The sequence below is a fragment of the Salvia hispanica genome, chromosome 1 (genome assembly GCF_029641045.1).
Source record: "Salvia hispanica isolate PSC_SH4W2 chromosome 1, Shi_PSC_v1, whole genome shotgun sequence".
Taxonomy (NCBI): domain Eukaryota; kingdom Viridiplantae; phylum Streptophyta; class Magnoliopsida; order Lamiales; family Lamiaceae; genus Salvia; species Salvia hispanica.
In genome coordinates this window covers 11,559,405-11,628,758 of record NC_142692.1, presented here as the reverse complement: position 1 = coordinate 11,628,758, position 69,354 = coordinate 11,559,405, and the positions used below count along the sequence as shown (strand labels likewise).

Below are 69,354 nucleotides of genomic sequence, written 5' to 3'. Positions count from 1 at the left end.
CAACAATTCCAGAAACTTCAACTAATACTCCAGATATTGTAGTGCCGCGCCGCAGTGGGAGGGTCTCTCATGAGCCCGATAGATACATTGGTTTGGGTGAGTGTATGGATCACTCCTCGGACAGCAATGTACTGGATCCCTGGAATTTTGCAGAGGCGCAGGCTGATGTCGATCATTGCGAATGGGTGAAAGCAATGGATTCGGAACTACAATCTATGTTAGACAAAGACGTCTACGATTTGTCTGTCCTACCCGAAGGCTGTACTGCCATTGGGAGCAAGTGGATATACAAACGTAAACGTGGACCCGATGGACGAGTTAAAGTCTTCAAGGCAAGACTAGTGGCTAAGGGGTATACCCAAAAGGAAGGTATCGATTACGATGAGACCTTCTCCCCAGTGGCCATGCTCAAATCGATCCGTATACTTTTGTCTATAGCAGCTTACATGGATTGGGAAGTATGGCAGATGGACGTTAAGACTGCGTTTCTAAACGGGAGTCTTGAGGAGACCATCTACATGGAACAACCCGAAGGCTATGTAGTGAAGGGCAAGGAACACATGGTTTGGAAGCTTAAGAAGGCCATTTATGGTCTCAAGCAAGCATCTAGATCATGGAACCAGTGTTTCGATCAAACTGTTCAAAAGTTTGGATTCGAAAAATGCCCTAATGAAAGCTGCGTGTATAAGAAGGTTGAAAAAGGAAATGTTGTGTTCTTAGTTTTGTATGTAGATGACATTCTTCTAATTGGAAACAATAAAAAGATGTTGTCATCAGTGCGAACTTGGTTGTCCAGCCAGTTCGAGATGAAAGATATGGGTGATGCGGGACACATTCTCGGTATCAAGGTTCTTAGGAACCGAGGTAAGAAAATGTTGTGCTTATCCCAAGAATCTTACATCGAAACGGTACTTAGACGCTTTAGCATGCAAGATGCCAAGAAAGGTTTCCTACCTTTTAGACATGGCATCCAGTTGTCTCAAGAGATGTGTCCTAAGACAGCATCTGAGATAGCAGAGATGAGAAGAATACCATATGCCTCGGCAGTTGGTAGTCTCATGTATGCTATGCTTTGTACTAGACCCGATATCTGCTTTGCTGTTGGCATGGTAGCAAGATATCAATCAAATCCCGGCCAAGGACATTGGACTGCCGTAAAGAACATACTCAAGTACCTTAATCGGACTAAGGACTATGTTCTAGTTTACAATGCAGCCGAGCTCTGTCCTTTAGGATATACAGATTCAGACTTTCAGGCTGATCTGGATTCGAGAAAATCAACTTCCGGATATGTGTTTACCTTAGGAGGTGGAGCTATAGTTTGGAAGAGTGTAAAGCAGAAATGCATTGCAGACTCTACCATGGAAGCCGAGTATGTAGCCGCTTCGGAGGCTGCAAAGGAGGCTGTATGGCTTAAGAACTTCCTTCTGGACTTAGGTGTGGTTACGAATATGCCCAAGAGCATCACCGTTTATTGTGACAATTCCGGTGCTGTGGCAAATTCGAGAGAACCACGGGCTCATAAAGCGAGCAAGCACATAGATAGGAAGTATCATATCATTCGAGATATAGTGCAGAGAGGAGACATAAAAGTGGTCAAGATTGAGTCAGAGAACAACCTGGCAGATCCTTTCACAAAGGCATTAGCGGTAAAGCCGTATGAAAGCCATGTTGAAGGAATGGGAGTTCGACTAATTCAAGACCTCAATCCGCTTTCAGTATAAGTGGGAGATTTAGACGTTAGCACATTTTGTATACTCGAAAGTGTTTTGAGTATAAGTGGGAGATTGTTAGAGTTTGTATACTAGAAATCACGTTTCGAGTGATTGAATACTGTAAAACTCTTATTTTATTTTCCAATGAATAAAACAGATTATTTTTGTCATAATGTTGTTATGTTTTACATTTAATGGATGTTAATGCATGTTTAAATGTATAAGTTAACTTAACAAAGTCTAAGTCTTTGTTTTAGTAGACCGGTTGTGGGCGTCGTCCACTTTAAGGTAATACGGTCAGTTCTAAACAAAGAAAAATATGAATTTCACAACCTAGATGGAATTAGACTACCCATCGAGAAAGGTTGCAATGTCAGTCCGTATATTTCTAAGCCTTACTGAAATAAGATGACATTGGTGTGGTATAGCACTGAACGGATCTAACAGCAAGACTTGCCTTGGGCTATCTACTGAAAGGCGAGGTCTTGATAAATATTTATTTCTTAATCAATGTAGGTTAGCATTGAGCATACGGTATTGATTATGCACTGCTTTGACTTATCAAATGGTGCGGGTTTTTCGTAACCCAATTATCCTGATATATTGGGCAGTGGTGATCGATATCTAGCGGTGCTAGGATTGCTATTATATTGAATCGTGCACGAGGTGAGTCTCGTTTGATAATGTCCTCAAGAGGAGCGCGAAACAAGGTTTTATTATTCGGAACCTAGCTAGTTGGAGTTTGATTACTCTATGAATAATAAATAAGTGTTTCATGCTGAGTCCACTCTTGGAATTAATAAGAAGTTAATTAATTAAGTCAATAGCAGACATTAATTAATTAATGGACATTTTAATCTTAAGCGCGGGAAATGAAAGATAAACGGAAACCCGGATTACTTGTAATTTCGGATTTGGATGGGGAGAGTTCAATATTACTTCTGTAGTGGCTGCTCGTAATATTCCAATTATAACTTATATTAAATTGTGGGTTCAATTTAATTAGTAAAAAGTAAATTGGATGAGCCCATATCCAAAGCCTTCCATAGATCCCTGTCTGGGCCCAAAAGGAACTTAATATAAATAGGAGAATAAAGGAGACAGAAATAACACAATTTTATTTGCTAAAATTTTCGAAAATTTCAGCTCTCACAAGCTGTAGGAATTTTCGAATTCCTCTCCTGTTTCAAAAGGATTTCTTCTGTCTTCTTTATTTAAGTCCTAGTATTCTAGTAAGATCAGCCCACACTGATATTAGAGTACAGTTCGGGAACCAGAGAGAAGATTTGTGGTCTAGTACTCAAAGCATCACGTGGAGAAGTCACTAGCCATCTTCAATTCTTTGGAGAATTAAACAAGGTATTTTTCCTGCTCCGTAGAAAAGCATGTTTTAGGTTTCTATATTCTAAAACATGATTAATTCAAGTTATGAGCATGATACATGTGAAATTTGCGCGAATAGCTTTTGTCTAAATAATCTGCTAAATAGATCTGATAATTATGTGATTTGTTTTATGCACCCGCTTCCGCTGCCAGCTCCATCAGTCGCTATATTGGTAAAGAGCGGTCGCGACATTCTGAAACGCCAACGAAAAATCTCAGCCGGGTAACGAGGGTCAGCGCTAAAGTAGTCGGCCATAAGCCGCTCAGCCGCTCCGACATGGTCTCGTCGGATTGTCCGACGATGACGAATCTCACGAGGGATCGCCGCCGTCGCCGCCTCCTCTTCGGCCTCCCTCTGCACCTCTTGAATCAAAGAATCCCATGCTTGATTCCACAAATCATCCATAATCGAAAATTTTTTAGAGATAGAAAATTTGGATAGAAAGTGAAATGGGTGTGAAGATGTGTGTGGAGAGAAGATGAAAATGGGAGGAATATTTATAAAAAAACCATTATAAATTCGAAATTTAAAAAAAAAATAAAAAAATTAAAATCGGCGACCGCCGCGCCAGCTTCGCCGCACAATAGATAGGCGCGGCGGCCGCCGCGCTTCTCTCTCCATCGGCCCGTCCTCGCCGCAAACGCGGCGAATGCCCGTCCGCCCCCGGGGCGGACGCCTCCTCCCCTATAGACCGCCGCGGCTAAGCCGCCTCCGGGGCGGCCGGCGCCGCCCCTATAGTGGATGCTCTAATGCTATGTGGCCACATTATGGCTAGCCATAAAATCGCATTCTAGTAAATTTTTTATGTCATGGCTATTAATGATTCAAACACCTCATTTAATGCTCTAATAACTTATTGTAGTTGTTTTTATTGATTTCATTTCTCTAATCTGATTCTTACGTTTCTTTTTTAGATTCATTCATTTTTTAATTTTCTATTTTCAGTGATTTATTTTTAAACTATTTTTTATTTTAAGATTAAGTTTTATCTTTTTTTAAATATTTATCTATTATAACCACACTAAAATTGAAATCAATAATACTATAAGTTGTGACACGATCATATATCCTATAATATTTTTATCATGTTATATTTTAAAAGTATCGATTATACTATAAACATAGTGTGCATAAAATATAACTCCATAAATCAATATACTAATTATTGTTTTATATACTATGGTATATATTAGCTGTGTTTACATAATTATCTTTTTCTCTTTAATTTAAACAAACTATGTTAGGTTCTAACTTAATTTTATTTTAAAAATTCATTAAATCTTAAATAGACAATATTTTTTTAAAACATAAACTTTCCAATTCCCTATAAGTCTCTACCATCTCCCACTCTCTTACAAATATCAAAATCCTTCCAAGCATAGTATATTAATCTATGAGCCTATAATATACTACTATTATATTTTGAAAATACGTAATCATATCATAATAGTTTATATATTAATATACTTTCCAATTCCAAGTTGTGATATAATCTAATAATAATAGTAATTAATATTATTATTGTTAATATAGATTATAATATGTGCTACTCCATGATACCGTTAGTCCATTACCATTACATTACCATTACTATTATCGTTATTTTAGCTTAGTATTTTTACTTATTATTTTACTTTGTACGTAGTAAGATGTTAAAAATAGTAATGATGATAGTATAAATTAATCACCTACATTCAAAATGAGCTAGCTGATGATCGATGATAGAATTACTTCTAAAACTATGATAATTAAGATTAATTTTATAAATGATTACTAAACTATAGTACTTGTATCAAATTAATTAAAAAAAATTATTTCTATCAAAATGAATACTTATAGTATTCTTTAATGTTTTCTTCTATTTTCTAATTATATTATTACAAATAAAAATTATAATCTTACAAAAAAATTTCAAATTAAACTAAATTGATAAACTATTTAGTTACCACACCATTATTTGTTCAAGATAATGTAAAAAACATAATATTAACATGGAATTTTATTTGAAGAGACTTCTTTCCATATTTTGAATTACCTCTCATCTTGGGCATACATGGGTGATGGTAGTTGTTACTTTGCCTACATGCAAAGTGCATTACTTTTTATCATGAAGTTGTTGTAATTGTAATTTTAAATAAATGCAATTGCAAATATAATGATTATTGTACTAAATTCAATTGATAAATACTTCAGTAATTCAAATTGAATATAGTATCAATTGAAATTTAAATTATTCAACTAAATGAAGATATAATGAATCTAAGAACGACTAAAACACTAAATTATTTCATTAAATATAAAGATCAATTTAAAATTTTTAATTAATAAATTGAGTCGAAGAGCAATTGAACCTTCAATTGAATTTAAAATAAGTTTGAATTTATAATCATTCAAATAATAAAAAATGGAATAAATGCATTAGTATATGATTAATAGATTTCAAGATAATGCTTATTATTAAATATTAATAAATTATGTTATGGTTCAATAATAAAAGACTAAGTAATATTTACTGAACAATACATCATATCATATTTGTAAATCAACATGGAATCAATTTATAATATGTTTAATAAATAGTATACGTATAAATTAATAATAAAAGGAAATGAAACTGATGTAGATAAACTACTGCATAATAATTAAAAGTTATAAAAAATATTTAAACATTACAACACAAATGTTGTATTTCAAGTAAAAGGGTACAGTAGTCCTAATATATTTGATGTTTTTTTAGGTAAACTGATTTTGATGAATTAGCAATAACTAATTCTTTTTACATTTATTGCGTCATTTGTCCATACTTGTTGGTTCCTAAAAACCTTTTTTATTTGAGAAAAGAGTTTTTTTTACATAAAATTGATTTATTTTTAAAAGATAAATGACAATTATAGGAGAAAAAATTCCCTAGTCAAGGAATACCAAGGTGGCAATCCTATTTGGTATGTTACACCCATAAACTTTTGACAAATGAAAATGTATATAACCCCAAATTCCAACTAGATATATAAATTTTGAAACAATCTAAATATAAATACACCATTTATTATATAGAAGTTTATGCATATTCTATATATAAACACTAAATAATACTAACGATCACTTTTTTTTAATAGTAGCTTTAGTTTATAAAATTTTAAATGTAACTGCTTTATCATGCTATAATCATTTGTCTTATTTTATTTATGAAATTTTTTCATGCTATATTAAAAATAACGTAATAAAATTAATTTCTAGATCATCTTAATAAGATTAGTTTTTTAGATTATCTTATTATTATTAATTTTTTTATAATTTAACAAAATGTATAATATTCATACAGTTAATGTCTAGCTATAAATTACGTATTTAATTTAATTTATACACTACATAATCATTTGTATTATTAATTTAATTTATATAGAGTAGTATTTAATGTCAACAAATTTGAAGTTATAGTTGCCCTTTTTATTTGTCTACATTTTTTATATTTATAAAGAAGAAAAAAAGTAATCTCCTAAAACTCTTAAAACGAGTGATGTGATTAATTTTGTACTATATTAATTTACGAGTAAGATGACTTAGTGAAAAAATAATTTTATATTATTCAAAAAATGAAATGATGGACCTATATGTATAGTGTATTTATTATATACACAAACTTTCCATATAATAAATGGTGTATATTTATATTTAGAGTGTTTCCATAATCTAATATATCTAGTTGGAATTGGGGTTATACATATTTTCACTTGTCAAAACTTTATTAGTGTGACATGACATACTAAATAGGATTGCCATTTTGGTATTCCTTGACTAGTGAATTCTTTCTCCAATTGTAGCCTATTGTTAAAGGAAATAGGAAATAATATTCAATATTTTAATGGAAAATCTAAGAGAGATTCAATGTTCATGAAAATCAATAAAACAAATTTCAAATTAATATAATTTGTATGGTTAATGTAATAATGTTAAATAATCACGTTATGATTATTCAGACACGATTATTCATTTTAGATTTTAGTATTGCAAATAAATTTTAAATTTACAATAATTGATAGATTATTAAAATAATAGTAGTATTCTAACATTGATGAAAATTATAACATATGGAGTATAATAAATCTGTACGGTTAGCTATAATATCAATGGCATAATTATATCAAACTTTTTACATAAATTTTATGAATAAATCTATAGTAATATTTGTTTTAAAATTGTAATCGTATACTCATTTCTTTAGTGCAAATGGGAACTAATAAAAAAAGGGTCGTGATTTTCAGATATAATGTCTCCACTATAATAAAGTTAATTTCATAAATTTATTTCTTCCCATTAAATATTTTTGGTAAATATTAATAAGATTTTAAATTTTAAATTTTGAAAAATAATATGAATGCATACACAGTCACACTTACCAAATAATTTCCATTAAATGATAATCCAACTATTAATCTAGACCATGATGACAACTTTCATTAATGCCATAACAGATTGTATACAATGCATACTCTACAAATGTTGTAATCCAAGTTGGTGTATAGTAGTAATACTTATTAAGTTGTTATATTATAGGAATATATGTGTGTACTGTTATACTCCATATAGGAGATCAAAAAATTTGGAGTTTTCATATCTTCTAAAAAAAAGAGTGAATGTGTTTAATTTGCACATTTAATTGGTAATAAAATCTTCTATAGTTTCTACTCAAGATCTAGCTAGTAAATAACACAAAATCTAATTAGTTAAACAGAGTTTCTAAAGAGAAATTCTGTGTAGATGAAGTTTGAATAGTAATTTACTACTCTCTTGTCACATTTTAATATCATAAGATAAGATGATTGTTACACAATTAGTAAGCTACAATTTAACATGAGAGAGAATGTAATTTTTAAGGGTATATTTATCTAGAAAGTAGGAGAACGAAAACTAATTTCATTATTTCCATAAGATAAGGGACAAAACAAGTGACCGATAATAAATTATACGGAGTACTAAATGTTAATTAACCTCTAACTACCACTGTTTTTATTTGAGTTACTAATTACTAATAACACTAATTAAGGGTTATAGACGGACACCGAAGATTTTTGTCATATTAGCACCACTAAATGAGAGAATAATTACTGTTTCAAAATTTTTTAGGAATTTTGTCAGAAAACAAAAACTGAGATAAAATCAAAAAAATTGACAGTGACATGGAGGCGATGGGGCAGACAATACCTGAAGCACACCATATCATGGTCGGATGCAGCTCATTGTTTAATATAGTATGCCAATCCCAAATTTAAAAAAAAATTGTATGGCTGTGACGTCGTAGACCGCTTTGATTAGTACTTCCTCCGTTTCTTCATAGTTGAGTCATTTTATCATTTTAGGAAGTTTCTTCATAGTTGAGTCGTTTTGTTATATGGTAACTTTTTCCTCTCTCTTACTTTACTCTCTCTACTGTATTCACTTTATATTTTATTCTCTCTACATTTTCATCTCGCTTACTTTTTTATCTATTTATTTAACACACCCAACATTTATCCGAAAAATTCCACCTCAACTATGAAGAAACGGAAGGAGTACTGATATTTTAGCGGAGGGAAATGTATATTATTGCGGCTAGCATATTTATGTTTTATTAATTTATTTGAGTATGTTTGATAAGTACAAATTACCATGTCAGCCCGGTTATCAATCACATAGTAGTACTATTTTCGATCCAAATGGAGTTTACCGAAGATGATTTGGTTCAATTTTTAATTAACCAAATAAATTGGCATTCGAAATAAAATTATACTAATAAATTTTAATAATAACGTAGTACTATTTAACTTGCTTATACCTTTTATTATTAGGCATAATCTGACCTATTGACAACAATAATACACTAGAAAATTACTCAAAAAATTCAAAGTAAAATTAGGCATATTTGACGATGACATACATAACGATGCATGCAATTAATTAGTACTACTAATTTCTTGCTCAGACCAAACACTTGTTGACAAACAATAATCGTGGACTTCCCATATCTAAATTCCAGTCAATCACAAAATAGTTGATAATTATGAATTTTATTTTTTCACGTTTCCTTTGAGTTGATTTCCATACGCAATATCGTTACAAAGACTAGAAACAATAATTGGATAGGAAAAAGGATTGTGTCATCATATGGGGAGTAAAAATGTTTTTAGAAAATGCACATGTATAATGTATTGGGATACTAATAACATAGAAACACAAAAAATCAAAAGAATTAACGGAAAAAGTGAAAAAATCGTTAAATTTATCTCGAACTTTAATGATTTTATAAATTATATCTAAAATTTTATCAATCTTATCTCATATGTTTAGTGTTTCAAATAGTATATCAATATGTTTTTAAGTTGTATCGAATTAATCATCGTTTTCAGATAATATTTAAAATACATGACAAAAATTAAATTGTAACTAATTACTGTATCGCATAAAACTTACTACTCTCTCCGTCCCATAATAGATGACACACTTGGAAATTAGCACAAGATTTTAGGTGATGTTGTTTTGTGTGTTAGGTAGTGAGAGAAAATAGTAGGAGCACTACTATATTTATATTAACATAAGATGAAGTTTTTTCTAAAAAATAAAATGTGACATATTTTGTGAGACAAAGTAAAAAAGAAAGTGTATCATCTATTATGGGACGAAGAGAGTACTATTTTTAAGAAAAATTCTGGATCATTATATGTATGTAAGTGTTACTAGGACAATAATACTTTTTGATGATATTCTATATGTTACTAGAACATACTACTATCTAGGAGGGCATACTTTAATAGTACTTGCATACAACCATACCTTCATTCATTGCAGAAGCAGTATTTGGCATTATTCAAAAGCCTAGAATACAACATTCACTAAATTTAATTTATGTTATTGCGATCTTTCTTACTCCCTCCGTCCGCGAATAAGAGTCTCGTTTTTCCATTTTAGTCCGTCCGCGAATAGTCCCGGTTCACTTTTACCATAAATGGTAATAGGATCTCACCTCCAACTAACTCATTCCACTCACATTTCATTTAAAACTAATATATATAAGTGAGACCCTTATTCCACTAATTTTTTTCCATCCACTTTTCTTAACATATCTTAAAATTCGTGCCGCCCATAAATGAGACTCCTAATGGCGGACGGAGGAAGTATAAATTAATACTATCCGAGTTTAGGAAATCCAGTGCTAAAAAATAATTTAGTACTATTATTTTATTACAGAGCAGGGTCAAATTAAAAGATTTGGTTAAAGTTCTAATAAAATATTAAAAGCCAATTTATGAAGATAATATAAAGCTTACACTTAATAATAATTCTTTGAAAGTATTCTATGTTTCTAGCATATCTTGTGACTACTTGAACTTCCAGTAGAAATTCAGTACCTAGCAAACATGTGTAAAGAATTTAAGAAATAAATACGATTCGATGATATCGAGATTTATGCTTCGATAGTTTCGAGAGTTATATCTGGAAGTTGTTTGACTAATTCAAATAGTAAAACACATGGGCAAAGTATGATAATATACGTGTTTAATTAAAAATCTCAAGGTATCAGTTATCAACTTTGACCTTACCATACACAAGTAAATAAATTTGTTACTAGAAAATATGTAAATTATTTAAATAATTATTTGTTGTTATTGACATTTGACAAACAATTTCTAAAGCGTTGATACAATATGTACAATGAATAAGTAGCTGTCTATCCAATTTCAAAAGGAAGTTGCACTTTTCTTCTTACTTTTTATCGATTTGTTACATCAATTAATAACAGAATTGATTGGTCCAACAATACATTTAATTTGAATGGTTGATTTCGTGCTGTCTGTTAAGGAAAAACAAACGTGTGACATCAAATTCAAAATTCGTTTATCTCACATTTTTCATTTTATCATTGATTTTTGCTTTGTAGTGGAGTAGTATATTAATGCCAGCCAAACCCTAATCCTCTATCTGGTTAGACCAAATTGGATTCTGAAGTTGGACCTACCTTTTTTTAACCCCACAAAAATATTTGACATAGTCAGTGATTTCGACTTATTTGTTTGGTCACACAACATGTCTATTCATACTTCATAGAACCTTTAAGAGAATACTAGTACTTAATTTATAAAAGAAACTACAGTTTATATTCAATTAAATTTGACAACTTTGAGCTCGATGATCAATCTTGAACTATTTGGCCGATGAGCTATATAATTAATTTCATTTAACATGAAATTATCTACTACCTCTACTCAGTTAAAATAATTTTGATACTGAATAGCACATGTTTTATTGCAAAATTGTATGCATTGTCATTCATAAGCTTGCCAGCTCATGATAATCTCAAGTTTTGGTTGTGATTCTTTCAAACAAACTAATAATTAATTTATAACCAAAATAATACATCTGTGGCTAATAACAATATCATCAATATTAATAAAATCATATAAAACGGTTATACAAAGACAGAAAATTTGTGCATCTACAATTCTAAGGTCTTCTAATAGGGTCCAAAAAATATATACTCCCTATTTCAAAAGCAGAATCGATCGAGATAGAAACAGCTAGAGAACGTAGGTGTTGTAGCGAACAAGAAAAAAAGAGTCGATCGTGAGCTACTTATGATGAAGAATTTGAGCATATTTAAAAACATATTTGAATGATTTCAACAATTTGAAAAATACTACCCCCTCCATCCAAAAAAAATTGTCTCATTTGTAGACGGCACAGTCTTAATGAGAAATTGGTCAAGTAAGAGAAGAGAAAAAGTGGATAAAGTGAGAATGAAAAAGTGAGTTAATATGAGAAGAAAAAAAAAACTTTTCATTTTTAAAAATAAGATTATTTTTTGTGGACATCCAAAAATGGCAAAAAAAAACTAGTACTATTTTTCATGGACTAGGGAAGTAACATTCTTAGTCGAATACCCCATGAGCTATAGGAGAAAATCATCTAAAGGGAGTCCAGAAAATATGTCACGCAGTAACAGACCTTGACATATGGCAACTAAAATGGTGTTCATGCAAAAACAACACTTAGGATAGTGGTAAAATTTGACATTCCATACAACACGCAATATATATTCTATCAAAGGCAAACACGCCAATGCTAGCAGCGGGTTTAAAGAGAAAGACGAAAATGCTATTGACGTATTTAAAGAGAAGGTAAACACACCAATAGCATTGCCGTTTTTCTCTTAAACACGGTCATTAACATTGATGTGTTTTTCTTTTATAGAAAACAAATAAAAGATTCCAATACCGGGAAACTTTTTTTCTAAACTCACCCAAAACGAGAATTTAGGCGTACAACTAATGGAGTAATGGTATCGTGGAGCATAAAAAATCATAAGACATCAAAGTTAAAGGAATCCCAAATTTGACAATGGTATTACCAATGTTGTAGATGGAAAAATTTGAAAGAGCGTAAAGAATCAAATTCCAATATACAGGTCAAGCATATATGCATGCGCAAAAAATGCAGCAGTTTTGAGTGTCACAGAATTCAAGACATTAAGCCAGTAAATGCAATTCAGTCTGCAAAGGAAAGGAGGAAAGGAGGGAATGCCATATCTTTATTTGTTTTTCCTATGTAATGAGGGAAAGTTCCAGGAAGACATTCCTATCGAACAAGACCCAGATCTTTGAGCTCTTTCTGCGCAAGACCCAAAATACATTTAAGTACCTGTGACAGCATAAGATGAGTAAATGACAGCCGAAGAAAAACACTCAGAAACTGTGTTGATCTTATAATGAGAGAGGATTTAAGTGTATTGACTATTGAGTTAATCTACTTAGAGATGTGCTTGCTGCGCTGTTTAATATACTTCAAGGGGGGGTAGAATGTACTATGTATAGCCACTTGTTACTTGCAACTGATTAAACACTAAGCAACTCCAATCTAATTACACTAGAGTCTGTATGAATCTGATTAATATCTTGCCATCTTTCTACATGCACAATTTAAGTAAATCCAGGCCAGAAAGAACCAGTTGGTTATATTCCAAGTATCCATTTCTCAACTGACAACTTATAAAAACCAAGATAAATTAGCATACATACAAGACTTCAATCTCATTAATTTCAATGAAACATAATGCACTATAAACGAACGGAATCAGAAAAAGCTACTGCAAACCATTTATATCAACTTTTTCCTTATTTAGTAGAGTAGTATACAAGAGATTTCCTTAATATTGGATTATGGATAAGTAGGAAATAGGTCATTCACGGCAATTGTTCAATCTGCAATACCCTGAGCATATATCTTTGATACAACCATACCAACGTGATGATCATAGACTCAGCCAAAAATGATTCTCAGAGCAATTGATGTCACAAGATCATAGTTTATTAAAACGTTAATCACACTCAGCCCTATCTTATATATTCAACATTTGTTAAGTAAAGCAAAAACAAAACATAGTATGCAGAAAAGTAAACTTAAAAAGCATGATTATGTGATTTCAATTTCCTCACTCGTTGAACTAGAATTCAAAGAATAAAATTTAACCTACAAGGTAGTGCCAGGGAGCCTTTGATTGTTGGGAACCGCTGCTGAAATCACCCATCTTTTCCAATCCTCCCTATCAATCCCAATCATTCCATATTTTTTATCAACCAATTCAACAAAGTTAAATACCAGTATAATTCAAATACACCAACATTCATCAATGGCTTTAGTTACACTAATGGGAGGATTAAAAAATAAAAAAATTAAACTATGACTATCACAATGACTATCCTCAAACAACAGTATTTGACTCACAAAGAAACTATTAGCGATCTTGACAAGAACGGTGGAAGGTACCATGGGACAGCTCACAGAAAGCCCGAACGTTGAGAGTCAAATGTGAAGTCAGCTGTACTCCCGCCATGCTACTCAGTGGAAGCAATGACTGCGCACATCCTAGTTCCCCCAATGTCCTGTAACATCATCAATAATTCGATATCAAATACTATATCCAACTGCAACAGAGAGCAAAAATGAGGGTGCGAAATAACATCAATTCAATCATGATAGTAAGATCAGAGGGCAAAATGTGGAACTCCTGGTCAATCACAGGACCATTAAACCCTTATGCTGGTAGAAAAGGTGTAACATTGAAAGCATTAGAGTTAATAAATCTGACCTGGGGTTGGAGAAGGAGAAGCGGCGGGGCCGGAGGCGAGGGGCGACGATCGGGGAAGGAAGGAGGCGGGTTGGCGAAGAGCGGAAGGCGGAAGCCCTTGCCGTGGAGACGAGAGATCTGGAAAGCGAACCACGCCAAGCCATTGTTATTGCGTTTGTGTGGAATTTGGGGGAAAAGCTCGGGTTTTGTCTAGGGTTTTAGAAATGATTTTGACCATATCCCATGTAGAAGATTCAGTTCAACGTAATTAATTAATCTTTTTATTTTCACTTTTAATTCAGTTTTCGTATAAACTAAATTCAATTACTTATTGTGACCATTTCCTAAACTTTAACTAATCCTTTTTCGTGTTTGGTAAATTAATAATGTGAAAAGCCCATCTCGGCGTCAATGTATTGGGCCCCATATGAACATAGGAACCATATTAGGAACAACATCCGGTCCAATTACATATTTTGTGATAAATGTTGATTAAAATTCTATTACTCTCAATGAGCATATTCCAATTCAATAGTAGTGCATTTTTTTCTGAAACATCATTCTTTCCCTCACAATTTCGATACCATTTCCTACAACTACATACGCCTTCGCCCATATCACGATTCCAAATTCAATTTTGTAACCTGAAGCCCTTCCAAAAATTAAACTGTTATTGTAGGTCCTTCCCCTAAAAAGGGAGACCTTCCAGAAATTCTCGACGGCCAAAGTCAAGCAATGGCCGAAGAGGGGGTTTGGAAATAGTTTTCAACCAGCAATAGACGCGCCTCGGTTAGAACCTCACTAGCTACGTCATTGCCCCAAGCGCAAAGATGTTTTACTTCATCTACTTACTCACCGTTTTGTACAACAAGCTACACTTCATTTTTCAGTGTGTTAACCGATGTGGGATAAAAGATGGTTTTGCCATTATTCATTAAAAGCTGGGAGACATGTTCTTGTGCAGTGAAGGATGAGCTAAGACGCAACGATATTTGCTAATGCAGGGTGTCTCTGACTCAGAGAGAGTCAGAATTTTGAAATTCATACCAACAATAATAAGGGTGTTCTCAGGTTAGCTCCATTTTTACTTGATAGATTTCTTTTAAGACGTAGAAATAAGAAATGTGTTTGGCATGATTGTCCATGAGCAAGGAGCATAATTTGTGAAAGGAGAGGAGTCTGATGAACAGGCTGAAGTTGAATCCAATAATGACTTTAAGAAGCTTGCTAACTGTGTCTCTGCGCGATACAAATTTCTACTTAGCACCATAAGCTTTTCAGCCAGGATATACATCTCAAAATTACAACACAAGTTGAGGAAATCTATGTATATGTATATGCCTATTCAAAAGCTATGTTTGTTTATCAAATTCTCCTTCTTACTAACTCTGCTTCACATATCATATGATCTTTTATTCATCTATTACTTTGTCTGTGTCATTTTCGATGAAAATAGAATTTATCAGAAGACTAACTGCTTAGTTTCCTCTAATATGGTCTGGGGATGGGGTAGAGAATATTTCTGTATTAATATTGAATGTATGCACTACTAAAATGCCTTCTCATTCAATTTACTAGTCGGTATGAGTTTTCAATTCCTTGATCTCAACTAGAGCTATCAATTTTTAACATTACATGGTAATCTGACACAAACACGCAATTTTTGGGTTAGGATCCTTATAGGTCTGACCTTATAAGAACACGTTGATTTTGGGTTAGGGTAGGGTCAGGGTCAGGGTAGGATTTGGGTTATCCTTTAAGAGTAAAAATTTTATTTTTTTATTTTTATTCATTAAAAAATGTTATACTTTAATTTATTATTTAGATTAATTAATGATAAAATTTTAATCATGTTATAACATGTTTTAATTGTATAATACATCATATATTATTGTGTAACATCATGCTTTGCTCGTTATCGTGTCGTGCCAAGTTAAATTATTTAATACACTCACTATCATTAAGGTAGAGCCAACAAATTTTTGCACGACACGATAATCTGCACACATACGCACGAAACAATTGGATTGAAACCTGATATTTGCAGGTTGAATTAGAGTTTGGCTTTACTAAGTTCATATAAGTTCTTCAACTCGTCATAAGTCAAATTACATTTAGATCTAAATAAATTGAGCATGATATTGATCTTCTCTTCGTCGAGTATAATTACTTTTTTCTCTCTCATTTCTATTATATCTTCATTTTTTTCAATAATCATGTGACTCCAGTCAATTTTATCAACTTTAATTCATTTCAGTTCAATTTTCAGTCACAGTTCAAAATGTTCAAAAATTAAAATAAATTACTAAAAATTAATTAAGTAGAAAACTACATAAATTAAATATAAAAAATATATTAACTTAATAAAAAAAATTGTTAGTAGAGTGCAATTTTACTGTTTTCCGTTCGCTATTACTACTTTTTATTTTTTTGGATGGGAATGAATTTAAATTTAAAGGTTGCGCTACGGAATACTCGAACCAAACATTATCTTCTCTACGACTCTACCGTTTGGTTATCACGGAGTAGCATAGTATATTTAACTCACGCTGCTGCTTCATGAAGAAAAAATAAGTAAATTGTTGTTTTCTTTATAATTTGAGAATATAATAGCTCAAATATAACCCTTAAATAATTTTGGGAGACAAGTCGTGCGACACGGGCGCATTGCAGCTGGCGGTTCGGGCGAGCTATCTGGACTTGGCAATGATGGTTCGGCCTTGGAGGTGGGTTCTGCGTGAGCCGAGACACTGCTCGTATCAGTCCTCTTACACCTTTTATTGAGAATAACCACTGCACTTACATTTAACCGTAGGACCAAAATCTATTCCAGAGAATAAGAATGCCTTTAAGACAACTTCCTATTATTATTGGAAGGACATAGTTATTGATTTCAACAAACAACAATATTTGAAAACAACAGTACATATTCTTATTTAGTAAATACATTTTCCCATCAGCAATATAGCCAGCAATAACTAGTAAACACATTTTCCCCTCTACAATTTCTTACCACCTCAGTGTAGACATTTTGGAAATAATAATAACACAATGCATGCGACCACATTTAATCCGGTCAAATAGTTTCTGCCTATATAACAAACCCTGCAATAGAGTTAGCCTTGATAATCATCAATCATGGATAGAAGCATCTGCATTTTCCTCATCCCTGTTTCTCTTCTTCTAGCATGCCTAGTACACAACACTCACGCAGTCGACTTCAAGGTGACGAACACCGTGCCAAACACTCCTGAAGGCCGGATGTTCGACCAAGAAATTGGTGTTAATTTCGCTTTATCAATCATGCCAGATATCACCGAATTCATTTATAAAGTCTTCGAAGAAACTAGGTCTGAGCAGAGAAGGCATGTGCCTGTTGTGAATGTATACATCTCCGAATTCCCAGGTTATGCATACAAAAACGGTGACAACATTAACATAAGTGCCTCGGCACTGGACCAATTTTACCATCCTAGGTCAGAATCAAAGCGGTTTTTCACTTCTTTAATGTATCATGAGATGACTCATGTGTTCCAGTGGCACGGTAACTTTGGAGCCCCAGGAGGGCTGACGGAGGGGACTGCAGATTATGTCATGGTCAAGTCGGGCTTCTACGATCAGGCGACTTATACTAAACCCGGTGCTGGTAAGAGGTGGGACGAAGGCTATGGTGTGACAGAAAGGTTTTTGGAGTATTGTGACAGTTTGCTGAATGGTTTCACTGCAAAACTAAACCTGAAGATGCAGTACACATACAGCGATAACTATTGGGTCGAGTTGCTGGGGAAACCTGTGGATCAGCTTTGGAGAGAGTACAAAGCCAAGTATGGGAACCAACCTCAAGAAGCGTCTGTCGATATGTTTCAAGGGTTGAAGTACTGATGGAAATATCCAGCTTTGTATGAGTGTTAGATTCTAGTAGTGTTATATAAAGATGGAGGAATGTGTTGTTTCTACAAATGTTTCCCCCAATTATGGATATGAATTGAATAAAAGGTCTCAGGTATTAAAGTTTACACAGTTCAGTCTCTATCACAAACAAACGGCAACCTACAAGTGAAACTATCATATCATAAAGTAGAGACCAAAGTAAAAGCACAAGCGAGGTAATTTACTAAACAATTTAGAGAAGAATTGCCCAGAATATAAGATATAAGTAAAAACTAGAACTTGTTTATTTTGCACACCTTTGTCAGACAGATAGTTATAAGCAATCTAAAACATTACGATATATATTACAATGCATTATAAGCCATCCTAAATATTTGCATGAAACTATAATTATCTCAGAAAATACTCAAAAAACTGAAAGCTTGTTTAGTTTACTTGAACAGATATCTCATGCATCGAGATCCTCAATTGCAGAAACAACTTCATTTATTTTGTGGAAGTTTCTCCTTTCCTTCAGAAGGGTCTTAGCGAAGTTCAGAGCTTTGCGCTCACATTCGGCACGCTTGTCAGCCTCTTTAATTGATTCAAAATCTTCAACATGAGCCACGCCAACAATTCTCCTACGAATTTAACCAGAAAGTATGTGTCATTTAGACATGATTGTCTTTCATTTCTTTTTCTTACAAATGTAATGATAATCAGTAAAAGAGTAAAACTGGATTTCTCCATCAACCACTGCTGAGACATCAGATGAAGCTGGATTGGAAGAACTGGTGGACTATATCATGGGAACAGTAAAAGGAAACCAGATCATAAACTGCCTAAGGATTAAGACATCATCTAACCTTATCATTTTAGCAGCACCAAATCCGAGAGTATCGTGGAAAAGATCATCCATATATTTTTGCTTTACTAGCAACTGGAGTTCTGGATTGTTATAAATTGCTGGAAGATAAGCCTCGCCAGAACCATCCTTGTGTTTATCCCAAAGAGCAGTGAACTTTGTGTGGAAGAGGTTCCAAGTATCCAATATTGTCTTCAAGATCCACTTCTTATATGACTGATAGGAAATGAAAATAATATTATGTCAACAAATTAAATTACAAAACAAGTAAATCTCCGAAAAGGTTGAATAGACAGGAAGCTTAAAAGGGTAAGTTTGCATGTGTTTACATTCAAATGAGGAATATGTTCTATTAACACAGCCCTCTAATGAACAATCAAACTGAAAAGCCTTAACCACATGGATAACAAGTGAAAGTGAACAAGGCAAAATAAACAAAGAGAGGGAAAAGTTTCCTAATCACATCAAGACTTATAGTATTGACTAACTAATGAGGCATGGTTTAGCTCAAGTAGTTGCAACTAACTAAACGAAGAGAGGGAAATGTTTCCCAATGACCTCACAAATGTTGCAACTGACATTAAGGGATTGGAAATCATCATTTAACGGACTACACAATAAAAGTGGCAAAAAAGATCCTAATATAAAAAGTAAGATGGTCGGGCATATATAGTAACGACAGGAACTAAGACAAGAAATAAATAGAGTAGCAATTGTATCACTGGACTTGTGCAAGTGTAAGTAAATGTAAGGGCAGTATATACTCTACGATCTCCCTCCTTTTCTGAATGTCCATCTTGTGAAAAATAAGCTAAAATCAGGTTTCCAATAAAAGCTCCAATGTCAAATCCCATTGGCCCATAGAAACCAAATTCAGGATCTATCACTTGAGTTGAATCAGGAGTAACCATGATTGAACCAGTGTGAAGATCACCATGTATAAGAGCTTGGGACCTCTCACAGAATCTGAGTTACAAGATACCAAAAAATTGTAAGAACGGTATCACATGAAAACTGTTGAAATAAGTATGGAAAAATAACAAAAAAAAAAGGGTCTGCACTGAATTTTACTTGGATTTCAGCTCAGCAACTTCAAGTTTCAAAATGTTGTCCTCCCGAACTGCCTCAGCATCAGCATCAAGGTAAGGAGTCGTCCAACGGTTATATTCCGACACTTTGTAAGGGTCAGAAAACACAACTTGTTCAGTAAGTCTGCATAACTCCACATTTCCACAAAATTTAGCAACTGCAAAATAGCAAAATTTCAGTTAGAATATGCAGCAAGACATTTCAGAAGGATTAAGATTGACTTACCAGGACATGATAATAGTTTCTATTTAAATTCTTAATTTACGAAATCATACTAAAAAAGACTAGCAGGCAAAAAAATTTCATTAATAGTATTTGTTTGCTATCCTGACTCTTAAAGGGTGCCGACACTCAAAACCAAATACAGTATGAAATATGAATTATTGACTAAAGGAAAATGGGTTCAGATTAACTACGCGTCTGCAGTAACATTCACGAAAGGATATAGGCTTAAAGTGCAAGAAACATTGCAACACATTATGTTTATGAAATACTGATACTTCAAAAGGTAAAAATGTTATAAAAACACCTTTTAAATTGGGGTCACTGTAGAAACAATTCCTTACCAGCACTTTTGTGATCGGTTGTGGTCCGATACAGTAGGGAGGTATAAAAAAGTGTCCTTGCCATATATTCTGACAGATGGTCCGCAAGCAATGGATACTCCATCCCAGCTATCAGTCCTTTTCTTAAGATAATGTGAGGCGGTTCAATGTAACGCATGCCAATCAAACACATTTTCCTGTCAAAGTGGTAAACCTCAGGAACATGATTTGGACACAAGCCACCATGTTCTTGCAAAACTGATGATTCAAAATAGGCACGTTCTTTTGTCATTGGCCATGATTCCCCTATACAACGAATATATGGAAGAGCCTGCAGGTTTCTTACCATCAGTTAAACAACAGAAACAATCAACAGTCTCTTACAAAGATACTGGTATTATCTAGGATGTTTGAAAAAGACAAGAGAACTTCTAACAATCTTTAACTAAGAGCATGAGATCAACTTGGCCTCAGCACATTTCAGTGGCATTGTTTATGCAAAATCCTAGCAATAATGAGTTAAATATAGTGAATGTGTTGTATTATTATTACTCTTTGTGTCCCAAGTTACTTGCCGGATTCCATTTCTTGTCCCAAGTTACCTGAGTAATTTCCCTTTTTTGGCAAAAAAAAAATATTTATTAGTGTGTCTTCTACTTTCCCCTCTCTTCTCTCGTATTTTATTATCTCTCCCTTTATATATCAATTTTTAAAATTTCATGCCCAAAATAAATGTATCAGTTGATTATCATATTAATTCTTCTACTTTTCATAACTGTCAGATTTCTCACCATCACTAGTTAAATTCTTCTGATTCAACTAGTTGTTGCATAGGAGTTTTTGGCTTGGTCTAGTTGAGCAACTCTTGAGTGATTATAAAACAGATGAACACCTCAATATTGATGATTTCTAAGTTATTGATGAATTTGTATGGTCGGAAGGAAAATAGGAAGTCAACATGGTGGAATAGGAGAAGTGGCAAAGACCTAACAAGAAGCCAAGACAAAAGAATCTTATGAAGAGCAAATTAGCAAGTTTGATGTGTACAAATTTAAGAAAGAAAATCGTTAATGATCCGCACCTGCTTGATGACGATAGATCCCGAGGGTCCACTAACAATATAGACGAAGTTGAGATTTCCATCGCCGACCTCCTTGATTTCAAGCTTATCCAAGTCGTTGCCTAGCTTGGCGGCGAGAGGTGGAGTGACCTTCAAGTAGTCCACCAGCAACTGCTCGGTGAGGGGTTGAAATCCGTCGGAAGCCATGTTGAGGGTGGCGGAGAGGATGCCGGAGTTTTATAGTTATAGTGGCGTGGATAGAGGCATGACTAACGCCAGTGGAAATTTTTGTATTAATGGCGAGGATTAGGGAAAAGGGTATAATGGGGATGAATCATATTCCATGGCTCGACCAATCGGAGCACGCTCGCTCTACTTTTCGTATTTTACTCCTGTGATAGGAAATTTAAATCATTATTTTGAAAAAAATAGTAGTACTATTACTCCTTCCTCCTCCTGTCCCATATTAATTAATACTCCCTTCGTCCCACAATAATTATCACTCTTATTATGAGCATAGGTTTTAAGAAATATAAAAAAAAATTAGTTAGAAAAATTAGTGGAATGTAGGACCCACTTTTTTATATTGATTTTATAATAAAATGTGACTCAAGTGATTTAGTGGAATGTTGGACCTATTGAAGATAAAAATGAAGTGTGACAATTATTGTGGGACGGTAGAACGGAGGAGTTATTTTTTATTCATAAACTATAAGCCATACTTTTATATATAAAATATGTATAAATGAATTAGTAGAACGTACTATTATAAAAAATAATACTTCATCCATCCCATAATAGGGATCACCAATGGCGAAGCCAGAAGTTTTATGATTGTGGGCCCAAATTACTATTAATAGTTATATGATTTTTTCAATGTTCATGACATTGGAAGCTCGATTATTTGATATTTTTAGTTTTTATGTAAGCATAATGGATAGAAATGAATTTTTTATGATGTTTAAATGCCACCAAGGAAAATATCAATGAAAATATAATTTATAACGAATAGAATACATTGATTAATTTTTAATTTTTTTTATGATTATAATAATGTAAGAAAATAATTACAAAATGACAATGAATTAAAATGAGCATAATTTGTGGTACAAAAGAGAACAAATAGAAATTATGTTCTGAAAAACTGAAAGTGAAAAAAATAAACTATACACGTTATACTGCATAAACTGAAATAAAATAAAATAAAAATTGCATAAATAGAAAGAAGAGGGAAATTGTATAAATACAAAGTAGAGAAAATTAGAGAGGAAAATCGTAACTAAAGGGAGTAGAACTCGGGCCACTTATACAAAAGACGCAGTTCGTGACCAACTAGATTAACAAGTTCACATATAACAATTTATCGATATATACAATATATGTTAAACAAAAATTGATGGGGGGATTAGGGGCCCCTGGCCTCAACGTGGCTTCGCCATTGGGGATCACATTCGGTGTCGGCACATTATAAGAAATGTTAAAAATAGTTGGTTGAAAAAATTAATGAAATATGGAGTTCACGTTTTATATTAGTTTTATAATAGAATGTGAGTGAAGTGAATTAGTGGAATGTGAGACCTACTTATCATTTATAGTAAAAGTGAAATGCGACTTTTATTGTGGGACGGCTCGAAATGGTAAAATGTGATTCTTACTGTGTGACGTAGGTAGTAAAAAGTAAGAGTTTAAAGTAAATAAATACAAAGGAAAAAGGAAGTTGATATAAATATTAATTGGACAAATGGAATACATTATCATAAGTGGTATTAGAGTCGATGCAGCTTAGTAACCGTTTTATAGCCATAATATATGAAATAATTTTATATAATTAAACTTTTAGCTGAAATTAAAAATGTCAATTTAATGCCAATAATTTCCTCGAATTGAATGTCAAAGTTTGACTGGAATGTATCTTTTCATGGTAGTGTTTGTTTCATAAAGTGATTATAACTCACTGTGAGAATAGGTGTATATCATAACTCAAATGACATTATAATGCCAATGATTTCCACGAATTGAATGTAAAAGTTTGACTAGAAAAAATAGTGTTTCTTTTTGTGCAAATTTTTGTTTCATAAAATCATTATAAATCACTACTATGAGATTAGGAGTATATCATCATCTAGATTAGAAAGATTTTTTTTTTTAGTTTTATGTGATTGGAGCTTGAATACCATTTGGCTTTGAGTATTGAATCGTAAGGCGGAAGAGATAATCTACTATAATTCCTAAAACATTTCTTAAATCACAATTACAAAATGGTCATATGAACATTTTTATAATTCTAACTCAACATTATTTCTTTACTCTCTTTCAATTTTTCTCTCATCTGCTACTTTTCACATTTAGTTAATGCTTATTTATTTTTCTCGTTTTTTTTTCTTATACTATTTCTTTTATTTGATACTTATTTCCTAAAATATGTTGCCATTATTATTACTATAATTTCTCTTAATAATATTCCTCTCTTTTTATAGTACTCTCACTTTTATATTTCGGCTAAACCCAAACTACTTACATTATTTATATATTTTAGCTAATTAAGTACTAGTATTAAGTATATTATTATTAAGCGACCTCTCATTACATTTAAATACTAATTTGATTACACTAGAAAATCAATCTCAAATTAACGACCTAAAATGAAAAATGTGTATAATATAGGACGGAAGGGAGTGAACTATTCATCTCTCTTTTACTTTTATTATATTATCACTATAATTTATATTAATAATAATAATAAAGACTGATAAAAAATTGTGTTAATAGTAATGACGATAAGAATATATTTAATTTTCTAATCTAAAGTAGTTATATTTAATAAATTGACACCATCTTAATATCTTATATAAAAATAACTAACTAGAATTTGACAAATTTTATTTTTTATATAGCCATTATCGCAATTATTTTATGAAAATTATTTAAATTTTATAATTATTTTGTATTGTGATAATTGAAATTTGTCAAATTCTAATTAATTACTACTTTTTATATAAGATCAACAGCTTTAGGATATAAAAAATTAAATAATTTCAATAAAATTAAAAAGGGATATTGGCATCTAATATCACGAAACTTTCAAAAAGTTGAGTTTTTCCCACGAACTTTAATATTGACAAATAATATCACAAACTTTACCCCCGGTTTGTTTTTTCCCACGAATAAAAAAATTCATGTTATTTTAATAGATTGAAGAACAATTTTGTAGGGTGTGCTTCAAGAAAAACTATCTTCAAAGATTGAAAAGCTTGAAACTCTCAAAATTGTTGTCGAGAAATTACGAAAACAAATTCGTATCATAATATTATTTGTGGGAATTTTTTCATTGGTGGGAAAAAACAAACCAGGGATAAAGTTCGTGATATTATTTGTCAATTTTAAAGTTCGAGGGAAAAACCCAACTTTTTTAAAGTTTCGTGATATTACATGCCAATATCCCAAAAAATATTAGGTCAAATTTTATTTTCCTTCAAAATATTTATATAAAAAAGGTTAAATTTGTACGTATTTCAAATAATACAGAGTACAAAGTTTATAGAAGTTTCTATTTTTAATTGGGTAAATTGCCTCTAAAGTCATGAACTTTCACAAAAGTTAGGTTTTTCCCGTGAACTTTAAGTGTAGCATGAAAAGTCATGAACTTTACTCTTGGTACCGATTTCCCGAGTCGGGTATTCCGGCTAAACAGTGTGATGATGTTTGCATTTATGCTGACATGGAAGATGATTTGGATGCTAAGTGTGTTTATTCCCATTCTTCTTCCACTCCATTTACCTTAACCCTAATTAAAAAAAAAAAAAAAAAAAAAAAGATTTTCTCCTTCCTCACTCCAGCACCGCCACCACCTGTCGCCGGTCCGGCGCACCACCTGCTCCTCCCCTTCTTCTCTTTCTTTCCCTTATGTCTCTCTCTTTCCCCCTCCTCTATCTCTCCCCACTCTAGGCCTCATTGTGTCGCCGCCGTCATGGGAGCGGCGGCGCTCCGTCATCCTCCGTCCCTTCCTCTCGTTGGCTCTGCCCCCATCATCACCATCCACCGCTGACTGCCCTCTCTTAACTCTCACTCCAATTATTCAAAGGCAAGATCCCCAAGTCAGAAAAGGATGTGAAATCGTGGCTGTTCGGAGATGATGTTCTCTCCAGCAGCGTCGGAGGAGTTTTAGGTGATGTTCTCCCCAGTGCCACCGCCTCCCGCCGCTCCGACGCACCACCAGCGGTGATAGTCAGCGAATTTTTAATTTTTTTTTCAAAAAACAAAAAACGACGTCGTTTGTGTTCCGGCTACCACATAGGATAGGTTGATGCCGGAAAACTATCAAGTCGGGTCGGATGGAAAATTTGCACAACCCGATAAAATTAATGACTTTTCATTAACATTTAAAGTTCACAGGAAAAACCAAACTTTTATGAAAATTCATGATTTCAAAGACAATTTGCCCTATCTTTTTTAACAAAAGTTAACGTAACTATTTCAATCAAATATAATAGAGAGAAAGTACACGAAATAACACAACTATTTTGATTAAATAAAGGAGTATTGGGAAAGTGAAAATATTTTTTTAGAAATAACTTTTTTTTACCATAAAATAAACCATCATTGACTTGGATCCTGCTCTGATACTATATTAGAAATGGGTCACTCACCCTTTAAAAGGCCTCATAAGGAGGAGGGTTATCCACACTTATATAAAAAAGCTAGGATCATCACCAAGCCGATGTGGGACAATGATTTGGAGAATTTAACAGTTACTATCTATATTCTATAAAAGGTGGTTGATAATACTCAAAGCTAGTTCTGATATGTTAAACTTAGAAATTAGATAATGTTCAAAAGTTAAAAGTAATTATCAGATTGATATGATGTTTATAGGATAGCTACGATCTTTTAAAGCTCTTGACGAGATAATGTTCACGCGTCATAAGTTGGTAATCCTTGACCATACTCAAACTTATTTTAGTCTTTTAAATTGTTACGATGCGATGTCAATAAGTCAGTTACTATGATATTAGAAATTCTTGACGAACGAAGGAATCACCTTATTGCATAGGCTACTGCATTTTCTAATGCATTATTAAATAGTTGTCAGCTGGATCTAATTACTTTTAACTTTTGAACATTATCTAATTTCTAAGTTTAACATATCAGAACTAGCTTTGAGTATCAATCTGATAATTACTTTTAACTTTTGAACATTATCTAATTTCTAAGTTTAACATATCGGAACTAGCTTTGAGTATCAATCTGATAATTACTTTTAACTTTTGAACATTATCTAATTTCTAAGTTTAACATATCAGATCTAGCTTTGAGTATTATCAACCACCTTTTATAGAATATAGATAATAACTGTTAGATTCTCCAAATCATTGTCCCACACCGACTTGGTGAGTTTCTCTATATAAGTGTGGATAACCCTCCCCCTTATAAGGCCTTTTAAGGGGTGAGTGACCCATTTCTAATATGGTATCAGAGCAGGGCCCAAGTCGATGATGGTTTATCTCTTTATCTCTTCTCTTGCCTACCCACGTGATGGAAGTCCGATGTAGGGGTGAGCATTCGGGTTTCGGTTCGGTTTTTTGCCCAAACCGAACCGTACCTGAAAAACCAAATTTAGGCTAAAATCAAAACCGAACCGAAACCGAAATCCGAAAAACCGAAATCTGAAAAACCGAAAACCGAACTTTAAAAACCGAACTAAACCGAAAAACCGAAATTTTATACGATTTAAAAAAGCCTAAAACTTTAAAACCGAAAAATAACACAAAAAATCATAAACATCCATCAACCAACAAAAATAAATATTTAGGCAGGAACATAAAATAAAGAGTTTCATGATATCTAATCAATATACAACAAATTATAACAAATTAACAATGTAGTCCATTCCCAAGTCTTCAATCCTCTCTGTTCCACGGATGAGCTTTGGCCATAGTTTTTATCATAAGCTTTGAATCAATTTTGTAAAATCTGTAATACAAAATAATCCCATAAGTTATTAACAATGAAGAAGAGAATATATAAATGTATAAGAAATGGTACTGAACAGTAGAAAATTAGAGAAAAAAAAAGTTTGAATCTTGGACAGCAGATCTGGATGATTAGGGGCATCCAATTTTTAAATATCACAACACTTAATTTAAGCATATGAATTCAGCTTCAATACTTGCAATAATCATCTTTAAATATCAAAGTTTACAGATCCAAATACTTATCCTCTGAAGAACACATTAATGCCTAAACACAAAAACTTAGGTATTTTAATTTTGACCACTAATTTGAGAGCTGTGAAGAAAATAGACAAGTGTGAGTTTTTACCTTCTTCTGAAGACGGCGTGGATGGCTGGAGCACGGCGGAAGGCGGTGTAGATGGCTGGAGCACGGCTGCACTGCTGGAGGGCGGAGACGGCGTGGATGGCTTGAGGCGATGGGCTAGAACAGAGATAGGAGACAAGTTGGAGGCTTAGAGTTAGTGAAATTTAGCCTTTAGGGTTACAGATTTAGAGTGGAAAACGGAATTGAGAACGGAGGCAGAGAGATTGACAAAGGAGGCGGAGACGTTGTGAAAGGAGGCGGAGAGGCAGAATTTTATTAGGGTTAGAGTTATATATAAATAATATTTAAATATATTTATATTAAATATAATTCGGTTTTTCGATTTTTTTTTCGTCCGAACCGAACCGAACCGAAAAATCGAAATTTTTGCAATTTTAAAACCGAACCGAACCGAAAAACCGAAAAAACCGAACCGAATTTCAAAATTTCGGTTTGGGTCGGTTCGGATATTCGGTTTTCGGTTTTTTGCTCACCCCTAGTCCGATGTATCATTCCGGTGAGTGGCACATTTCTAACCATCCACGATTTACTCAATTCAAGTGGCTGGCCTTATTTGATTTCTCAGTAGATCAAAATTAACCACCCTTTGCTTCAATCGAGCTGTTGGCCTTACGGGACAGAAATATGAGAATTATTTATTTAGAAAAAACATAAATTAAATAAGAGATGGAGAAAACAAAAATGGAAACGAGAGAAAATTTAATGATATGAAAAATATACATACCAAAAAAGGGATAATTACACTTTACATACGAAGTGTTTCACCAATGTTTCAATTGAGTAATAAGTATCATACAAAAAGTTTCATTAGTGTTGCAAATTAGTACATTTCGTCTAAAAATCACAAACATCTTTACTTTTTTTATTTTTCATCATTTCGACTCTAAAATTAGCTACAAACATTAGCTGAAAGTTAAATGTGAATTCATTGTTTAATAAAATGCGCATATGGCAATGCATAAGGTATTATTTAGAGAAATAATATCATGTTTTTAGCACAATTTTGGAGAAAAATAAAAAAAAGTAATAGTAACACAAATCAAACTTTTTGTATGATACTACTATTATTTGTTAACTTAAAATATTTTGTACTCAATTGAAATGAAACAATAAAAAAAAAAATGAAAAGAACAAAAAAAATATTAAAATAGAAGTAATAAAAATCGTACAGCAAGTATTGTTAAAGCCCTAAATCATGGCGGAGCGCCTTCTCCTCCGACAAATTATCCGGCGGTGGCGGGCCGACACCGCTGCACCGAGTTGCAAAATAATTTTAACCAAGCTGTTCTACGAACAGAAATGTTGGTACACCGCAGCCAGCGACGGTGAAAACAAAGTTTATCAATGGCTGATATTGCCTCCATTCAACCCCGCCCCCGACGCTTCTTCTATCGGGAAAAAACTTTACGGCCGGCCGGAAGAAACCAATGCGACGGCGCTTAAATGGATTCTCAAGTGCTGTCCTCATCTGCCGAGGTCTCTCGTTCAGAAACTCTTTCGCTTAAGACAGGTTCACTTTCTTTTTCTGTTGATTTATTTAAAAAACTCTCGAGCATCAGCATCAAACAAGTAAATAGCTTCGAAAACCACGTCAATTTCCATCTTTCTGATAACAAATAAGTTAGCACTTGTGCTCGTATCCTTTATAAGCTAGTACTATAACACAATTGCAATGTGCTGCATTTTTGGTATTGCATAAGATTATTTGAGGTGGCTCCTTTTGATTTGCTACAGGTGCGAAAGGAATGCTCCAGTGCCGGATCTAAAGACCAGCGGCCAAGAAGGGTAAAACACTGTCATTCACAATTCTTATGGGACTTCATGCTCTTGTTATCTGTGTCATTCCTACCTCAACGCATGATTTGTTTTTGTGTCTGTAGATAGGAGCCAAAGATTTGATGGACATTGGTGATAGGATATTCCTTCCCAAATCTGTTGATGATAAGTCTCATCCAACAATTGATGAGAACCAGAGCTTTTCCAGTGAAGAAGAACGGAGATTTGTTCAAAGCCTCGAGTTGTATAAGGTATAACTGTTCAGATATTGTAGTTAGTAGAATGTAGCTAGCCCTTTACTTTTCTGTAGTTGGTTGCACGTGAAGGGAGCCTGATTTTGATTAAAACCTTTTTAGGACTCTGCTATAATTGTCATCAATAAACCACCTGGAATGCCTGTTCAGGTAAGATAGGAGTATTTGCTTTCGTTGCTTCTTCCCTGCCTCCTCAACCCTTTCTATATTGCTAAAAATGGATTCTGTTTCACATTACCAGAACTTTCTTTTCAGGGTGGCGTTGGGATAAGGAGAAGTCTAGATGAGCTGGCTGCCAAGTATTTGAGATATGACTGCATGGAGCCTCCTCGTCTGGTGAGTTTGACGAACTCTTTGGTTTTCATAGAGACACTAAGCTCACTAGGTTAGTGGCATATGCCATTTGAGTAATCACATCGCTCACATTCCTGCACTATCTTTGCTTGATCTGTATTATCTCTTTCCTGGGTGGTGAGGCCATGACTTTACAGAACAGTCGCAGCTCTCATTTGTACATATTTTCTATGACTTTGCTTTCTTCTTACTCTTGTTTATTTAACTACTCCTATATAGTATACTAGTATTAGAAAAATGCAGACTAATTGCTTTTGTGGGAGTACTTTTGCATCCAAGTGTAAAGAATCATTCAACTGCACTTTTAGGATTCTAGTTGAAAGTTGGAGATGTAATGTATGTATTGATGGAAATCCTTCGCGTGCTAATAAACTTTTTGAATGGTATCTCCACTGAAGAATATTTTATGCCTTTTATCAAATTAATTGCGGAGCTATATGAAAGAAACTTCATTTTGTTATGCTCTCCTTCTATTTCAGAAGAACATCTGCCCTGGTATCTTAGGCCATGTAATGGTCTTAGACTCTTAGTTGATATCTCACTGACTTGATATTAAAATGTACATATTTGACTAAATTTCCTGGTAGTTTTTCTCTTTTCAGGTTAATTGAAAAAATAAACCTGGCCCATTCCCTTCATGTAGTTAGCTACCTTTTTTAAACTTTGTACATAGTTGTTTTACTAGCTTGTTGGTAGGTGCACAGACTTGATAGAGACAGCAGTGGCATATTAGTGATGGGAAGGACACAGTTGAGCACTACAGTCCTGCATTCTGTTTTTCGTGAGAAAACCTTTGGAGCTTCAAATGATGTAACCTTTCTTCCTCATTCTAGATAATACATTTCATTATTTACTGCTGTGTTTCGTAAGGTTTTCAAAGAAATCAATATCAATGTCTTCACAGTGATACATCTGTCATCATGTAGAAGTCATCTGGGTTACCTTTTCTTGCAGATTCTTGGCAGTAAAAGAATTCTTCATAAGAGGTATTGGGCTCTAGTTATTGGATCTCCAAGACGTCGACAAGGGTCAGTTTCTGTCCCTTTGATAAAGGTGAATTTTACATTTCTCCACCTTAAGAGTCACTTTAGCATCTCCAATTTTTTTTTCATCTGTTCTATATCTTCTCAAGGTCTTTACATGTTCTTAAACTCTTAATAAATTGCAACATGCTATGCTCGGTTTATATTAACACAATCTAGATTGTCTTTTTTGATTTCTCATGATATGGAGGCACATAAACCATAATTGTTAATGTTACCTAATCTCTGATCTAGGAAAACGATGATTGATGCATAGTTTTCCTATATTTCACGTGATGGCTGCATTCATGCTCTTACTTTTTCGACAATCTTTTGGATGTACATTTGATTTTTTTGCCATATCTTAATTCTTACCTAGATAATATATTATGTGTATTTTTTTTGCGTATATATTATGTGTATTTTTTACATCCTAATTCCAAGATACTATATTCTTGTAAAGTTTCTACAAATGTTCTATCATGCACTGTTTTACTGCATTGAGGCCTAATTATACTGATATGATGATTACACGTCTGGAAAATTTTATTTATGGATTCCACTCTTTTTTTTTATTGGATTTAATTAAAATCCTTGTTCTTTTTTTGTTTTCTTGTTCATTTCTTATTCAGGTGGTGGTTGACAATGGAAAATCTGAGAGAATTACTGTGGCTGATAATAGCAACAGATTGTCAGGGCAGCATGCTGTAACAGATTATCGAGTCATAGCATCTTCACCCAGCGGTTCGTTCCACCAATGTTCTCATTGATGTCTTATTTACTATCATGTGTACACTCGAAGGCATGTTGTTTAAGCCATCTCCACCATGTTTTAACTCTGCTCCCTATTTTTTTCATTTTCCTGTCTGATTGTCTAGTATGCTATTCCTAATAATGTTACAAATGTTTACTCCACTGTACTGGCTCAGTTAGTATTTGCAGATTGCAAAATGAAGAGGGTGTTCTAGATATTGATTTAGTATATTTGCATCATCTATGTCAGTTCGAAGAGTGGATCAGTGTCGCATCAACTACATTAAAGGGTGTATGTTTGTTGAAATTTGAATAATTTATGTATGATCTGGAGTTTACTCATACTGTTAACTGAGGGATCAGGAAAGTTTCACACCATGTTTATCAGGGAGTAGTTTACTGTAAGGAAAAACAAAAAGATGTTACAGCTGTTTATTGACCTTTATTAAAAATAAAGTGACTTTATATGTTCATTTCTGATTGAGAACGAAAAATAATATTGTGCACTAATCCTTTTTTTCCTGTAATGTTATGTTACATTAATTACTTAGCCTTAACCAGTTTAACATCCAGAATATGGGTTATTCAGTCGAGTGGTAAATTGCAGGTTATACATGGTTAGAGCTTTCGCCACTTACTGGAAGAAAGCACCAGGTTAGTATTACTGCTCTTAATTTTTTATGAACCCCATCACAACTTCCCTTTAAACCTTAGACATAATAAGGTTAGCCAGACTTGCTCTTTGTATTGACTCTGTCATTGTTGAATAGCTTCGAGTCCATTGTGCGGAAGTATTGGGGACACCCATAGTTGGAGACTACAAGTATGGCCGACAAGCTCATAAGAAACTAGGACACTATCTCGAGTCTGCTTCAGATCATCTTAAAGTTGAAAAGGACACTGAGTTGGAAAGTGGAAGCATATCAGATGAACAATTCTCCCTTCATCTCCATTGCAAGGAGATGGTCGTGCCGGACATTTCAGTTGTCTTGCAAAATGGCAACATAAGTGATGTAGACTCTGCACGAATCAGAGATATTGTGTTAAGAGCTCCTTTGCCTGCACACATGCAAAGAAGTTGGGACCTACTGAGTTCGAATCATAATTTCTGATAGGGTGGAATAATAATGTATTATGCTTCCGCCACCAATCTCTCGTCTCAAGGTAAGATCATATTTCACTAATAGCCTGTCAACTTACTGAAGATGAAGTCAGATAGTATATCATATACGTACGTTGCAACAGACCGTGATTGGGGTCATGGGAGCTAGGTCAATCTTAATAATTTATAAATTGTTGTCCATTGCCACCAAATAGCTCTAGTTGTGATGTAATTGGGAGTAAATGTCGATCTTATTTTGTAAACTTTATTTTGATTTGATAATGAAAAATCCAATAATATTGGCGATCACTTCGTCAGGTTAAGCGATAGTATTGTATGCGTAATCAAAGCTTCATATTCAATGTGCTGCTGTTAGTCATACACTCTTCGAATGAACGCATTTATATTGAACTCTGATCATTCAATAATGTTATGAAATTTTAGTTTCATAATTAAGGCATGCGATCCTGGCCAAGTTAATTCCATGTATTTTAAAGGAGGAATCTACTTGAAAGGGCATTTTTGAGCTACAAACTTTAATTAGTAATGTTCTACAAAAGCACGCACATGGAGTTGCATCCCCTAAACCAAAGAAAACATAATAAAAGAAAGTATAGCTGACCAATTTGGCAAACAACAAACTCACAAAATGTGATAAAAGTAGAAGGTATAATTGTTTGAACAAGTAGTTTACACATACATAGGCAGTAGGCACAATGAATATAACTGACTAAGCACAAAGGGAACAGGGCAAGGCATACTTTCTGAATCGTTACTGTTAGAAGTGTAGCCTAGCTCTATTATGAACATTCACTATTGCAGGCCATTGATAGTGAGCTCAGAATACGAGTCAATCAAGAAGCAAAAAACATTATAAGTTTGCTAATCTAATCCGCTGTCCCAGTTAGGAAGAAACCACTCAAGGAGCTCCGCACTCAATTCCTACTTTACTCCTCAGCAGCGAATGGCCTAACATCTCTCACCGAGACAATCCTCTCAACCAATCTATCCCGTGGGAAAAAAACCAGTATCAAGCTGCTGTGTTTACAGGATCATCTCGGGTAGTGCCAAGTTACTTAAGAAGTTTTTAGCTGATGTATTGCCTTTGGCTAAAATACATGTTCATGAAATATCTCGATGGGTTGAAGCCACTGAGAAATACTGCAGAAAAGAGTAAATAACTTAATACTTTACCAAACAAGGTGTAGTTAAGTTATAATATTGTACCGATGCTTACGTATGGGGGAAAGAACTAGGACAACACCAATTGGATACAGGAACAAAGTGGTCCTCTCCAGGAAGGGCAATACTGCACCAATCAAGCAAGATAAGAAAATGCTAAAATATTACTCATGAAAATGCGTATATTTTTCAGTAGGCAACTTTATTGCATTTATTTTAGTGGAACTTCAGATCCAAGAGTGTTAATGGACTTTTAAATAAATTTCACCAATGCAAGGCTACGTTATCACAGCAAAGGTATAAGTATTAGTGCAACACTTGGACGTGGCAAAATAGGTTTAAATTTCTAGACTTGTGCTCATGAAAGGGTCTGAACAGCTTTGTAGCCCAATGCTGGACATAACATATAACAGCAACTTTACAGATAAAAAGACATAAATGTGGTAAGACTTAACTCACCATCATAACCTAAGTAATTCAGGTAATGGTAGTATGATACAGCTACCATGAAGAGCGCATTTGATAGCAGTAAAGGAACAAACCCATGAGCCACTAGCAGAGGTGATAGAAAATAATGAAGAACTGCAAAAACGAACATAATGTCATAATTATCTGGAATATAGTTAGCAAGAATCATTGGCAAACATTTATTTTACTTACCATAAAGCAGCACAAACATAGGGAAGAAAGAGTTGCAGTGTACATCAAAGGCGTACAACCTTCAGAAGAATGATGAAAAGTTAGTCCTTAGCTCAAAGAGACATCAGACAAATACATAGTATAAAGTAATATAGTACCTTAAATCTTAACACAAACATGTACAGTAGTAATTGTTATCACATATCATGTAAGGAAATAGAGTCACCCAATAGAAAGGGATAAAAGATTAGCAAACAAAACAGACTCCGATAGAAAGCTCAATATCCTTACCATTCCACCCGTTGCTCCACCACGTAACTGTTTGGAGCTTCTTCTCGAAGATAATTGTTAGTGAAAAACCTGAAGGAAAATGGCAAAACAATTGTCAGTTAGACCATCATGACATCCACAAACAGACACATAACGCAGACGTCCCAATAAACCTCCATGATGCGATAAAGACAGAATTACAACATAGTAGTATTAATTAATAAGCTGCTCAGGTGGCTTTGAGAAGCTTCTAATGCATAGCAACAGAGACAGATTGAGATGTTATGTGGCATGGTGAGTCATTTCTGAGAGGAATTTCAGTTTATTTTGTGAAAATATATTTAAGCATGTCAAAATTTAACTACATCTAAATTTGAGATGACTGTCCCAAAGCATATCCCCTATGTCAATGTGAAAAGTTCCAGAAGATGCTATACTTCTTTTTTCCATACTTCCCTCACTGTTAAGCAAACAAAACAACTCTTGTATTAATAAGAGATGTTTCTACAAAAGGTTCATGGGATAAAAAACCTAATCATTCCACCAGATTTACCATGAGAAAGTACTTCAACATTCAACCTTAGAACTTATGCACCAACAGACTATCACACATTGTACAACTAGGATGAGACCTTAGGCAGTCATTTGAATCCAAAAATGACTTGTTACTGCATGAATATACTGAAACTGAACTCAGTGAAAGGCAGTATCTCCAATAAAGATTCCGCAGACGAAGATTAAACAAAAAAGTGACACTTTGGAGAAATAGAAATTCACTAATTGAAATGAAAAACAAAACCGAGCAAGCTATTCTGAAATTTATGTAAGTATAGCAATCCATGTTCTTAAGTATCCTTACCAACAAATTGTAGCCAAAATTGCACCAATTACAAAGAAATGGATGAACAAAGTTGAAATAACTACAAAAACAGCATGCCCTGCACTATGGTCGTACCTGGTACACATGAAAAAACAACAATATAGGGGCAGCCAACGTATAAGATACAACAATTCACTTAAGTGTGTAGCTAAAAAAGGAAATAAGAAAGACAAAAACAACCAATCACTTAGAAATTTGATCTGAAAATGAGATTGTTTGAACAGGAATTGTATTGAAGCAATATCGATAAGATTGATAGTAAAAATATTCATTACTCCCTTCGTCCCACTCAAGATGTCCACATTCTTGAGTGGCACTGGATTTTAGGATGAGTTGTTAGGTGAAGTAAGTAGAGAGATAAAAGTAATAGAATATTTTAATGAGGAGAAAGAAGAGAAGAATTTATTTCCAAATATAGAACATGGACATCTGAGTGGGACAAACTATAAAGGAAAGGTGGATATTTGAGTGGGACGGAGGGAGTACAAAAGAAATTCTAGGGAGGGCTTGTCTGGTACTGATCAATTATGACAGCAGATGTGATAGACAAAGTGTCAAAGATACTTACGCAGCACAATATGCAATAAGGGAAACTGACAAAAGAAGACTACATATGACAACAAATGCAGGATCATCACGTGCCCATTGGTTCTTTGTTTCTGCAAAAGAAAAGATTGTCTTATTTTAGGGAATTAGTGCACTGGTAATCAGCAATGCTTCTTAAAACCAGTTGGGCCAATAAATTATGAATTTAGGGTATAAGACACAAAATAGGATTAACCAAGAAATAAGTTAACCAGTCCATATCGAACTATCAATGTGATTAATTTTCCAACTTACACAGTTTACAGTTACATGAAGAACATTTGGTTTGTAGACCTTCAGAGAAAATATATTAACGTTCCACAGAGAAAAACCATAATAAATGTGATAATATTGTATTCCTGAACACAGATGCTAACAGATTAGCTGGACACCATTGAAGCTAATGCTACAATTTTGTAAAGAATGCCTGAAGAGTGAAGATAGCTTATTCTAAAATTTAAACTGAACACACAAGGAAGTTAATGTTTGACAATAATATTAGTAAATCTATGAAAAAGTAAACCATACATCACGTATTGGTGAATGATATTTAAATTATAAATAGCTTCATTAAGACTTAGATGAGAATAACATTCATTACAAAAATACATGGGACAAGTAATAAAAGTATCTCAGTAATTAGGCATCATTTAAGATGTTCGTCATTGGTACTTTTAGTCAATAATATTTAACAAAACAAAATAGCCGAAACAGATCAAAGAGGAGACTCACGCTTGTGATACTTGGTGTGTTGATATCTGCACCATTTGTACAATTCCACATGTAAAACAAGGAAGTAGAGTCATCAGATAAATCTGAGTAAAAAATAATTCATGAAACCACATAATTTTATAGTGTCTTTAAAAGTGACACTGCGAGCACTACAATATCTTTCTCTCTCGGATGGAGATAACTAAGTTAATATGTATAAACCACATATAAAAAGCTAACCTTATTTGGCTTATTTAACACCTGTGATTCATAGTAGTTTACAGAAATACGGATTGACTGATTTTAAAAACTCCATATTTGTTCACAAATTATAATTGTAGAAATCAAAAACAACAACTACTGCATATGATAGTAGTACAAGAACACACCATTAGCATAACTAAAATGCATCTATCTGCCTGAAAGCTTTTCAACATAGTGAAGGATATGATGAAAACATTCTATTAATAAAACATACACAATACACATGAACATTCAGAAAACCAAAAATATTATGCAGAGGTTGGATACCCACACGACTTTTGGTGATGTGCATAGGTTAAGCATTTGCCAGAAAGTGTACTCAATATCCATCTGTTGCCACTGCAATTGGCCATAAAATAATCGGTGTTAATAAGAGAACATGCTGAATCCCAGAACATGTTCACATAGGAACAAGTTAATAACAATTGAATCCCAGTAATTATAGCACAACAAAATTTAGCTGTAAGCTTTTATTTTCTGTTATTTTAGCAGTCGAATTAAAACTCAACATTTTTGAACAAAGAGGTTTCATTATTAAAGCAAATAAGCCCACGGTTGTGGAAAAACAACAATATTCAACGTATGCAATCTTTAAGCATATTCAGCAATAGATTACACACTTCACAATAACCTTAACTATTTAGCCATATTTCACCAATTTCAGTAGCAATGACTTCAACAACAATTTCACCAAACCAAATTGTATCCTTTCAACTATAAACTGTCACCCTAGATCAAGTTCAAACAACCAACACCTATTGTTCGCTACCAACTAGGGAACAATTAGTGAAAGCACCAGCTGCCTCCAGCTCTAATCCTGATTCCAGAAAAGCCCCTACTCACATTAACAATAACTCGCATCAGCCTATCAACAACAGCAAACCAAATGAATAAAGCCACGAGTAAAAAGGCGTATTTCTTCACAAACCAAAACAAACAGGGCATCAAGGCCTAATCAAGCCACAAACTCCTCATGAAAATGCAATGAGACAACAGTTAGGAAACCATCCATCAAAATTCACGAAGAAAATCGTGATCAGATCTGAGATTTCTGCCACGATTTCGGACAAAAAAATCACACGCGTGAGAATTCGGGAGGAAGGGCGCAAAACCTTGACTATTCTGCGGAGGTAGGGGAAAAACGAATTTGGCCGGGCTTGAGGGCCCGATCGGGCCTTTGTTGTTGAAGCAGTAGGCAGCATCTTCTTCTTCTTCCACTTCCACTTCCACTTCTCTGATGTATTATTGATTTGTGATCGATGGATTGGGTTTGAAGATCTCTTAAATTTCAAGTAACATATTTGTTGTTCCCTTCCCTCCTCTCTGTCACTCGGCTTCGGTAAACTGTAAATGCTAGAGCGGGCCGAATCGTACGGCCCAAAGGATTAGGTGGTCTCTGATATTGCTCCAAAGTGTTGCGCATGTAATTTGTAGTAGTAGCAAGTACATGGTTTCGTATACTCCATCATTAAAAATATAAACTCATTTTTTTTTTCATTTTCTAGAAATAATTTTTTTTATTTTAAGAAACTTCTTTTTCTTCACGAGATGTCTCATTTTTTTACGAACACACTTTTTTCATTCTACCTCTTTCATACTTTATTAACTTTTGTTTTAAAATTCATGTTGTTTCAAAAGTTCTTATTTTAAAAAAATAGGAGTAATAAAGTTACTTATATACTCCATTTATTCCAAAATAGTATGTACTTTTGGTTGGGAACGGATTGTAATGCACAATTGATAAATAGAAAGAAAAAGTAATTAAAGTATTGTTATCAGAAAATGAGTCTCACCTTATTAGGGCATCCACAATGGGGCAGAGGATGCAATGCCCTATGGCCCGCCCTATGCTCCGCCACATCAGCATTTTATCCTCCACCCCTTCCACCTGCAATAGAGCGGACCATAGCCCGCCCTAAGCCCCGTCTTATAGTTTTTGCTTCTATTTTGTATTTTATATAATTTATGTTGGCGGCGGCGGCGGACGAGCGGCCGCGAGGTGGGGCGGTGTGCGGGTGGGAGAAGGCTCCATGTCTGACAGCCCGTACGAGTCCGTGCTGAAATCGGGATCGTACTGGGTGTTGATGTCGAAGGGCCGGTATTCACCGGGTTCTGTACCCAGCCACTGTGCACCACCACCGAACATCGGACTATACGGACTTGGATAATCTCCGGGATTCATTTTGTTTGAAATGTTGAAAATGGAGTTTGAAATAGAGTGAAAAATGAGAGGTATATATAGGGTTTGAAAATTGAATAAAATTATAAAAAAAAAATGAAAAACGCGCTGCATCGTCCGCGATGCCACAGTGGCGAACGATGCGACGGACGATGCATCGTCCGCCCATTGTGGATGGCCTTAGAGGAAAAAGAATTTCCTAAATTAGTAAGTACGTACTCTTGTGGGATAAATTAAAAAGAAAAGAGTGCATACTTTTATAGGACGGGTGAAGTATAAACTAATGCTACCATTATGGAACAGGCAAGGGAAAGAGCTAAAATTTTGACAATAAAACCACAAAAAGAAAAAAATATTTTTCCTCACTATTAATGGATACGAGGTAGCTTTCGGTGCTAGCATCGTTAGATATAAGTTGCGGCGTTGATTGGGACAACAAAAGAGATAGATAATGATAGATAAATAAAATTTGAAGACAGGTGAAGTAAACTATAGATGCATACGATAATTGTTGATAAAAGCAGCATTATCGTTGAAATAATTGAAAGCACTCGGAAGGGACAATGAAACTTCGACACTAAGTTGTGACTAAAGTGTGATGAAGTGGATATGAGAGAGACAAATATAAAGACAGATGGTTGCAACGAAGGTATTGTCAGATGGAGAGGGGAGTGAGAATTTACAGATCCATGGTGTACGAAACTCGTACATCTCGCATGAAAGCCTTCACTTCATCATAATGTTGGATGTTTGAGTCACCTTAGGTGGAAGAAAGATGATGAGAGTGTCGGTTGAGAAGACATTCCAATGAAGGGAAGTAAAAATTTATGGAAAATGGACCGACAATAGAGAAACAACCTGACCAAATCGAAGAGAACGAATCACAAATTCGACCAATTCACAAACAGTGGGAGGCCGACCCCGTTGTGAGCTATGCCGTGTGTGGGAACGTAGATGTGCAATGGAGTAGGAGTCACTCTATTAGGCCAAAAAAAAGTGGCCAAGTGGAATGTGAAGAAAAAAAAGTGACTATTACAAGCATTACAACTCTAGACAATCTACACGCGATCCATGAGACACATTACAAATGAAGACAACATTGTAGAATTAGTTTGTTAGAGCACTCCCAATGGCGACGGCGAAAATCCGGCGATTTTTCGCCGGATATCGCCGACTTATCGCCGGCCATTGGGAGGAGTTCGGCGATTTTTCGGCGAAAATCCTACCGATTTTACGCCAAGCGGCGTTTTAACGCCGGGCTATCGCCGGATCATCGCCGGCCACTGTGGGGAGCTGTTCGGCGATTTTTCGGCGATGATCAATTTTTTTTTTTTTTTTTCCTCAACGGTCATATTCTAATTTCCACCCCTATAAATATTTCATCCTCTTCCTCCATTCATCACCCACAAACTTCATTCACACAAATTTTCAATCTTTTTTCTCTCCATCTTTATTAAATGAGTTCTGATTCATCGTCTCGTGCTCAGTCCGACGAGGAAATATCACATTCTTCTTCCGAAGAAGAGGTACCTCCCGCTCCCACCGGATGGGATGTAGCGGGTTTTGCCAACAACCCAATCAACAACTATATCTCCCGCTGCATACAAAGCGAGATCGCTCGAATGCAGCAGCCACCCCCCCAACGGCCAATCCGCCGGCGGCGCCGATACATCCCTCGCAACCACACTGGTGCGCACGATCGGCTGTTCGCCGATTATTTCCATGAGGAACCACGTTATCCGGCAGATGTATTTCGTCGCCGGTTCAGAATGCGCCGCTCCCTCTTCCTGCGCATTGTTAATGCGTTGTCCGCGCGTTACCCCGAGTTCCGGCTCCAGCGAGACGCAGCAGGGAAGCCCGGGCTATCGCCCCTACAGAAATGCACTGTTGCCATCCGGCAGTTGGCATACGGAGGGTCCGCCGACATGTTCGATGAGTATCTGCAATGCGGCGAGACGACTGGCAACGAGTGCCTGAAGAATTTCTGTCAGGGCGTGCGAGAGATATTTGGGGAGCACTACCTTCGCTCGCCGGACGCAGCTGACTGCCAGTTCCTACTGGATTGGCACTGGAGGACCCACGGCTTTCCGGGGATGCTCGGCAGCATCGACTGTATGCACTGGCAGTGGAAGAACTGCCCAACCGCGTGGCGAGGCCAGTTCACTACCGGCTACAAAGGTACACATCCCACCATCATTCTTGAAGCCGTTGCCGACCAACGGCTTTGGATTTGGCATGCTTATTTTGGTATAGCCGGGTCGAACAACGACCTAAATGTTCTCAATTCCTCGCCCCTTTTCAACGAGCGGATCAACGGGTTAGGCCCCTCCATCGAATTCACGGCCAATGGCAATGTGCATAACATGGGGTACTACCTGGCTGACGGCATCTATCCGCAATGGCTCGTGTTTCTGAAGACGATCAGATGCCCACTCGGAGATAGAAGAAGGTATTTTGCCCGAGCGCAAGAGTCTGCGCGCAAGGATGTGGAGAGGGCATTTGGGGTGCTCCAATCGCGATTTGCACTGGTAAAGGGCCCGACGCGCTTTTTCTACCAGGGGGATATTGCCGATATCATGTATGCGTGCATCATCATGCATAACATGATCATCGATGATGAACACGAAGGCGTCCTCGACGTCACCAACGACCCAAGTGTTGCATCATCGAGTCACGGTGTCTCAACCGAGTCCGCCCGCCAGGGTGTACCGCACAACGAACATGAACGGTTCCAGGCGTTCATGGACATACACCAGAAGGAGGCCCATCAAGCACTACAACACGATATCATCGAAGAATTGTGGGCAAATAGAAACCGCGCCCACCGCCCTTGAATTTTTTTTTCTTTGAATTTTTTTTTTGATTTTTTTTTTCCATTTGTGTACTTTTTTTTTTTTTTTTAATTTTCTTCGTTGTAATGTGTACCCGTGTTTAATACAACGAACTTTATTACTATTATTTGTTTTATCTTATAAATTAAATAAGCTAGCTTTATTATATATAAAAATAAAACACTTAAATTAGTGATGATGTAAAAATGAAATGTTGAGTTAGGGAGAAATAAGGGAGAAATAAGGGAGAAACCATTGCAGAGGTTGACTAAAAGTTGGCTAAAAACTGGGGATAAATTTTGGTGCTGATGTGGTGCTGATGTGGCAGGAGTTAGGGAGAAATAAGGGAGTTTATCCCCAAACCATTGGGAGTGCTCTTAAAGCCTACAACAAAGACATGTCTCAGCTAGATGGACAAGCAATTGCAAAAGCACATGATGAGAATTTGGACTCTATTAATGAATTGTAGTTGTAGTTTTATAAATTTCAACTGTGCAAAAAATAATTTCAATTTTACTAATTTTACGTGGGAGGGAAGGGGAGTCTGTCGCGGCGCAGACACTCCACGATCCCTAATGTTGGTCGATTGGAGGCTGAATTAAAAAAATAAATACACTAATATATCTTCTCCAGTCTCCACTTTCAAAATTATTCCTCAAAACATATTCCTTTCGAATGGATGATTTCATCAACTACGATACAGGTTGAGATGAATGAATTTGTCAGAAGTAACAACTAGCGAGCGTCGGGTAATACTATTTTGCCTGGTCCGATGACCCGATGACAGGATCCAACAACAATCATTCAATTTGTCGGTAGTGAACATTGATGATTAATTGATTAGAGCACTCCCAATGGCACTCCCTTATTTCTCCCTTATTTCTCCCTAACTCCTGCCACATCAGTGCCACATCAGCATCACATTTTATCCCCAGTTTTTAGCCAACTTCTACATTGGTTTCTCCCTTATTTCTCCCTTATTTCTCCCTAACTCAACATTTCATTTTTACATCATTATTTTTTATATTATTTAATTTTCCCTACAAATGTATTTAATAAATAGACTAATAATGAACAATTCATCGTTGTATTAATCATTGGAAAATATAATACAACGTGAAAAAAAAAACTACAAATAAAAACCGCAAATAAACAAAGATTTAAAAAAAAAAAAACTAAGACGGAGGGGCCGGAGGGGCGTCGGGCTCGAGGCCCATCCTAAGCTGCAGGCCTTGGATGCATTTCCAGAGGGTCGCCTTTTCTTCAGGGGTCCCGCTGCCGGTGAAGTACAGCGTGTACATCTGCGTTAGATTGGCGACATTGCTCGAATAAGTGGCTTTTTCTAAGTCGATGTGGGGTTCCGAACCGACTTCCGACGTTGTGCCCTTCCCCTTCCGCCTCCCCTTCGCCTTCTTCGCTCCCTCCGGGCGCTCGTGCGGACCATCCCCACTCAAGTCGATGTGGGTCGCGCTCCCCTCGCTCTCCGAAACGCTAAGTCGCGAGCGCACCGATTTCCCGTGCAGCGCGGCGTGCATTCCCGTCCGGAATTTGGGGAGATCCTTCAGCTTATCGTAGATGTTCCAATACTTGAACCCCTTCGACAAGTACTTGCCACAATGCCTCTGCATGGCCTCATCTCGAACCATATGCTCGTTCTGGCCACTGGGCATGTCCGCCAACAAGTTAGAATAAATACCGTTGAAGTGGCCGCAGTCCCTCATGAGGCGCTCCCAATGCCGACGGATCGCCTCGCTGCCATGGTCCTTCATTGAGGCAGTCTTGTGGCTCCTGTACTTCGCGGCAACCCGCTCCCAGAATATAATCTCAGTCTGGTAGTTGCTGCGCTCCGCGTTCTGTGACGTGTCCGCCCAGCAGGTGGCTATCAGCTCGGACTCTTGCAGAGTGTAAGTAGTCCTTACCCGCTTCGGCCTCTCATCGGAACCCGTATCAGTCGCAGGCGGCTCGGTGGGCGTTTCTTCCACCTCGAAGTCCTCCGCGCTCAGTGTCGCGGCCTGAGATTCTTGGTCGCCTGGGGTTGATCCGGGGGTGTCGAACTGGGGCCGATACACATCGTCGGCTGGAGAGGGCATTCTGCCGGCATAGTTGAAGTACGGAGAAAGTCTCCGCGCCGGAGGAGTCTGCAAAGGAGACGGACCCGCGTATCGAAGTTGGCCGGGAGGAGAACCCATCGCCAACAACGAGTGCATCCACTGCTCGTTTGCTTCATCCATGTTGGGAATTTGTGAACTCGACTCTTTCCCCTTACCCTTACCCTTACCCGAGCGGGAATTTTTCTTCCAAAAGCTCATAATTTGATGAAGATTGAAGATTGGGAGAAGAGATTGAAAATGGAGAGAATGAAGATTGTGGGTGATGAATGGAGGAAGTGGAGGAAATATTTATAGGGGTGGGATGTAAAAATAGCCGTTGGGCCGAAAAAAAAATAAAAAAAATTTAAATATCGCCGGATTATCGCCGAGCGTCGCCCACAATGGCCGGCGATCGCTCGGCGACAATCCGACGATAAAACGCCGGTTGGCGAAAAAACGGTAACATTATCGCCGAATTATCGCCGTTTTCACCACAACGGCCGGCGATAATCCGGCGATGTTCGGCGATTTATCGCCGGATTTTCGCCACCCCCATTGGGAGTGCTCTTATAATATCAGGAAGATGAAGACCATAATTTGTCCATAGTGAACACTTAATGAAGAATTAGTGTTCTATTTTAGGAAGTGAAATTTTTAGAATTTATAATTTTTAAAATTTGTAGTAATTTTAAAATTTTTAGAATTTACTACTAATATTTGAATTTCGTTATTCATGATGAGTTTAATAGGATAACCCGCATCTGGTTTGGACTTTGGACTGCACAGTAAAATTGGGAAATAGGCAGTCAGTCATCCTTTCTTCAAATTCTCCCTCCCTCGATTTCCTGAATCTCTCAACTTCCTATTTTCATTCCAAAAACCCTAATTCTCAATGGAACAATCTCATCGATCTTCTGTTCATCGCGCTTTAGGCGGTGGTGCAGGTACCATCATACTCGCTTATGTTCCAGATCGTAATCAAACATGCACAAGTTAAACGTAATATGTCATTATGTTACTGTGTGGGTGGATTATGGACTGTTTTGGGTACGATGTTGATTTGGATCTATCTATCTTGTGGAATTTATTTTCATATATTCTTGATGCAGTTACTGATGTGATACTGTGGAGAAAATGGACTCACAGCGCCGCTTTTCTCGTGGTCTCAACTGCGCTTTGGTTCCTATTCGAGAGGGCTGGATACAATTTATTGTCATTCATGTCGAATGTTTTATTGCTGCTCATCGTGATACTATTCTGCTGGGCTAAATCTGCGTCGATTCTTAATAGGTAGAAAATCTGCGTCGATTCTTAATAGGCAGATGAGCAGATGCATATGTATGTGTGCTCAATTTGAGTGCTGTAGTCTATTTGGAGTAGCTGCTTTCAAGTGAACTAGACAAATAATTTGATCCGATATTGGTATGTTTGATCTATGTCTTTTCAGATAAGGAATACAATAGGAAGTGCTATTAATGGGTAATGCATTTGGCTCTTTGGCAATGGTATTGTCGGTCTTGATATGGAAATTAGTGCATGAGTAGAGTTTCCAATTTGGTGTTCCTCATTTTTAATAAGGGATTTCAGGGTATCATATGTTTGATGGGTTTTACTTTACATGATAGTATGATTTAATTCATTTGAAAATTTGCGGAAATTGAATTAATGAAATTCTGTCTATGACTTTAGACCACTGCCGCCTCTCCCTAATCTTGAAATTGCAGAAGAGACTTCTGTCAAGGCTGCTGATAAGATGCGAGCCTGGGTAAATTATGCGTTGTCAATTGCACATGACATTGCAGTTGGTGGAAACTGGAGAGTCTTTTTGAAGGTTTAAAACTTAGTCATGCTCCTTACTTATGTTTGCCTTTTTAATTCTCGTTGTGCCAATCACTGATTGTGGAGACTCTGTGGTCTATTTGCCATGCTTATTAGGTTGCTACACTATTGTGGGTAATTTCCTACATTGGAAGTTTCTTCAACTTTCTCACTTTGATTTACATTTGTAAGTATGAACTATGCGGTATGTAGTATATTTGCACTCTCTGTTCTGCTATTGTAATCATTTTCTCTTTGGAATTATATTGCAACAGGCATTCTTGTTAGTTTATCACTTCCTGTGCTGTATGACAAGTACCAAAGTCCAATTGATGATAAGTTGAGTGTTGCATATAAAATTGCTCGGATACAGTATGAGAAGATCTATAGTTTGGTACTTCAAAAGATTCCTTTGCCTATGAAGAAGGAGAAGACAACCGAGTAAACTCATTGTAATTTCTTCTCCCTATGTATAAATGTCCATTTGTTTCGTCATACATGTATTCTTCTGAGTATACTATGGCTAGCTGCATGATCCATTTACCTCAGGTCTATTTTGTGAAATTCATTTATTGATGTCATTTTTCCCCTTTTACTTTCTGATGAAGTGCTTGCCATCTGCTGCCTGGAAATATGTCTAATGATAAGGTAGGTGCATGTTACCTTAAAAGTATTGTGCATATGCTTAATTAACTTTACTGATCAACTGCTGGAGTAGACTACTAAAATAACATAAGTGGACTCTCGCTCACTTGTACTCATTACCTCTGCTGAAGGAAAATTTTGATGATACTACTGTTTTTGGTCCAAACTTGACACATGAAATTAGCATCCCTCCTAATAATTTCCTGACAAGTTCTATTGCATGCATTTGTACCAGATCTATTTGTTGAATATTTAATTACATGTTGATGCTTATACATCTTTACAAGTAGACATTTCTTCTCCTGAACATGTTCATAGAATAATTTGTGATTCATTAGAGGATTGACATATGCTTGAGTTAAATCTTAAGCCTGAAAGGTAAGAGTTATTGTCCAATGAAGTGACACGAAATTCAAATATCTCTTCTAGCATGTTTGGTAGGGGTGATAACTCTTTGTTCATTGATTTCCATCCCTAGATGAGTTATCACCCCTACCAAACATGGCCTAATTGTATACTTTTACATTTGCATTGATAAGATGGATATGTTGTAACTTCCTAACTTCTGACAATTACTTAATTGTATAATCATGATAAAATACTCGGCTTGCCATTCATTGATATTGTTATAGAGAACATTGAAACATGTGGTGGCCTCGTGTATTGAATCATAGTGTCAAATCTAGAAGGTTTTGTCCAGTTGTGCTCAGTCATGTGACATGTGTACTTAATTTGTTGAGTTCTAAAGTGACAGTGCTACTTGCAGGTGCCTTTTGCTTGGTTGCTTGGCATTCTAATTTGTGACAGTTGAATCAAATTTAGAGAACATCAGTGAACGGAGGCTGTCAGCCAGTATAGTAAGAAGTTTATGGAAGTCTTTAACCGCGTGCTCGTTTATTTCTTGTTTTCATTACAGTTATTGGTTTCATGGTGATATCAGCCGTTCTGAGCTTAATAGTTCTCTTCCCACTAGTCTACAACTGAAATTTTTGAACAAGTAATCATTAGTATGTTAGTTTGGTTGTGAAGGATTTGATTGTAACATTGATATATGCAATCTTGTGTATACTATTGCTGTGGTGCTAATTCGATTTTAGTGGAAATTATAATGATCAGCTCCGGCCATTGTACATCCATCTTCTTTGCTTGCATTAGAATAAACTGTAATTTGTATCTTTGGCATCAACTTGCATTAAACAATCAATAACAATTACGTATTAGATATGTATAATGGAGTTTTAAATGAATAATAGAAATGATCTCATCAAAGGGAGTTGACCTGCAAGCTGGGGGCACTGTATGTTACTCCATATCATATAAAATTGGTAGAAGTCATCTATGCAGCAAAGTCAACTAAAACGAGAATCGACCTGCTACAAAGTCAACTGAGGCCATTGCTGTATGGTTTGATGGAGTAAATGATTGCTCTACTATATATAATGCCTTAACACAAACAAAAAAGTAAATTAGATTGAGCAAACAAAAACTGGAAGCTTACAACATGGAGCCAACCAAACAAGTCTTCATCTTAGCAGGGCAGAGCAACATGTCCGGCCGAGGCGGCGTCCACAAGCATCAATGGGATGGCGTCGTCCCGCCTGAGTCCGCCGCTGACGGCGAGAAGATCTTCCGGCTGAACGCCGACCATGAGTGGGAGGCAGCGCACGAGCCCCTCCACCAGGGGCTCGACGCCAACAGAGTGTGCGGCGTAGGGCCCGGGCTGGCCTTCGCCAACGCGGTGAAGGAGCGCGTGGGAGCCATAGGACTGGTGCCGTGTGCGGCGGCAGGGACGCAGATGAAGGATTGGGCACGAGGGGGGGAGCTCTACGAGAGAATGGTGAAGCGGGCGAAGGCAGCAGTGGAGCGCAGCGGGGAGATCGCGGCGGTGCTGTGGTATCAAGGGGAGAAGGACACCTTCTTGAAGGAGGATGCTGATTTGTATGGAGACAACGTTGAGAAGCTTATTCTCAACCTCCGTCAAGATCTCGATTTGCCTTCTCTTCCTGTCATCCTTGTCAGTGCATTCTCACTTGATATCTTTTAGTAGCTCTCATGCATTCTTTGTCTAATTTTGGATTACAATTATGTTATGTGTATAAACTGTGTTGCAGGTTGCCCTTGCATCTGGTAGGGAGTACCTAGACAAGGTTAGAGAGGCACAAAAAGGAATTAGTGTGGAGAATGTGGTTTGCGTGGACGCTTTGGGACTGCCTCTCCAAGAAGACAATCTTCATATCACTACTGAGGCACATATTCAGCTGGGTCATATGATGGCAGACTCTTATATCACACATTTTCTGACCCAATAAATGTCACCACGCCAATTCTGGCTCTTGCTCTTTTCAATTCTATATTCCTTTCCTGCCATGTCTTCATAATGTAATATGATGTTAATCAATGATAATGCTATTTGGTTTGGGTGTGATTTTGTAACAATACATGATGTGTACAATATCCTTTTTATGTTGATTTATGTAGAATAAAGATTGCAACTGAATTCTGATGAGTCTCCGGCCAAATTGAAACCACTATTCCTGATATCTGTGTTCTATTTAGAGATTTATTTGGCTCAAGAATGTCTTCCATAGAATTACATAAATTTGAAATTAGTACTAATATTGTAATGGCAATTTATGAAATTGAATTTGAAGATCAAATATTCTAATTCAATTCCAAATATTTTATTTCATGAAATCAAATAATTGACATAAAATTTTATTGTTATTCAAAATTACTCCCTCCGTCCCGGATAATTCGGGTCACTTTGACCGGACACGGGTTTTAAGAATTGTAATAAAAAGTGGGTTAAAAAAGTTAGTGGAATGTGGATCCTACCTTTATATATTAGTTTTATAATAAAATATGAGTAGAAATGAGTAAGTGAAATATGAGGTCCACTATAAAAAATGATAAAAGTGAAGTGGGAAAAATTATGTGGGACAGACTGAAATGAAAAACTGAGATGAATTTCCGGGACGGAGGGAATAATTGGTATGTGGAGTAAAATATAAATCAAGATTTGACATCGACATTTTATTAAATAGATTTTTATATACACAACTGTGTATCTATATTTAGATGTCGTTATCATTATGAGATCATAATCTTTTGACATTCGTATCTATTAAAATCACAAATTTTTCATTTCACTTGTTAATTTTTATGATATATTAATCATTATATCCGCTTAGCATATGTACGTGCTATTTTAGCCTACTTGGTGTAACTAAAACAACAAGGCATTCTACATATATGGCCTTCTATCCTATTTGCGACGAACTTTAAAATTGATCCAAAATATCATAAACATTTCACAGTTTTCCACATAAAATATCTTATTCGAGCCGAATTATGAAATAACAAATGAAATGCAAGTTTTGTCATATTTTATCGGGTTAAAAGTTTCAATCATAAAATCTACATTTTGCATGCTATTTTAAGGTAGCCTATCAGATTTTGAGTCATTCCTACTTAGGAGTCATGTTAATTCAGTGGAGGCTAATTAGGTTGTGGTTTTATTGAATTAAAAAATTTCAACTCTAACTTTTTAAATTTAATGAGCTATTCAGGCTAGTCCAAATATTAGATTGCACAGACATATCTACTAGCAGGGGATGAAATTGGAGAAATAAATGATGAAAAAATACTTTAAAAATTAGGGTAAACTGCCTCTAAAATTGTCAACTTTCACAATAGTTTGGAATTTCCCGTGAACTTTAAAAGTTGCGTGAAAAATCATGAACTTTGCCGGGTTGTGCAAATTTCCCGAATGACCCGACCCTGAAATTTTCCGGCATAAACTTATCCTATGTGGCAGCCGGGAGCGTGACTAGGCAGCCGGAAACACAAAACGAGTTGAAAAAAAAAAAATTCGCTGAGTATAGCAGCTGGTGGTGCGTCGGAGCAGGTGGTGCGTCGGGGCGGCGGCAGGCGGTGGCGCTGGGTAGAACATCACCTAAAACTCCTTCGACGTCGCTGGGGAGAACATCATCATCCGAACAGCCACGATTTCACATCCTCTTTTGACTTGAGGATCTTGCCTTTGAATATTTGGAGTGAGAGGTAGGGGAGGGGTGGTCGGCGGTGGTTTCTGGAGGAGAGGGAAGATCGGTCGTGGTGGATGGTGATGATGGGGGCGAAGCCAGCGAGAGGAAGGGACGGAGGGCGACGGAGCGCCGCCGCTCCCACAACGGCGGCAGGAGGTGGCGCTGGAGGTGGTGGAGGCGGCGCTAGAGTGAGGAAGGAGAAGATCTACTTCTTTTCTCTTTTATTTTTATTTTTTATTTTTTTTTATAATTAAGATTAGGGTAAATGAAGTGGAAGAAGAATGAGAATAAACACACTCAGCATCCAAATCATCTTCCATATCAGCATAAATGCACACATCATCACATTGCTTAGCCGGAATACCCGACTCAGGAAATCGGCAGTTCATGATTTTTCACGCAACTTTTAAAGTTCACGGAAAATTCCAAACTATTATAAAAGTTGACGATTTTAGAGGCAATTTACCCTAAAAATTCATCTAAGAAAAGAAGAAAAAAATATCAAAATGAGAACTAAACAATACACGTAAAAATTCAAAAAATGGTCTTACACTTACATAAATGGTTTTAAATTAGATTAAACTACTAATTGCAAAATATACTAAATACTAAGTTTTTGTATAATATGCTTTGTCCGTCCTGCTGTAATTTTGAGCACGAGATTTAGAAAAAATGATATTTAGAAAATCAAGTAGAGAAAAAATAAAATATGAGAGATTATAAAGTAGAGGAGTGAAGAGAAAATAAAAAAAAAGTATAGTAAATGAGTCACTTTAAATGGAATGTTGAAAAAAAGAATGTTATTTTAATATGGCTGTGGCGGACAAATTTATTTTGTGCTGACTAGGCGGATAAATTGTTTGTGGCTATACTGACTAGGCGGATATTTTTTTATGGCTGTGGCATGACTGTTTCGCCTCTAATGTGGAAAACTGGACACTATAACGATTCAATTAAATGTAGCCCAAAATTGAATTAATATCTAATCATTATCTATTCCTTGTTGGTTGAATTTCTTTTATTAATTTATTTTCAAAAATTTCAAGATAATTGAGTCATTTTTATTTTTAACATAAACTAATTAATATTCTCTTATTTTATTCACTATCTATTAAATATATTATTTGTAATCTATGTGCCAAAAAAAAATACCTCTATTAATAAACGAAGGAAAAGTGAAAAGAAAAAAAAAACTAAGAGATTAGTATCATTTAAATCACCCATGTAGGCTCTATAAATTCAGGGTACAAAAGCACGTGGATAAATCCAGTAGTGATATTTCCAACCTAAAAGATGCTCAAGTGAAGCACGTGTCTATAGGAATAACTACTCCCTCCGTCCCGTTTAAGATGACACGTTTTCCTTTTTTAGTTTGTCCCAACTAAGATGACACATTTCCTTTTTTGATAACTTTCTCTCTCCAATTAATACGCTCAACCACTTTTTCTCACTCCTATTAAAATATCCATCTTTCTTTATTTTTCTACTTTAATACTTACATCCACCTTCTCTCTCTCCAATTAAACACTTTAACCAATAACTCCTAAAGCCCCGTGCCGACTAATTAATATGTCATCTTAGCCGGGACGGATGGAGTAATTAACATAGTACTACTACCTTGAAAGAGCAGTGACACTCCAAAGCACATGCGTAAAGACTAAAGAGTATACAAAGAACAAAATTGTACTTCCTCGGTCCATAAATTTTAGTACTCCCGTGTCCACAATAGTTTGGTCAAGCCACAATATTTTGTCTATAATCATAAAAATTTATCTACAGTAAAATAAAAAAAAACTTATTCAACCTAATAGTAGTAGACAAGCCACAGCCACAAAACTAGTCCACCGCTTTCTTGGGTAGTGCGATATTTTATGTTTAAGAGAAATGAAATAAAATAAAAATAAAGGGATTTCTACTTTTAGTAATAAGTCATCTTGGATGGAACAAACTAAAAAGAAAAGTGAGTCATCTTCAGTGGGACGAAGGGAGTAGTATCATATTTTGACCGATCACGAGTTTTAAATAATGTAATGGAAAGTGAGTTGAAAAAGTTAGTGGGATGTTGGTGCTATTTTTGTATATTAGTTTTATAATAAAATGTGAGTTAGAATGAGTTAATGAAATATGGAATCCACTACTAAAAATGGTAAAAAATGAAATATGACAAATTTTGTGGGACGGAAGGAAATGAAAAAAAGTGACAAACTTTCTGGGACGAATGGAGCACTACTATTAACCTGCTGGATTAGATAAAATAAATTACTCTCTCCCTCCACCGATAATCTTAGATAAAATAAATTACTCTCTTCTTTCGTTAATAATCATCTCATTTTACTATTTTTATAGGTTAGGGTTTAAGACTTCATCCAAGGCACCTAAGTGGATGTCAAAGAACCATGAATAACCGTAGAACACACTATCTAAGAGATAAGATAGACATGAAATCAACGAACGATGAGCAATCTCTCTAGTGAATAGGGTTGAGCTTACCAACCTGCACATAAGTGCGTCAGTGGTGTCCACCCTGCCAAATAATATGAAAGTGATGAAAAGGAATACCGTTGTATTTTTGAAGGAACTAAACAATCAAATAATTAATTAATTCAGTGGTAGATCAAGAACTGCAATATAGAGGGTTAGAATTTGAAGGGGTTGGCAGCAGAAAGCGCGTATCAAATAAATCAGATAATAATTCCGATCTATTTAGCGAATTATTTAGACAAAATCTATTCGCATAATTATCACATGTATCATGCTCATAACTTCATGCTTTAAGTATAATCAAAACCTAAAACATGCTTTTCTACAGAGTTAGAATAATACCTTGATGATTCTCCAAAGAATCGACGATAACTCGCTACTTCTCTAAGTGAAGATCTTGAGTACTAGACTACAAATCTTCTGACTGGTTCCCAAACTGTATTTTCATATCAGTGTGGGTTGATCTCACAAAGATACTAAAACTTAAATAAAGATGACAGAAGAAGCTCACGGATGAGAGCTGAAGAAATCATCCTCTTCTGTATATAGAGGGGGACGAAAATTTTGAGTAAAAATAAAGTATATTTCTGTCACATTTATTCTTTTATTTATATTAAGTTCATATTGGGCCTAGACAGGGATCTATAGAAGGTTTTGGATATGACCTCCCCCAATTAAATTTCTACTAATTAAATTGAACCCACAATTTATTACAAGCTTATATTAGAATATTATTAGCAGCCACTACGGAAATAATATTGCATTGTCCATCCAAATCCTAAATTACAAGTAATCCGGGTTTCCGTGATGTTGTTCATTTCTCGCGCTTAAGATATAAATATCCATTAATTAATTAATGTCTGCTATAGACTTAATCAATTAACATCTTGTTAATTCCAAGAGTGGACTCAGCATGAAACACTCATTTATTATTCATAGGGTAATAAACTCCAACTAGCTACGTTCTGAATAATAAAACATGTTTCGCGCTCTTCTTGAGAACATTATCAAACGAGACTCACCTCGCGCACGATTTAACATAATAGCAATCCTAGCACCGCTAGATATAAATCACCAATACCCAATATATCGGGATTATTGGGTTGCGAAAAACCCGCACCATTTGATAAGCAAAGTAGTGCATAATCAATACCGTATGCTCAATGCTAACGTACATTGATTAAGAAGTAAACATTTATCAAGACCTCGTCTTTCAGTAGATAGCATAAAGACTCGTCTCGATGTTAGATCCGTTCAGTGCTTTACCACACCAATGTCATCTTATTTTAGTAAGACTTAGAAATATGCGGGCTGGCATTGCAACTTTTCACGATAGGTAGTCTAGGCCTATCTGGGTTGTGAAATTCTTCTTTTTCTTTGTTCAGAACTGACCGTGTTAACTTAAAGTAGACGTTGCCCACAACCTGTCTACTAAAACAAAGACTTAGACTTTGTTAAGTTGCTTATACATTTAAATATGCAATAAACATCTATTAAATATAAAACATAACAACATTATGACAAAACTAATATTTTTTATTCCTTAGAAAATAAAATAGGAGTTTTTATAGTATTCAATTACTTGAAAGGTGATTTCTAGTATACAAAGTCTAACATAATTAAATATTAAAAAATTAATATAATTATAATAATAAAATTTAATACTATAGTATTAGTTAAAATATTAAAATACAAAAGTAACTATAGGTTAAATAGTACTCCCTTTGTCCATGCTATTCGCACATTTCATTTTTGGGTTGTCTCAAACTACTATTTGCACTATTTCTATTTTAAATAAAAAATCATGCTATTTAATTAAGATATTAGAGTTAGTTAGTGTGTCACTTATTAAATGTTGTCTTATTACTTACTAATGTTCAAATTTACGCTGTCAAAATGAAAAGTGCGAGTAGCATGAGACGGATGGGTAGTACTTAGTAAACATTTTGACTCCATATATATTTCAAATGTTTATTTTGATATAATAAGATGCAATAATAAATAAAATGTATTACTATTATTTAAAAAAAAAACTTATTCAATTTAAATGAAATACTAGTATATGTAAACTAATAAAAATACTATAAATATATATAATATTTTAATGGTTTGATTTGGTAATAAGAACATGATATGAATTGATAAAATAAAGAAAGAAGGTTAAGAGAAGAAAAATGTTCGCAATGAGTTTTGATGACTCGATCTATAGACTTATCTATCTATACATACATATATAAAAGACGAGTTTTAGCCTTGTTTTGAATATTAAAGAATTTTGGACAATTTTTTGAATATTTATAATTTTTGAGTCTATAAATAAATTATGATTTTGATTTGTAACTTCCAATTATGTATTAATTACAAACTATTAGACATAACTATAAATTAGACACTTTTTAAATTAAATTTTGATTAAATGAGGCAGTTACAATTTTTTTACTCCATAGCTTAAAAAAAAAGCGTCTCATTCAAATTTGGAGACTCAAGCCCCAAATTAGAATTCAATGTGAAATGGTTAACCCATTTAAAAAAATATTACTATTTTAATATTATTATTCAATTTAGAAATTTCATGGTCAAATACAATTTAGTTTGAAACGGTTCTCCATTAATCATAAAATATATATCATAGCTATAAATACATGTATTAGGCTAGCTGATGGAATCATATCGTTTTTGTGTTTCGAAACTAAGGTACTCTCAAGTTGAGAGCATGCGCATTCTATGTCAGTAATAGAGAATTCTTTTGAAATTGATTATGTATAATGAATCTATTTCTTTTGAAATTGATTATGTATAATGATGATACGTAGAAATCGGATGAGAAGATGAGTGTTGTTGGTGGCATCGGCGGCGAATTTTTCTGGCAGTTATGATGACTCTGATTCTTCTTTAAGGTTTATTTGAGTCGAGAACGGAGGGTTGATTATTTGGTTTATTTTTGTTGTATAGTATAATTGTATTGATTTAATCAATGTATGTTTTAGTAGATTTATAATTTATGGTATAAATTATATATATGTGTACAATATCTGCCCATTTTCTATAAGTTTATTATTTTGTGGTGGACTTTTCGTAAAAATGTATTGATTATACGTCTAATTATTCATTTTATTCTATACTAATTATGTATATTTTTTTATTGTAGTAAGTTAGAGTTTGTTTTTTACTCATGATCTAAGTCACAATTAGATATGAAATATTTGTTCAATAGTATATGAACTTTAGTAGTAAATTTTTTCACACAAATTTTTTATTTATTAGTATAACAAAATTTATAATCAGTATTATAAACAATATTTTGTTGCTTTTCTTGATTTGATGAATTATAATTTTTTTACCTATATAACCTATATTGCATAATTTAAAAAGAAAAGAATATTTGTTGACAATATTTATGTTATTAAGTATAACAAAAAATAAAATAAGAAATCTTATTATAAAAATTGTATTTGAATAAATATATAGTGGCATGATAATTATGTGATAAAGGTTAATAATTTTAGAAAATTTGTTCTATTTATAAACACACTATGCTTATATATATTTAATTATAATAGATTTACTATAAACTACATTTAATAGAGTATTTTGAATTTAAATGAATTAATATTTATCTAGAAATATTTATATTGTATTTATTATTTATGATTACATACAATTTTTACATATACTAATATTTATATGCCAATTCTTGAGTGTTTGATTTTTCTTATTTTATGTAATATTACTATAATTTCTATTGATTTTATGATAATTTTGGAACTTTTATGAGATGTTTAATTTATTTTGTAATGCATACAGAAACATTATTATAATATATCAACAAACATTTCAGTATGTGTAAATAAGTGTTTGACTACGAATTTCTACAGATTTCATGATGTTTTTTGGAACTTGTACGATCTTTAGTTTATTATGTAATATAAAGAGAAATATTATTATAATATATATAAATAAATATTTTATAATTTTTTTTTAAATTTTCTATTTTTGATGCATAATAATTTAATATAATATCATTTACACAAACTAGTTATCGTGCATAACACGTTTTGCTGTTTAAAAACACAATATTCTTTTTTTTATATTTATTTGTTCATAAATTAGTTGAAAGAAATCTTTTTTTTTTACGTTTAAATTAATCATTATGTATAACTTACTATTATATTTTTTTTAATTTTGTTTTGGAATTAATACATACAATAAAAGAAATATTAGAAAAATGTGTTTACTAAATTTTTTAAATTTGTATGAATATAATAATAAATTAAAGATCCGTGCATAGCACGGGTGTTACACTAGTTAGTTAAAAGACCAACAATACAACCACTAAGCTACTAACTTTGATACTACTGTTCAATAACATTTATTTGAAAACCCCTATTTTTCTATTCACGGAGGGAGCAATTTTGTTATTTCTAGTTCGACTCTAAGTGATATTTAGGCTCACCGGACGACCGAGGGGCAGTCCCCCACCTTGTCCCCCCAACTCCGCCAGTGAATGAACTAGTACTAGAGACACTAAACCAGTTTTACGAAAATCTTACATACTTCATCAATCCCACGATAAGTGAGGCATATCAAGTAACTTGATGCATTTTCTTTATTGGAAAAACACAATAATTTATATCTTTTATTTTATTATTTCTTCTACTTTTTTCTTTCTATTTTTTCTCTTCCTTATTTTATTTTTTCTCCTACTTTTTTCTTTCCTATTTTATTCCTTTTTATTTAACTATTTCTTTCATCCCATAAAAATATAGATATTTGTGATGACAAGGTAACTACTGCTCAATTGATAAAATAAGAAAGAGAAAAAGAAGAGTAACTAAAGTAGTTGTTAATAGTCAATGAGGATGAAAACAAAGAAAATATTTCTATTTGTTTTTTTTAATTATCAAGATTATCCACCGGCGGATCCCGTAACTATTCATTGCTCTAAATTTGTAGGCACCTTAATGAGTGAGACAACTAACCCAAGTATTTAAAACTGTTCAATATTTAAAAGTAGAGATCGATTCCTAACTATTTGATTAAGGACATCCACTCGACCACAACCTTGGATTAAAAGACTACTCCCTCTGTAAGCGAATAGGAGTCCCATTTTTTCAATTTGGTTCGTTTGTGAATTGGAGTTCCGGTTCATAATTATTATAAATGGTAAAGAGACCCTCAATTCCATTAACTCATTCTACTCACATCTTTTTAAACTAATGAGACCCCTATTCCACTAACTTTTTTTAACATTTCATAAAATTCGTGTCGAAAAGAAATGAGACTCTTGTTCGCAAATGGAGGGAGTATATAACTTGTGGAAAAAAAAAAAAGCGCACAAGGAGTCCAGGACGGACTAGTATATTTATTTCTGCCATTGGGTGAATAGACATTCCACCTTAACACCAAAAAAACATATCTCACCGAAAACCAACCTCAAGAGTAAAACCAAATCCCTCAAAATCCATCTCTTAGAGAGAAATGGAAGTTGTGAATTCAACCAAAACGTTGTTTATCTTATCGGGGCAGAGCAACATGGCCGGCCGCGGAGGTGTGGCGCAAAAACGTTGGGACGGCGTCGTCCCACCCGAGTGCGCCTCCGACGCCCAAAAAATATACCGGCTGGCCGCCAACCTCTGCTGGGAGGTGGCGCAAGAGTCACTCCATCACGACATCGACACAAAGAAGGCGTGCGGCGTGGGGCCCGGGATGCCCTTCGCCAACGCGGTGAAGGAGCGCGTGGGGACGATCGGGCTGGTACCCTGCGCCGTCGGCGGCACCGCGATCAGGGAATGGGCGCGTGGGGAGCACCTCTACGAGGACATGGTGAAGCGGGCGAAAGCGGCCGTCAGCGGCGGAGACGGAAGCGAGATCGCGGCGTTGCTGTGGTACCAGGGGGAGAGCGATACGACGTCGCAGGAAGAAGTCGACGCCTACAAGCATAAAATGGAGGAGCTTATCAACAACGTTCGTGCAGATCTGAATTTGCCTAATCTTCCCGTTGTTCAGGTTTGTACCTTCCGCATTTGAGATCTTCTATAATTTCTTCTCTCTCACTATATTTTGAAATTAATTGCAGGTGGCAATTGCATCTGGAATTGAAAAGAAATACGTGGATGAAATCAGGGCAATACAACTGGGAATGGATCTCCCCAATGTTATATGTGTTGATGCAAAGGGATTGGAGCTGAAAGAGGATAATCTGCATCTTACTACTGAGTCCCAGATTCAGTTGGGCCACTCCTTGGCCCAAGCTTTTCTCGCCAATTTTTGGACTGAGAAGGCCCATGTCTGATTGGGCTATGAGAATGAATTCCATGACCAGCCTATTATTGCAATTTTAATGTATCACGAATAAACTTTTTCCTTTTTTCATGTATGGATCAAGTTATATTCATCAAATGTATGGTGAATTTGTCGATTATCTAATAATTCCATTAAGTATGTGACTAATGTTACGTCCTTTTATTTTTGGGTGATTTGCATTTAGAGGGTATTATCAAATGAGTGTTCAATGGTACAACCTCAGTTTGTTATATATATAGTACGATCAATCTCTGAAAAGTATAATTGCCCAAAGTAAGAGATTTGATAAAAATAATACAGTACTCCACTTTATATTTGGAGATTTATTTTGCAAGTAATTTATTTTTTATTGCTATGTACATTCCTTTTATCTTCGTTAACAAAAAAATGTGCTAGTTTAAAAACACTGAAATTAATATTAGTAAGTGTAATTAAATAGTCGGAAGTGAGTCGAAATAAATTGAGTTTATTATGTGCAGGACAAGTGTCGGATTCCTGGGTGCTTCCTCACCACTCACACAAGTCGGATTCGGATTTGTATTGGATATTGTTGCAGCAGTCGAAAAAGGTCTACGGTGGATACAATGGCGCTATCTTCTTCTTCTCTCTGTTGCTATGCCTCAATCCGCGGTACAATTTTGTTTCTCTTTCTCATGTGGAGTAGTACAATTTGTGAAGCCACGATTCTAACTCCTACTTTGCAGATACTCGTATGCCTCATCATGCTAAATTAGTTTCTTCTTCTCGTCAATTCGGCACCGCCTTCGCCACTGGTTCCCCTCTCTGTGAGAAATCTCCGTTTTATAGTTTGATGTTCATTCTCTGTATTCAATTGTTGCAGTGGTTTTGGAATACTTACAATTTACTTGTTTATCTTGATTTTGATTATGGATTTTCTACACTCGACATTGATATAGCTAAGATTCTTGGTTTTGAAAGTCAAGATGTGGTAATTTATGTTGGTCTTGATCAGCGATTCGGACACAACCAATCTACCGGAGAAAGGCAACATCAGTGTCTGTAAGATGTGAGCAGAGTACAAATGAACAAGGCAGTGGCTTAGATGTGTGGTTGGGACGACTCGCTATGGTTGGTTTTGCTGCTGCTATTAGTGTTGAAATTGCTACTGGCAAGGGGCTTCTACAGGTATACTACATTACTATGCTTTTCTTCAGATTAGTATCCCTTCATGGATGATAATTTACTATCTTTGCATAATGACCTATATTTCACAGCCTCATCTATTCTATTGTGTTTTATTGGAAAGATGTTCCAACCATATATACCTTTAGGCTTTGGATAATTAACTATCATGGCTACAGCCATTATTGTCTTTAGGTATTGGGTTCTAGTTACTCGTATATTGTTGATTGAGTAGCAATACCATCAACCATCTTAGTGCAAGAGATATGGGTGGCGCTTTGTAATTCAATTGTAGCTAAAGGTATCTAGAATAGCTTGTTTTGATGGTGGTCATGGACCATATATGATAATTCTGGCAATGTGTAGTATCCTTTGTACAAAGCCTTATCCATAGGCTTTTGTAGATGTAAAATCTACTAGCATTTATGCAATATAGGAGTATGAAAATACTACTTATCGTGAAAGCCGATGAGTTTGTATTTGCATCCTTGTTTTGATGAGGTTCAAAATGGGAGTAGCATACTATTTCTTCTTCTACCTCCTTGTTGGTGAGTAAACAATCTTTTGTACAGATATCAATCAACATTTCAAATGGGAAAAATTGATACTAGAGTAGCTTTAGACCAACAGTTCCATGATACTTCTAAGTTTCATTTCTTTCCTTTTTTTTGCTTTTTCTTTTTTCATAGATTACTGAATTATGTATTTCTTGCTCTCTTGGCAGAATTTTGGGCTCACAGATCCTCTGCCAACAGTGGCGTTAGCAGTCACAGCATTGGTGGTAGCTCTCACTGCAGTCTTCATCTTTCAGTCTGCATCCAAGAATTGATCACATTTGTTTTCATGAAGATGCCTTCTATGTGTATGTATTTACTTTTGAAAGATGTACACTTTCCACATACGTATCTTGAAAGTGTAAAGATATTGAGGTTCTTTATATCAAATCCAGGTTATTTGTATGATTAACAATGGAAACATCATGGTCATGGTTGTAGTTTTTAACGCTTAGTTTCGAGACGTTGTGCACAGAAACTGGCAAGTTAGTAGTCTTTGAGTTCTGAATTGGTTTTAGAAACAAGTGGTCCCTTAGGAAAAGGTGCATGGTATTCATTAGCCCCTATGGGAAGCCAAACAAGAGTGCATTGTAGTATCCAATTGCATTCATATTCAAAGCTTAAATTATTATAGCCCATGCTTGTATAATAGATTAGATAATAAGAAAATTAGATTCTAAAACGGGACAAACTGAATACATTAGTGAACAATAGTTGTAAATCAGAATATTACTATTCATTTAGGTGATGATGCATACACGCGGCGAAGCACTTGTACTGCTGTCCATGTAAGAGCCCATTTCACATTCTCATGCAGCGACAAGTGTTACTCCTTCACTTATTTATATGTACACACTGGTCTGGTCTGGACTCACTTCACTTCCATCCAATATCATCAATCAACAACTATGAAACAACTTCACTTCTTCTTCCTCCCATTGATGGCCCACGGCCACATGATCCCAGCAATCGACATGGCCAAACTCTTCACCTCCCGCGGCCTCAAAGCCACCATCATCTCCACCCCGGCATTCTCCCAACCAGTCAAGACCGCTCAAAATTCCGGCTTCCCAATCGACCTCATCACCCTCCCATTCCCTCACCACGACTCCGGCCTCCCTCCCCACATCGTCAGCCTCGATCAAGTCACCTCCGACCCCACCCTTCTCCCCATGTTCTTCAAAGCCCTCTCTCTTCTCCAACACCCCTTCGAGGACCTTGTAAAACGCATCAATCCAGACTGCCTCGTCTCCGACATGTTCCTGCCGTGGACGGCCGACTCCGCCCTCAGCTTCGGCATCCCTCGCCTCGTCTTCCACGGAACCAGCTACTTCTCCCTCTGCGTCTCTGAGGAGATGCGCCGCCACAAGCCTTTCAACGACGTGGCCTCCGATTCCGAGCCCTTTCTCATCCCTAATCTCCCTCACCAAGTCAAGCTCGTCAAGACGCAGGTGTCTGATTACAATTTGCACGAGAACAAAGACGATTTCAGCCGCTGGATTCAGCAGATGAGGGAATCCGACGCCAGAAGCTACGGCGTCGTCATCAACAGCTTCCATGAGCTCGAGCCCGACTACGCCTGCCATTACACACATGTTTTGGGGAGGCAGGCCTGGAGCTTAGGCCCTCTTTCTCTCTGCACCAATGGCGGAAACGGAAACGAAATCAACGGTGACCAATGCTTGGCTTGGCTGGATTCGAAAAAGGCCAATTCTGTAGTCTACGTGTGTTTCGGTAGCATGGCGAAGTTCACTCCGGCTCAGTTGAATGAGCTCGCGAATGGACTCGACGCCGCTGGCCAGAGCTTCATCTGGATTGTGAGGAGCGGAGACGGAGACGAGGAGGAGTGGCTGCCGGAGAGGTTTGAAGAGAGGATGGAAGGAAGAGGCCTAATTGTGAGGGGGTGGGCCCCGCAAGTTGCAATCCTCGACCACCCTGCGGTTGGGGCGTTTGTGACGCACTGTGGATGGAACTCGACTCTGGAGGGCGTGTGCGCGGGGTTACCGATGGTGACGTGGCCGCTATTCGCGGAGCAGTTTTTCAACGAGAAGTTGGTGACGGAGGTTTTGGGGATTGGGGTTCCGGTTGGGAATAAGAAGTGGCAGAGGGGAGCGAATGATGGGGTGAGTTGGGAGGCAGTGGCGAAGGCGGTGCAGGCGGTTATGGTGGGGGGAGCGGCGGCGGAGATGAGGAGGAGGGCGGTGGATTATAAGGAGATGGCGAGGAAGGCAGTTGAGGAAGGAGGGTCGTCTTATCATCATCTCACTGCTCTCATTCAGGATATCGCCACTTACGTCCCTCCTAAGAAGACGGAAATAATGTGATAATTTGAATACTCCATAATATTAACGAGTTTTTATATCATGTTTTGTTTGGACTTTGGTGGGTTTTTTCCTTGTCATGTAATTATATAGTTTTATGTAACAATAATGTAATATAGTAGTACTATTATGCAACAGTAATGATGTGCACCGTGAGCATGGGTATGCATTTTCCAGGACTTATCTTGAAGTTACCAAAGAATTGCCTTGAACTTCATCAAGATGGAGTGAGTGTTAGTATGTCATAGAAATGATCAAGAAATGTATGGATAGCAAATAAATTATGAAATAGTAAAGAAAAATAGAAGTAAGATGAGTAATATATAAACATGCATAAAGAAAATATGAATAATAAAGAAAAAAAATTAGTGTTATGACAGAAATAAACAAGAAAAGTATGGATAGTTCATGAAAGAAAGAAGTGTTATGGAAGAAAAATATGAATAGTAAATAAATAAGAAGTATAACATTGAAATAAACTAGAAAAATATAAATAGCTAAAAAATAAGAAGTGTTGTCGATTAGGATTTCTTCTTGGAATCTTGGATATAGACTATTTTAATTAAGAGATACATATAAATTGATTCTATCAAATAGAAATACATATGTTTACAATTATTGATATCTCAAATAAATACAATCACCCAAGTGTGGAATTCATCAAAGTATCTTTACATCTTTTGATAACTCAATAACCCAAATAGATACAACCACAAAGTGTGGAATTCATACAATTCACATTGAGAAGCTAAGATAAGTTGCTCTTGAAAAGTCTTTTTGAGTAACTAAAACCATATTAAGCTAGAAAATGTATTGACGTTAGAAGTTCTGGCTCACATCACATTCAAGCAAGAAACCATATTAAGCTAGAAAAATGTATTGACATTAATTAGTGGTAATTTTGGAATGTTATTATCGCTTAATGTGCTTGGATTGTCTTAGAATTGATATATTTAGTGCATTACTATTCAAATAGAGATAAAATTGAGCTATGCAAAGGTCGACTCCAATGAGGCAACCCAAATCAATTCTAATGTGAACTCATTAATATAAATGGTTTAAGTTTTAACAAATTTGAATATACTTAGATACAAATTTAAATAGGATAATGAAAGAATTAGATTTGATATGATTTGCTAAGATATAGTAGGACTTAATCGGATCTAATTAAAAAAAATATTCAAAAGATATTAATTAAATCCATAAAATAATTCTATCTCCTAGGAATTAGAAGATTTTTGAATGTTCTCCAAGAAAAGAGATGGGTTTGAAAATTTGGGTATAAATAAATACTCCCTCCGTCCCACATAATTTGGGACACTTTGACCCGGCACGGGTTTTAAGAAATCTAATGGAAAGTGAGTTGAAAAAATTGGTGGGATGTGAGTCATACTGTTAAAGTATTAGTTTTATAATAAAATGTGAGTAGGAATGAGTTAGTGGAATATGAGGTCCACTACTAAAAATGATAAAAGTGAAATGGATAAAATTATGTGGGATGACCCAAAATAGAATACTGGGTAAAATTATGTGGGACAGATAGAGTAGGAAAGATTTGATTTGGATAATAATTCAATGAAGTTTATTAAATCCAAGAAAAATAAGTCTTCTCCAATAATGTAAGGGGGTAGAAAATAATAAGAAGAAATAGGCTAGAAAATTATGCAGTGACCCACATGATTCAACGCACTCATTTTTTCTTTTCACAAAAAAGTACTTAATCTACGTAATACAGTTACGTGCAAATAAAATAAATCGCATAAAAAAAAACTTTCTCGAACAAACAATAACATAAAATTTCAAAAATTGTAGCAATTTAAGACGCAAAACTTCGAGGCACTACAATAATAGCCACGCCATCCGTCCCCATTAATAGTCTCATAGTTGACCAATGCAGATTTAAGAAATTGTTTAACTTTTTTTAGGAATAATGGAATAAATTAGTTAGTGAAATGGGTGTATTACTTTATATATATTATATATATGATTTATAGTAATAATAGTGAGTGGGATGGGGGAATTATTAGGGACCTAACAAAAATTGCAAAATGGGACAATTAATAGGACTAGAGAGAGTATTTATCAATGTTTTAAAAACCGGACCAGTGAACGAACCAGAGAAGCTACTGGCTCACGGTTCAACCGGTCCAACCGGTTTAATCACTGGTCGAACCGTTATACTATTTTAAATACATATAATTAAATATAAAATATAGAAAATATATTAAATTTACATCTAAGTATTTGTATATAAAAAAACAATAACCTTATAGGAGTATATAATTAGTTGTAAGTAAAAATATTAAAATTTCATAAATAATAAAATTTCATAAATTTTTGTAGATAAATAAAATGAAATATATAAATGATTAGTTACACAATATTAAAAACTATTAAACTCTATGTATAATTATAAACTCCTATATTGTAAAATATTAGTGATTGTAAAAGCATAATTAAAATATAAAAAAAAATTAAATGAATTATTAGTTTGGTGGAAAAAATATTCATATTTAATGTATAACAATAATTAATGTTCATATTATTTCAAAATGACCATGTGGTGGAGTGGTAAAGGAGTTGGTATTTGGAGATGAGGTTATGTGTTCAAGCCCTAACAAACAACAAATTTTGAAAAAATATTTTGAAAAGTGAAAAAAATTCAAAAAACCGATTTCCGGTTGACGGTTGGACCGGTCTGACCGGCTGGTTCCACCAGTTCACGGCGGTTCAACAAGCTAGTGTTTTTAGGGGTGAACCGGATCGGACTGCCTGCCAATTCGCGGTTGAACCGGTCGAACCGGCCGGTCCGTTCGATTTTTAAAACACTGGTATTTATATATTGAATTGTAATGTAGGCGTAGCACTACTGTTTTGTCAACATAAATAGTGAATTTGAGCAGAAAATTTAACATCGCTATTTAGTGCATTTTTAAATATGTCTATAAGTAGAGATGCTGTGTAAACTAGTGACATTAAATAAATAGTGAATTTGGACAGAAAATTAAACATCGGCTATCTACTATTTAGCATGTTTTAAAATATATCTATAAGTAGAGATGTTGTGTAAGCTAGTGACATTTAATCAAACTATTATTTATTGTTTGATTTGGTTTGACTTTGACTTAGGTCAAGTAAAACATTGCTATATGAAGAGGCAATCGAATTAATTTATAGTAATCTTATTAAGAGAAAAGGTTAATTTTGGTCCTAAACATATGACCGAAATACGAATTTGGTCCAAAACATTCACTTTTGGAAAAACAGGTCCATAACATATGAAATTCGTGTCATTTACGTCCATTTTTTACGGTGATGTCAATTTTTAATGGTCAACCATCGATTAGCACAATTTTGACCCAATTAAGCTTAATCTTGGATTATTAGAGCACTCCCAATGCTCTCCCTAAAAACTCCCTTATTTCTCCCTAACTCCTGTCACATCAGCACCAAAATTTATCCCCAGTTTTTAGCCAACTTTTAGCCAACTGCTCCAATGGTTTCTCCCTTATTTCTCCCTAACTCAACATTTCATTTTTACATCATTACTAATTTAATTGTTTTATTTTTGTATATAATAAAGCTAGCTAATTTATAAGACAAGACAAATAATAGTAATAAAGTTCGTTGTATTAAACACGAGTAAAAAATTACAACGACGAAAATTAAAAAAAAAATAGGGGGGAAATTATTTTAAATTAATTATTAAATTTTAAATTTATAGGGGGGGAAATTAAAAAAAAAAAAAACTATTTTTATCGCCGGATTATCGCCCACAGTGGTCGGCGATAATCCGGCGATAATCCGGCGAATTTTCGGGATTCGGCGTTAATTCTACCATTAACGCCGGATTATCGCCGATTCCTCCCCATAGTCGGCGAATTTTCGGCGATAAAACGCTGGATTTAACGCCGAGTGCATTGGGAGTGCTCTTAGGCATCTAATTATTTTGCTAATTAAATGGATTTAAATTCTTTTTCAATTCCTTTAGCATTTTTAATCGTCTCCTAATTCTCCAACTATCTTATCTCTCTTCTCGCCGTTCTACACAAAAATACCCTAGCTACGAATCCGGCCAAGAAAGTGAAGGGCGGTCGGAGCCCGATCCTGTCGGATACCATTCTCCTCCTCCGAAGCAAATGGAACAAGGTCCGTTGGCAAACCCTAATGCCGACGCAGAAATCGAGCTTTCTCCAATTCCAGAAGTCGAGTCCGACGACAAAGTACTCCCTGATAAAAGAAGACGATGCAAGGAGGATGATGAAAAACCCTAGTTTTTCCGACTGTGGAGCTCCGCCGTTCAATTTTCCAGAAATAACGATGATTCTGAGAGGCGGACTAAGCTCCGACACGACCTTCCGCTTCCGCCGCCTCAGAAACCGAAAGGGAATGGAGGTGTGTTGGTTGGTGGTGGGGAACAAGAGGTTTGGTTGTAGGGAACCAGACGACAAGACCTTTTGCTATATCTGTAAATGTTTAGGACTAAGATGGTTCATTTGCTAAATATATTTGACCTGTTTGGTAATTATAAAATAATTAGATGCCTAATAATCCAATATTAAGCTTAATTGGGTCAAAATTGTGCTAATCGATGGTTGACCGTTAAAAATTGACGGCACCGTAAAAAACGGACGTAAACGACACGAATTTCGTATGTTATGGACCTGTTTTTCAAAAAGTGAATGTTTTGGACCAAATTTGTATTTCGGTCATATGTTTAGGACCAAAATTGACCTTTACTCTCTTATTTATTACTACAATACTATATATTTATACAGGGATGTAATCAAATGCAAAATCTAAATATTGTATAAACTCCAAATTATAATTTGGACTGCTAGAAAAGTCTTTTTGTGTACCAACATTTCTCATTTTTAAATCCAAAGACTTAGTATTACTCCATAGTATTACTCCATGAAGACGAATATGGCAACCTAACATGCTTAATTAGGACTTCAAGTATATGCTTAAAGCACAAGTCGAGCTTGTCAAAACATTTTCATGCAATTGCTTCAACGAATCAAAGAAATGAGTACGGCAATGGACATATTGCAATCTAAACCCATTTCTCACAATATAATTTACAAGAGATCCAATAGTGATAAAAACCTTCACATATTGCCATAGATCATGTCAACACCATTTAAAGGCTTAGTCATGGTACAATAGAAAAATAGCATTGACCAATGCAT

At 35.3% G+C, this 69,354-nt stretch overlaps 10 protein-coding genes and 1 non-coding gene across 19 annotated transcripts; 7 read left to right on the top strand and 4 right to left on the bottom strand.

Moving 5' to 3' along the window:
* Positions 1-12,445: 12,445 nt before the first annotated feature.
* LOC125219532 (uncharacterized) lies at positions 12,446-14,443 on the bottom strand. 6 transcript variants are annotated; one of them, XR_007176152.2, is made up of 4 exons: positions 14,216-14,443; positions 13,852-14,009; positions 13,597-13,669; positions 12,446-12,768 (listed from the first exon to the last, which is right to left on the bottom strand). XR_007176152.2 is itself a non-coding variant. In XM_048121537.2 (4 exons), exons 1-3 carry the CDS (start codon positions 14,356-14,358, stop codon positions 13,647-13,649), a joined length of 282 nt encoding a protein of 93 aa, XP_047977494.1. In that variant the 5' UTR covers positions 14,359-14,438; the 3' UTR covers positions 12,446-12,768; positions 13,601-13,646. The 6 variants fall into 6 exon arrangements, 3 of the variants coding, with proteins under 3 accessions (XP_047977494.1, XP_088913739.1, XP_047977498.1); XR_007176151.2 differs by having other exon boundaries at positions 13,601-13,669; XR_007176154.2 differs by having other exon boundaries at positions 13,894-14,009; positions 14,216-14,439.
* Positions 14,444-14,873: 430 nt separating this feature from the next.
* On the bottom strand, positions 14,874-15,026 carry LOC125185711 (U4 spliceosomal RNA). The gene has a single exon (XR_007170218.1). It is a non-coding gene; the product is annotated as a U4 spliceosomal RNA (small nuclear RNA).
* Positions 15,027-17,332: 2,306 nt separating this feature from the next.
* On the top strand, positions 17,333-18,076 carry LOC125223479 (uncharacterized). Its single transcript, XM_048126649.2, has one exon. It carries the CDS (start codon positions 17,333-17,335, stop codon positions 18,074-18,076), a length of 744 nt encoding a protein of 247 aa, XP_047982606.2.
* Positions 18,077-18,347: 271 nt separating this feature from the next.
* LOC125223478 (methylthioribose kinase 1-like) lies at positions 18,348-21,947 on the bottom strand. Its single transcript, XM_048126646.2, has 6 exons — positions 21,645-21,947; positions 20,585-20,894; positions 20,001-20,175; positions 19,694-19,895; positions 18,931-19,145; positions 18,348-18,705 (listed from the first exon to the last, which is right to left on the bottom strand). Exons 1-6 carry the CDS (start codon positions 21,828-21,830, stop codon positions 18,534-18,536), a joined length of 1,260 nt encoding a protein of 419 aa, XP_047982603.1. The 5' UTR covers positions 21,831-21,947; the 3' UTR covers positions 18,348-18,533.
* Positions 21,948-29,134: 7,187 nt separating this feature from the next.
* Positions 29,135-33,543, top strand: LOC125218262 (Pseudouridine synthase family protein). Of its 2 annotated transcripts, XM_048119898.2 has the most exons (10): positions 29,135-29,469; positions 29,694-29,744; positions 29,840-29,986; positions 30,092-30,139; positions 30,245-30,325; positions 31,040-31,153; positions 31,298-31,396; positions 31,998-32,109; positions 32,726-32,772; positions 32,889-33,543. In XM_048119898.2, exons 1-10 carry the CDS (start codon positions 29,155-29,157, stop codon positions 33,228-33,230), a joined length of 1,356 nt encoding a protein of 451 aa, XP_047975855.1. In that variant the 5' UTR covers positions 29,135-29,154; the 3' UTR covers positions 33,231-33,543. The 2 variants fall into 2 exon arrangements, with proteins under 2 accessions (XP_047975855.1, XP_047975856.1); XM_048119899.2 differs by lacking the exon at positions 30,092-30,139.
* Positions 33,544-33,845: 302 nt separating this feature from the next.
* LOC125185399 (uncharacterized) lies at positions 33,846-39,162 on the bottom strand. Its single transcript, XM_048081922.2, has 10 exons — positions 38,864-39,162; positions 38,023-38,090; positions 37,509-37,534; positions 36,760-36,850; positions 36,171-36,266; positions 35,333-35,401; positions 35,063-35,121; positions 34,862-34,984; positions 34,458-34,529; positions 33,846-34,381 (listed from the first exon to the last, which is right to left on the bottom strand). Exons 1-10 carry the CDS (start codon positions 38,951-38,953, stop codon positions 34,308-34,310), a joined length of 768 nt encoding a protein of 255 aa, XP_047937879.1. The 5' UTR covers positions 38,954-39,162; the 3' UTR covers positions 33,846-34,307.
* Positions 39,163-45,626: 6,464 nt separating this feature from the next.
* On the top strand, positions 45,627-48,429 carry LOC125217511 (Reticulon family protein). 3 transcript variants are annotated; one of them, XM_048119026.2, is made up of 7 exons: positions 45,627-45,795; positions 45,961-46,141; positions 46,541-46,682; positions 46,787-46,856; positions 46,945-47,121; positions 47,278-47,317; positions 48,081-48,429. In XM_048119026.2, the coding sequence occupies exons 1-5, from the start codon at positions 45,744-45,746 to the stop codon at positions 47,112-47,114; spliced, it is 615 nt and encodes a 204-aa protein (XP_047974983.2). In that variant the 5' UTR covers positions 45,627-45,743; the 3' UTR covers positions 47,115-47,121; positions 47,278-47,317; positions 48,081-48,429. The 3 variants fall into 3 exon arrangements, with proteins under 3 accessions (XP_047974983.2, XP_047974982.2, XP_047974985.2); XM_048119025.2 differs by lacking the exon at positions 47,278-47,317 and having other exon boundaries at positions 45,629-45,795; XM_048119028.2 differs by lacking the exon at positions 47,278-47,317 and having other exon boundaries at positions 45,712-45,850.
* A 133-nt stretch (positions 48,430-48,562) lies between these two features.
* On the top strand, positions 48,563-49,752 carry LOC125217510 (putative carbohydrate esterase At4g34215). Its single transcript, XM_048119024.2, has 2 exons — positions 48,563-49,328; positions 49,426-49,752. Exons 1-2 carry the CDS (start codon positions 48,816-48,818, stop codon positions 49,621-49,623), a joined length of 711 nt encoding a protein of 236 aa, XP_047974981.1. The 5' UTR covers positions 48,563-48,815; the 3' UTR covers positions 49,624-49,752.
* Positions 49,753-59,224: 9,472 nt separating this feature from the next.
* LOC125223988 (putative carbohydrate esterase At4g34215) lies at positions 59,225-60,282 on the top strand. The gene is made up of 2 exons (XM_048127314.2): positions 59,225-59,847; positions 59,918-60,282. Exons 1-2 carry the CDS (start codon positions 59,320-59,322, stop codon positions 60,131-60,133), a joined length of 744 nt encoding a protein of 247 aa, XP_047983271.2. The 5' UTR covers positions 59,225-59,319; the 3' UTR covers positions 60,134-60,282.
* Positions 60,283-60,623: 341 nt separating this feature from the next.
* On the top strand, positions 60,624-62,302 carry LOC125221251 (stress enhanced protein 1, chloroplastic-like). Its single transcript, XM_048123375.2, has 4 exons — positions 60,624-60,774; positions 60,849-60,929; positions 61,118-61,290; positions 62,012-62,302. Exons 1-4 carry the CDS (start codon positions 60,729-60,731, stop codon positions 62,114-62,116), a joined length of 405 nt encoding a protein of 134 aa, XP_047979332.2. The 5' UTR covers positions 60,624-60,728; the 3' UTR covers positions 62,117-62,302.
* Positions 62,303-62,701: 399 nt separating this feature from the next.
* LOC125219014 (scopoletin glucosyltransferase-like) lies at positions 62,702-64,338 on the top strand. The gene has a single exon (XM_048120852.2). The coding sequence runs from the start codon at positions 62,750-62,752 to the stop codon at positions 64,163-64,165; it is 1,416 nt and encodes a 471-aa protein (XP_047976809.1). The 5' UTR covers positions 62,702-62,749; the 3' UTR covers positions 64,166-64,338.
* Positions 64,339-69,354: the final 5,016 nt, after the last annotated feature.

What these genes read in the sequence shown, in the direction of transcription:
- LOC125219532 (XM_089057613.1), bottom strand. Translation starts at nt 14,358, where the DNA reads ATGGCTTGGCGTGGTTCGCTTTCCAGATCTCTCGTCTCCACGGCAAGG. An exon ending in TTCTCCTTCTCCAACCCCAG is followed by an intron (nt 14,010 to 14,215) that starts GTCAGATTTATT and finishes ATGATGTTACAG; the next exon opens with GACATTGGGGGAACTAGGAT.
- LOC125223479 (XM_048126649.2), top strand. Translation starts at nt 17,333, where the DNA reads ATGGATAGAAGCATCTGCATTTTCCTCATCCCTGTTTCTCTTCTTCTA.
- LOC125223478 (XM_048126646.2), bottom strand. Translation starts at nt 21,830, where the DNA reads ATGGCTTCCGACGGATTTCAACCCCTCACCGAGCAGTTGCTGGTGGAC. An exon ending in GATCTATCGTCATCAAGCAG is followed by an intron (nt 20,895 to 21,644) that starts GTGCGGATCATT and finishes AGAAACCTGCAG; the next exon opens with GCTCTTCCATATATTCGTTG. An exon ending in GTTGCTGAGCTGAAATCCAA is followed by an intron (nt 19,896 to 20,000) that starts GTAAAATTCAGT and finishes CTTGTAACTCAG; the next exon opens with ATTCTGTGAGAGGTCCCAAG.
- LOC125218262 (XM_048119898.2), top strand. Translation starts at nt 29,155, where the DNA reads ATGGCGGAGCGCCTTCTCCTCCGACAAATTATCCGGCGGTGGCGGGCC. An exon ending in AAGACCAGCGGCCAAGAAGG is followed by an intron (nt 29,745 to 29,839) that starts GTAAAACACTGT and finishes TTGTGTCTGTAG; the next exon opens with ATAGGAGCCAAAGATTTGAT. An exon ending in TTTCTGTCCCTTTGATAAAG is followed by an intron (nt 31,397 to 31,997) that starts GTGAATTTTACA and finishes TTTCTTATTCAG; the next exon opens with GTGGTGGTTGACAATGGAAA.
- LOC125185399 (XM_048081922.2), bottom strand. Translation starts at nt 38,953, where the DNA reads ATGCTGCCTACTGCTTCAACAACAAAGGCCCGATCGGGCCCTCAAGCC. An exon ending in ACACACCAAGTATCACAAGC is followed by an intron (nt 36,851 to 37,508) that starts GTGAGTCTCCTC and finishes TTTCTTTTGCAG; the next exon opens with AAACAAAGAACCAATGGGCA. An exon ending in CTTATTGCATATTGTGCTGC is followed by an intron (nt 36,267 to 36,759) that starts GTAAGTATCTTT and finishes CATGTGTACCAG; the next exon opens with GTACGACCATAGTGCAGGGC.
- LOC125217511 (XM_048119026.2), top strand. Translation starts at nt 45,744, where the DNA reads ATGGAACAATCTCATCGATCTTCTGTTCATCGCGCTTTAGGCGGTGGT. An exon ending in ACTGGAGAGTCTTTTTGAAG is followed by an intron (nt 46,683 to 46,786) that starts GTTTAAAACTTA and finishes CATGCTTATTAG; the next exon opens with GTTGCTACACTATTGTGGGT. An exon ending in TCTCACTTTGATTTACATTT is followed by an intron (nt 46,857 to 46,944) that starts GTAAGTATGAAC and finishes ATATTGCAACAG; the next exon opens with GCATTCTTGTTAGTTTATCA.
- LOC125217510 (XM_048119024.2), top strand. Translation starts at nt 48,816, where the DNA reads ATGGAGCCAACCAAACAAGTCTTCATCTTAGCAGGGCAGAGCAACATG. An exon ending in CTTCTCTTCCTGTCATCCTT is followed by an intron (nt 49,329 to 49,425) that starts GTCAGTGCATTC and finishes ACTGTGTTGCAG; the next exon opens with GTTGCCCTTGCATCTGGTAG.
- LOC125223988 (XM_048127314.2), top strand. Translation starts at nt 59,320, where the DNA reads ATGGAAGTTGTGAATTCAACCAAAACGTTGTTTATCTTATCGGGGCAG. An exon ending in CTAATCTTCCCGTTGTTCAG is followed by an intron (nt 59,848 to 59,917) that starts GTTTGTACCTTC and finishes AATTAATTGCAG; the next exon opens with GTGGCAATTGCATCTGGAAT.
- LOC125221251 (XM_048123375.2), top strand. Translation starts at nt 60,729, where the DNA reads ATGGCGCTATCTTCTTCTTCTCTCTGTTGCTATGCCTCAATCCGCG. An exon ending in TTGCTATGCCTCAATCCGCG is followed by an intron (nt 60,775 to 60,848) that starts GTACAATTTTGT and finishes CCTACTTTGCAG; the next exon opens with ATACTCGTATGCCTCATCAT. An exon ending in CTGGCAAGGGGCTTCTACAG is followed by an intron (nt 61,291 to 62,011) that starts GTATACTACATT and finishes CTCTCTTGGCAG; the next exon opens with AATTTTGGGCTCACAGATCC.
- LOC125219014 (XM_048120852.2), top strand. Translation starts at nt 62,750, where the DNA reads ATGAAACAACTTCACTTCTTCTTCCTCCCATTGATGGCCCACGGCCAC.